The following is a 72,089-nucleotide window of genomic DNA, read 5'->3' as shown; positions in this document are numbered from 1 at the left end:
CACTCAATTGCCTGTCTTCTCCACGGAGGGCGCCCACCAGCTGGCAAGTCCAGTGCACTGCACATGAAAGGTGGTGAAAATGCAGTGACATGTGCTGTTTGTGTAAAAGACAGAGAGAGAAACACACACACACACACACACACACACACACACACACACACACACACACACACACACAGAGACACACTAAGTGGATCTACAGGGCAAAATGTGAATTTCAGTGCTTTGTGATCTGCCTGCCTGTCATTCTGTTTGGCTCTCTTTCGGCCCCTCTCTCTGTGTCACACACACACACACACACACGCACTTGCACACACACAGCGGCTCACAGATCAGGGCAAAACAAGAGAAATGAGTAGAGATGTCAGTGTGAGAGAGGGCCTGTGGTGCTGGGACAGTGAGTCACAGTGCATGCTTTACCTGGCTGCTGCTGCCTAAAGGTCGCAGGAGGCGGAGGAGAGAGACGAGGAGATTTGGAGGCAGCGGTGGGCTGAATTTGGGTTCAGCTGATTCGGGCCCCGTGAAGCTCGGACGGCTGACTCTCTTGTGTTTCCTGTTCCTGGCATGTCCTCGTCCACACTATGAAAGGCAGCAACAAGTTTAATATTCAGAAACCTAAAGTATGTATCAGCAGCAGAATGGAGCTAACAATAAATGTTTGTTTCAGTTCTGTGAAGCTTTGAGTATTTTGGATTAGTAGCACTGCTGTGTTTGTTGCATCCTATTGCTGTAATTGTTTATATGCTTTATATATTCTGAAGCAAGTTGATCTATAGAGTTACATCATATCCTATAAGCATGTTATGTGTTTGTATACTTTCTGCCCAGTTTGACCCATTTAGCAGAAGTCAGCCTGTTTGTGTGCTTCTTTTTTTTTTGTCCCTTCACTCTTTTAAAGTGGAATTTGGAAACTTCAACTACAACGAAACCAATGTAGCTTAAAGGAAAAGGGGTGAAGTATTAGAAATGCAGTTTTAAGAAAAAACTACATTAGAAATCAGGAGATCAGCTTGTGCGCTCTGGAGATAAGCTGTTGTGCCTCTGCACGTTAAGTTACAGTCAAAATTAATTTCTCTGGAGATCACCGGGTTTGAGTTGGACCGCGTACAGAGGTTCTCATGTACTTTTGTTAATGTTCTGCAATGAAACAATTGAATGAAAATTTTATGAAATTTAAAAAAAAAAGAAAAGAAAAAAAAAAAAAGAAGTCAGCCTGTTTAAGGCTCTGATATCTATTCTGTATGACTCAAAGCAGTTATGACACGGTCTGCTTTTCTCACCCAATAAAGGAATATTTCATATATCAGTCTACTCTTCATCTTATCAGCAACAGTTATCACAGCTCGTACATTTGCTTTTTACACATATATGTAATGCCTTTTGTGTTGAAATGCATGGCAAGTGTCACACAAGCACACAAGGAGAAGCAGGGCAGCTTCTGTCAAAGTGTGATCTGACAAGAGGGCTCCCTCTGCTGGCTGAATGCAGCACAAAGTGTCTGCCGCTGTTCGACCACATTATCAGCTAACAGCTTGTGACACTCAATTGCCTGTCTTCTCCACGGAGGCGCCCACCAGCTGGCAAGTCCAGTGCACTGCACATGAAAGGTGGTGAAAATGCAGTGACATGTGCTGTTTGTGTAAAACAGAGAGAGAGAACACACACACACACACACACACACACACACACACACACACACACACACACACACACACACAGAGACACACTAAGTGGATCTACAGGGCAGAATGTGAATTTCAGTGCTTTGTGATCTGCCTGCCTGTCATTCTGTTTGGCTCTTTCGGCCCCTCTCTCTCTGTCACACACACACACACACACACACGCACACACACACAGAGCGGCTCACAGATCAGGGCAAAACAAGAGAAATGAGTAGAGATGTCAGTGTGAGAGAGGGCCTGTGGTGCTGGGACAGTGAGTCACAGTGCATGCTTTACCTGGCTGCTGCTGCCTAAAAAGGTCGCAGGAGGCGGAGGAGAGGACGAGGAGATTTGGAGGCAGCGGTGGGCTGAATTTGGGTTCAGCTGATTCGGGCCCCGTGAAGCTCGGACGGCTGACTCTCTTGTGTTTCCTGTTCCTGGCATGTCCTCGTCCACACTATGAAAGGCAGCAACAAGTTTAATATCCAGAAACCTAAAGTATGTATCAGCAGCAGAATGGAGCTAACAATAAATGTTTGTTTCAGTTCTATGAAGCTTTGAGTATTTTGGATTAGTAGCACTGCTGTGTTTGTTGCATCCTATTGCTGTAATTGTTTATATGCTTTATATATTCTGAAGCAAGTTGATCTATAGAGTTACATCATATCCTATAAGGATGTTATGTGTTTGTATACTTTCTGCCCAGTTTGACCCATTTAGCAGAAGTCAGCCTGTTTGTGTGCTTCTTTTTTTTGTCCCTTCACTCTTTTAAAGTGGAATTTGGAAACTTCAACTACAACGAAACCAATGTAGCTTAAAGGAAAAGGGGTGAAGTATTAGAAATGCAGTTTTAAGAAAAACTACATTAGAAATCAGGAGATCAGCTTGTGCGCTCTGGAGATAAGCTGTTGTGCCTCTGCACGTTAAGTTACAGTCAAAATTAATTTCTCTGGAGATCACCGGGTTTGAGTTGGACCGCGTACAGAGGTTCTCATGTACTTTTGTTAATGTTCTGGAATGAAACAATTGAATGAAAATTTTATGAAATTTAAAAAAAAGAAAGAAAAGAAAAAGAAAAAGAAGTCAGCCTGTTTAAGGCTCTGATATCTATTCTGTATGACTCAAAGCAGTTATGACACGGTCTGCTTTTCTCACCCAATAAAGGAATATTTCATATATCAGTCTAGTCTTCATCTTATCAGCAACAGTTATCACAGCTCGTACATTTGCTTTTTACACATATATGTAATGCCTTTTGTGTTGAAATGCATGGCAAGTGTCACACAAGCACACAAGGAGAAGCAGGGCAGCTTCTGTCAAAGTGTGATCTGACAAGAGGGCTCCCTCTGCTGGCTGAATGCAGCACAAAGTGTCTGCCGCTGTTCGACCACATTATCAGCTAACAGCTTGTGACACTCAATTGCCTGTCTTCTCCACGGGCGCCCACCAGCTGGCAAGTCCAGTGCACTGCACATGAAAGGTGGTGAAAATGCAGTGACATGTGCTGTTTGTGTAAAAGACAGAGAGAAAACACACACACACACACACACACACACACACACACACACACACACACACACACACACACAGACACACTAAGTGGATCTACAGGGCAGAATGTGAATTTCAGTCAGTGCTTTGTGATCTGCCTGCCTGTCATTCTGTTTGGCTCTCTTTCGGCCCCTCTCTCTGTGTCACACACACACACACACACACGCACGCACACACACACACAGCGGCTCACAGATCAGGGCAAAACAAGAGAAATGAGTAGAGATGTCAGTGTGAGAGAGGGCCTGTGGTGCTGGGACAGTGAGTCACAGTGCATGCTTTACCTGGCTGCTGCTGCCTAAAGGTCGCAGGAGGCGGAGGAGAGGACGAGGAGATTTGGAGGCAGCGGTGGGCTGAATTTGGGTTCAGCTGATTCGGGCCCCGTGAAGCTCGGACGGCTGACTCTCTTGTGTTTCCTGTTCCTGGCATGTCCTCGTCCACACTATGAAAGGCAGCAACAAGTTTAATATCCAGAAACCTAAAGTATGTATCAGCAGCAGAATGGAGCTAACAATAAATGTTTGTTTCAGTTCTATGAAGCTTTGAGTATTTTGGATTAGTAGCACTGCTGTGTTTGTTGCATCCTATTGCTGTAATTGTTTATATGCTTTATATATTCTGAAGCAAGTTGATCTATAGAGTTACATCATATCCTATAAGGATGTTATGTGTTTGTATACTTTCTGCCCAGTTTGACCCATTTAGCAGAAGTCAGCCTGTTTGTGTGCTTCTTTTTTTTTGTCCCTTCACTCTTTTAAAGTGGAATTTGGAAACTTCAACTACAACGAAACCAATGTAGCTTAAAGGAAAAGGGGTGAAGTATTAGAAATGCAGTTTTTAAGAAAAACTACATTAGAAATCAGGAGATCAGCTTGTGCGCTCTGGAGATAAGCTGTTGTGCCTCTGCACGTTAAGTTACAGTCAAAATTAATTTCTCTGGAGATCACCGGTTTGAGTTGGACCGCGTACAGAGGTTCTCATGTACTTTTGTTAATGTTCTGGAATGAAACAATTGAATGAAAATTTTATGAAATTTAAAAAAAAAAAAGAAAAAAAGAAAAAGAAGTCAGCCTGTTTAAGGCTAGGCTCTGATATCTATTCTGTATGACTCAAAGCAGTTATGACACGGTCTGCTTTTCTCACCCAATAAAGGAATATTTCATATATCAGTCTAGTCTTCATCTTATCAGCAACAGTTATCACAGCTCGTACATTTGCTTTTTACACATATATGTAATGCCTTTTGTGTTGAAATGCATGGCAAGTGTCACACAAGCACACAAGGAGAAGCAGGGCAGCTTCTGTCAAAGTGTGATCTGACAAGAGGGCTCCCTCTGCTGGCTGAATGCAGCACAAAGTGTCTGCCGCTGTTCGACCACATTATCAGCTAACAGCTTGTGACACTCAATTGCCTGTCTTCTCCACCGGGCGCCCACCAGCTGGCAAGTCCAGTGCACTGCACATGAAAGGTGGTGAAAATGCAGTGACATGTGCTGTTTGTGTAAAAGACAGAGAGAGAAACACACACACACACACACACACACACACACACACACACACACACACACACACACAGACACACACACTAAGTGGATCTACAGGGCAAAATGTGAATTTCAGTGCTTTGTGATCTGCCTGCCTGTCATTCTGTTTGGCTCTCTTTCGGCCCCTCTCTCTGTGTCACACACACACACACACACACACACACACACACAGAGCGGCTCACAGATCAGGGCAAAACAAGAGAAATGAGTAGAGATGTCAGTGTGAGAGAGGGCCTGTGGTGCTGGGACAGTGAGTCACAGTGCATGCTTTACCTGGCTGCTGCTGCCTAAAGGTCGCAGGAGGCGGAGGAGAGGACGAGGAGATTTGGAGGCAGCGGTGGGCTGAATTTGGGTTCAGCTGATTCGGGCCCGTGAAGCTCGGACGGCTGACTCTCTTGTGTTTCCTGTTCCTGGCATGTCCTCGTCCACACTATGAAAGGCAGCAACAAGTTTAATATTCAGAAACCTAAAGTATGTATCAGCAGCAGAATGGAGCTAACAATAAATGTTTGTTTCAGTTCTATGAAGCTTTGAGTATTTTGGATTAGTAGCACTGCTGTGTTTGTTGCATCCTATTGCTGTAATTGTTTATATGCTTTATATATTCTGAAGCAAGTTGATCTATAGAGTTACATCATATCCTATAAGGATGTTATGTGTTTGTATACTTTCTGCCCAGTTTGACCCATTTAGCAGAAGTCAGCCTGTTTGTGTGCTTCTTTTTTTTTGTCCCTTCACTCTTTTAAAGTGGAATTTGGAAACTTCAACTACAACGAAACCAATGTAGCTTAAAGGAAAAGGGGTGAAGTATTAGAAATGCAGTTTTTAAGAAAAACTACATTAGAAATCAGGAGATCAGCTTGTGCGCTCTGGAGATAAGCTGTTGTGCCTCTGCACGTTAAGTTACAGTCAAAATTAATTTCTCTGGAGATCACCGGGTTTGAGGTGGACCGCGTACAGAGGTTCTCATGTACTTTTGTTAATGTTCTGGAATGAAACAATTGAATGAAAATTTTATGAAATTTAAAAAAAAGAAAGAAAAGAAAAAGAAAAAGAAGTCAGCCTGTTTAAGGCTCTGATATCTATTCTGTATGACTCAAAGCAGTTATGACACGGTCTGCTTTTCTCACCCAATAAAGGAATATTTCATATATCAGTCTACTCTTCATCTTATCAGCAACAGTTATCACAGCTCGTACATTTGCTTTTTACACATATATGTAATGCCTTTTGTGTTGAAATGCATGGCAAGTGTCACACAAGCACACAAGGAGAAGCAGGGCAGCTTCTGTCAAAGTGTGATCTGACAAGAGGGCTCCCTCTGCTGGCTGAATGCAGCACAAAGTGTCTGCCGCTGTTCGACCACATTATCAGCTAACAGCTTGTGACACTCAATTGCCTGTCTTCTCCACGGGGCGCCCACCAGCTGGCAAGTCCAGTGCACTGCACATGAAAGGTGGTGAAAATGCAGTGACATGTGCTGTTTGTGTAAAAGACAGAGAGAAACACACACACACACACACACACACACACACACACACACACACACACACACACACACACACAGAGACACACTAAGTGGATCTACAGGGCAAAATGTGAATTTCAGTGCTTTGTGATCTGCCTGCCTGTCATTCTGTTTGGCTCTCTTTCGGCCCCTCTCTCTCTGTGTCACACACACACACACACGCACGCACGCACACACAGCGGCTCACAGATCAGGGCAAAACAAGAGAAATGAGTAGAGATGTCAGTGTGAGAGAGGGCCTGTGGTGCTGGGACAGTGAGTCACAGTGCATGCTTTACCTGGCTGCTGCTGCCTAAAGGTCGCAGGGAGGCGGAGGAGAGGACGAGGAGATTTGGAGGCAGCGGTGGGCTGAATTTGGGTTCAGCTGATTCGGGCCCCGTGAAGCTCGGACGGCTGACTCTCTTGTGTTTCCTGTTCCTGGCATGTCCTCGTCCACACTATGAAAGGCAGCAACAAGTTTAATATTCAGAAACCTAAAGTATGTATCAGCAGCAGAATGGAGCTAACAATAAATGTTTGTTTCAGTTCTATGAAGCTTTGAGTATTTTGGATTAGTAGCACTGCTGTGTTTGTTGCATCCTATTGCTGTAATTGTTTATATGCTTTATATATTCTGAAGCAAGTTGATCTATAGAGTTACATCATATCCTATAAGCATGTTATGTGTTTGTATACTTTCTGCCCAGTTTGACCCATTTAGCAGAAGTCAGCCTGTTTGTGTGCTTCTTTTTTTTTGTCCCTTCACTCTTTTAAAGTGGAATTTGGAAACTTCAACTACAACGAAACCAATGTAGCTTAAAGGAAAAGGGGTGAAGTATTAGAAATGCAGTTTTAAGAAAAACTACATTAGAAATCAGGAGATCAGCTTGTGCGCTCTGGAGATAAGCTGTTGTGCCTCTGCACGTTAAGTTACAGTCAAAATTAATTTCTCTGGAGATCACCGGGTTTGAGTTGGACCCGCGTACAGAGGTTCTCATGTACTTTTGTTAATGTTCTGCAATGAAACAATTGAATGAAAATTTTATGAAATTTAAAAAAAAAAAAAGAAAAGAAAAAGAAAAAGTCAGCCTGTTTAAGGCTCTGATATCTATTCTGTATGACTCAAAGCAGTTATGACACGGTCTGCTTTTCTCACCCAATAAAGGAATATTTCATATATCAGTCTACTCTTCATCTTATCAGCAACAGTTATCACAGCTCGTACATTTGCTTTTTACACATATATGTAATGCCTTTTGTGTTGAAATGCATGGCAAGTGTCACACAAGCACACAAGGAGAAGCAGGGCAGCTTCTGTCAAAGTGTGATCTGACAAGAGGGCTCCCTCTGCTGGCTGAATGCAGCACAAAGTGTCTGCCGCTGTTCGACCACATTATCAGCTAACAGCTTGTGACACTCAATTGCCTGTCTTCTCCACGGGCGCCCCCACCAGCTGGCAAGTCCAGTGCACTGCACATGAAAGGTGGTGAAAATGCAGTGACATGTGCTGTTTGTGTAAAAGACAGAGAGAGAGAACACACACACACACACACACACACACACACACACACACACACACACACACACACACAGAGACACACTAAGTGGATCTACAGGGCAGAATGTGAATTTCAGTGCTTTGTGATCTGCCTGCCTGTCATTCTGTTTGGCTCTCTTTCGGCCCCTCTCTCTCTGTGTCACACACACACACACACACACACACGCACACACACACAGCGGCTCACAGATCAGGGCAAAACAAGAGAAATGAGTAGAGATGTCAGTGTGAGAGAGGGCCTGTGGTGCTGGGACAGTGAGTCACAGTGCATGCTTTACCTGGCTGCTGCTGCCTAAAGGTCGCAGGAGGCGGAGGAGAGGACGAGGAGATTTGGAGGCAGCGGTGGGCTGAATTTGGGTTCAGCTGATTCGGGCCCCGTGAAGCTCGGACGGCTGACTCTCTTGTGTTTCCTGTTCCTGGCATGTCCTCGTCCACACTATGAAAGGCAGCAACAAGTTTAATATTCAGAAACCTAAAGTATGTATCAGCAGCAGAATGGAGCTAACAATAAATGTTTGTTTCAGTTCTATGAAGCTTTGAGTATTTTGGATTAGTAGCACTGCTGTGTTTGTTGCATCCTATTGCTGTAATTGTTTATATGCTTTATATATTCTGAAGCAAGTTGATCTATAGAGTTACATCATATCCTATAAGGATGTTATGTGTTTGTATACTTTCTGCCCAGTTTGACCCATTTAGCAGAAGTCAGCCTGTTTGTGTGCTTCTTTTTTTTCCCTTCACTCTTTTAAAGTGGAATTTGGAAACTTCAACTACAACGAAACCAATGTAGCTTAAAGGAAAAGGGTGAAGTATTAGAAATGCAGTTTTAAGAAAAACTACATTAGAAATCAGGAGATCAGCTTGTGCGCTCTGGAGATAAGCTGTTGTGCCTCTGCACGTTAAGTTACAGTCAAAATTAATTTCTCTGGAGATCACCGGGTTTGAGTTGGACCGCGTACAGAGGTTCTCATGTACTTTTGTTAATGTTCTGCAATGAAACAATTGAATGAAAATTTTATGAAATTTAAAAAAAGAAAGAAAAGAAAAAGAAAAAAGTCAGCCTGTTTAAGGCTCTGATATCTATTCTGTATGACTCAAAGCAGTTATGACACGGTCTGCTTTTCTCACCCAATAAAGGAATATTTCATATATCAGTCTAGTCTTCATCTTATCAGCAACAGTTATCACAGCTCGTACATTTGCTTTTTACACATATATGTAATGCCTTTTGTGTTGAAATGCATGGCAAGTGTCACACAAGCACACAAGGAGAAGCAGGGCAGCTTCTGTCAAAGTGTGATCTGACAAGAGGGGCTCCCTCTGCTGGCTGAATGCAGCACAAAGTGTCTGCCGCTGTTCGACCACATTATCAGCTAACAGCTTGTGACACTCAATTGCCTGTCTTCTCCACGGGAGGGCGCCCACCAGCTGGCAAGTCCAGTGCACTGCACATGAAAGGTGGTGAAAATGCAGTGACATGTGCTGTTTGTGTAAAAGACAGAGAGAGAGAAACACACACACACACACACACACACACACACACACACACACACACACACACACACACAGAGACACACTAAGTGGATCTACAGGGCAGAATGTGAATTTCAGTGCTTTGTGATCTGCCTGCCTGTCATTCTGTTTGGCTCTCTTTCGGCCCCTCTCTCTCTGTGTCACACACACACACACACGCACGCACACACACAGAGCGGCTCACAGATCAGGGCAAAACAAGAGAAATGAGTAGAGATGTCAGTGTGAGAGAGGGCCTGTGGTGCTGGGACAGTGAGTCACAGTGCATGCTTTACCTGGCTGCTGCTGCCTAAAGGTCGCAGGAGGCGGAGGAGAGAGACGAGGAGATTTGGAGGCAGCGGTGGGCTGAATTTGGGTTCAGCTGATTCGGGCCCGTGAAGCTCGGACGGCTGACTCTCTTGTGTTTCCTGTTCCTGGCATGTCCTCGTCCACACTATGAAAGGCAGCAACAAGTTTAATATCCAGAAACCTAAAGTATGTATCAGCAGCAGAATGGAGCTAACAATAAATGTTTGTTTCAGTTCTATGAAGCTTTGAGTATTTTGGATTAGTAGCACTGCTGTGTTTGTTGCATCCTATTGCTGTAATTGTTTATATGCTTTATATATTCTGAAGCAAGTTGATCTATAGAGTTACATCATATCCTATAAGGATGTTATGTGTTTGTATACTTTCTGCCCAGTTTGACCCATTTAGCAGAAGTCAGCCTGTTTGTGTGCTTCTTTTTTTTTGTCCCTTCACTCTTTTAAAGTGGAATTTGGAAACTTCAACTACAACGAAACCAATGTAGCTTAAAGGAAAAGGGGTGAAGTATTAGAAATGCAGTTTTTAAGAAAAACTACATTAGAAATCAGGAGATCAGCTTGTGCGCTCTGGAGATAAGCTGTTGTGCCTCTGCACGTTAAGTTACAGTCAAAATTAATTTCTCTGAGATCACCGGGTTTGAGTTGGACCGCGTACAGAGGTTCTCATGTACTTTTGTTAATGTTCTGCAATGAAACAATTGAATGAAAATTTTATGAAATTTAAAAAAAAGAAAGAAAAGAAAAAGAAAAAGAAGTCAGCCTGTTTAAGGCTCTGATATCTATTCTGTATGACTCAAAGCAGTTATGACACGGTCTGCTTTTCTCACCCAATAAAGGAATATTTCATATATCAGTCTAGTCTTCATCTTATCAGCAACAGTTATCACAGCTCGTACATTTGCTTTTTACACATATATGTAATGCCTTTTGTGTTGAAATGCATGGCAAGTGTCACACAAGCACACAAGGAGAAGCAGGGCAGCTTCTGTCAAAGTGTGATCTGACAAGAGGGCTCCCTCTGCTGGCTGAATGCAGCACAAAGTGTCTGCCGCTGTTCGACCACATTATCAGCTAACAGCTTGTGACACTCAATTGCCTGTCTTCTCCACGGGAGGGCGCCCCACCAGCTGGGCAAGTCCAGTGCACTGCACATGAAAGGTGGTGAAAATGCAGTGACATGTGCTGTTTGTGTAAAAGACAGAGAGAGAGAAACACACACACACACACACACACACACAGACACACACACACACACACACACACACACACAGAGACACACTAAGTGGATCTACAGGGCAAAATGTGAATTTCAGTGCTTTGTGATCTGCCTGCCTGTCATTCTGTTTGGCTCTCTTTCGGCCCCTCTCTCTCTGTCACACACACACACACACACACACACGCACACACACACAGAGCGGCTCACAGATCAGGGCAAAACAAGAGAAATGAGTAGAGATGTCAGTGTGAGAGAGGGCCTGTGGTGCTGGGACAGTGAGTCACAGTGCATGCTTTACCTGGCTGCTGCTGCCTAAAGGTCGCAGGAGGCGGAGGAGAGGAGACGAGGAGATTTGGAGGCAGCGGTGGGCTGAATTTGGGTTCAGCTGATTCGGGCCCCGTGAAGCTCGGACGGCTGACTCTCTTGTGTTTCCTGTTCCTGGCATGTCCTCGTCCACACTATGAAAGGCAGCAACAAGTTTAATATTCAGAAACCTAAAGTATGTATCAGCAGCAGAATGGAGCTAACAATAAATGTTTGTTTCAGTTCTATGAAGCTTTGAGTATTTTGGATTAGTAGCACTGCTGTGTTTGTTGCATCCTATTGCTGTAATTGTTTATATGCTTTATATATTCTGAAGCAAGTTGATCTATAGTGTTACATCATATCCTATAAGCATGTTATGTGTTTGTATACTTTCTGCCCAGTTTGACCCATTTAGCAGAAGTCAGCCTGTTTGTGTGCTTCTTTTTTTTTGTCCCTTCACTCTTTTAAAGTGGAATTTGGAAACTTCAACTACAACGAAACCAATGTAGCTTAAAGGAAAAGGGGTGAAGTATTAGAAATGCAGTTTTAAGAAAAACTACATTAGAAATCAGGAGATCAGCTTGTGCGCTCTGGAGATAAGCTGTTGTGCCTCTCCACGTTAAGTTACAGTCAAAATTAATTTCTCTGGAGATCACCGGTTTGAGTTGGACCGCGTACAGAGGTTCTCATGTACTTTTAATTTCTGGAATGTTCTGCAATGAAACAATTGAATGAAAATTTTATGAAATTTAAAAAAAAGTTAAGAAAAAAAAAAAAGAAAGAAGTCAGCCTGTTTAAGGCTCTGATATCTATTCTGTATGACTCAAAGCAGTTATGACACGGTCTGCTTTTCTCACCCATATAAAGGAATATTTCATATATCAGTCTACTCTTCATCTTATCAGCAACAGTTATCACAGCTCGTTACATTTGCTTTTTACACATATATGTAATGCCTTTTGTGTTGAAATGCATGGCAAGTGTCACACAAGCACACAAGGAGAAGCAGGGCAGCTTCTGTCAAAGTGTGATCTGACAAGAGGGCTCCCCTCTGCTGGCTGAATGCAGCACAAAGTGTCTGCCGCTGTTCGACCACATTATCAGCTAACAGCTTGTGACACTGTATACACTCTCTCTCTGGGGCACACACACACACACACACACACACACACACACACACACGCACCGACACACACTGGAAAAGTAAGAGGCGTGGAGGGCTGATGTTGGTGTGTAGGCATTGCCTGTCTTCTCCACGGAGGCGCCCACCAGCTGGCAAGTCCAGTGCACTGCACATGAAAGGTGGTGAAAATGCAGTGACATGTGCTGTTTGTGTAAAACCCTCCTATCTGGACAGAGAGAGAAACACACACACACACACACACACACACACACACACACACACACACACACACACACACACAATTGAGACACACTAAGTGGATCTACAGGGCAGAATGTGAATTTCAGTGCTTTGTGATCTGCCTGCCTGTCATTCTGTTTGGCTCTCTTTCGGCCCCTCTCTCTGTGTCACACACACACACACACACACACGCACACACACACAGCGGCTCACAGATCAGGGCAAAACAAGAGAAATGAGTAGAGATGTCAGTGTGAGAGAGGGCCTGTGGTGCTGGGACAGTGAGTCACAGTGCATGCTTTACCTGGCTGCTGCTGCCTAAAGGTCGCAGGAGGCGGAGGAGAGGACGAGGAGATTTGGAGGCAGCGGTGGGCTGAATTTGGGTTCAGCTGATTCGGGCCCGTGTGAAGCTCGGACGGCTGACTCTCTTGTGTTTCCTGTTCCTGGCATGTCCTCGTCCACACTATGAAAGGCAGCAACAAGTTTAATATTCAGAAACCTAAAGTATGTATCAGCAGCAGAATGGAGCTAACAATAAATGTTTGTTTCAGTTCTATGAAGCTTTGAGTATTTTGGATTAGTAGCACTGCTGTGTTTGTTGCATCCTATTGCTGTAATTGTTTATATGCTTTATATATTCTGAAGCAAGTTGATCTATAGAGTTACATCATATCCTATAAGGATGTTATGTGTTTGTATACTTTCTGCCCAGTTTGACCCATTTAGCAGAAGTCAGCCTGTTTGTGTGCTTCTTTTTTTTTGTCCCTTCACTCTTTTAAAGTGGAATTTGGAAACTTCAACTACAACGAAACCAATGTAGCTTAAAGGAAAAGGGGTGAAGTATTAGAAATGCAGTTTTTAAGAAAAACTACATTAGAAATCAGGAGATCAGCTTGTGCGCTCTGGAGATAAGCTGTTGTGCCTCTGCACGTTAAGTTACAGTCAAAATTAATTTCTCTGGAGATCACCGGGTTTGAGGTGGACCCGGCGTACAGAGGTTCTCATGTACTTTTGTTAATGTTCTGCAATGAAACAATTGAATGAAAATTTTATGAAATTTAAAAAAAGAAAGAAAAGAAAAAGAAAAAGAAGTCAGCCTGTTTAAGGCTCTGATATCTATTCTGTATGACTCAAAGCAGTTATGACACGGTCTGCTTTTCTCACCCAATAAAGGAATATTTCATATATCAGTCTAGTCTTCATCTTATCAGCAACAGTTATCACAGCTCGTACATTTGCTTTTTACACATATATGTAATGCCTTTTGTGTTGAAATGCATGGCAAGTGTCACACAAGCACACAAGGAGAAGCAGGGCAGCTTCTGTCAAAGTGTGATCTGACAAGAGGGCTCCCTCTGCTGGCTGAATGCAGCACAAAGTGTCTGCCGCTGTTCGACCACATTATCAGCTAACAGCTTGTGACACTCAATTGCCTGTCTTCTCCACGGGGCGCCCACCAGCTGGCAAGTCCAGTGCACTGCACATGAAAGGTGGTGAAAATGCAGTGACATGTGCTGTTTGTGTAAAAGACAGAGAGAGAGACACACACACACACACACACACACACACAGACACACACACACACACACACACACACACACACTAAGTGGATCTACAGGGCAAAATGTGAATTTCAGTGCTTTGTGATCTGCCTGCCTGTCATTCTGTTTGGCTCTCTTTCGGCCCCTCTCTCTGTGTCACACACACACACACACACACGCACGCACACACAGAGCGGCTCACAGATCAGGGCAAAACAAGAGAAATGAGTAGAGATGTCAGTGTGAGAGAGGGCCTGTGGTGCTGGGACAGTGAGTCACAGTGCATGCTTTACCTGGCTGCTGCTGCCTAAAAAGGTCGCAGGAGGCGGAGGAGAGGACGAGGAGATTTGGAGGCAGCGGTGGGCTGAATTTGGGTTCAGCTGATTCGGGCCCCGTGAAGCTCGGACGGCTGACTCTCTTGTGTTTCCTGTTCCTGGCATGTCCTCGTCCACACTATGAAAGGCAGCAACAAGTTTAATATCCAGAAACCTAAAGTATGTATCAGCAGCAGAATGGAGCTAACAATAAATGTTTGTTTCAGTTCTATGAAGCTTTGAGTATTTTGGATTAGTAGCACTGCTGTGTTTGTTGCATCCTATTGCTGTAATTGTTTATATGCTTTATATATTCTGAAGCAAGTTGATCTATAGTGTTACATCATATCCTATAAGCATGTTATGTGTTTGTATACTTTCTGCCCAGTTTGACCCATTTAGCAGAAGTCAGCCTGTTTGTGTGCTTCTTTTTTTTTGTCCCTTCACTCTTTTAAAGTGGAATTTGGAAACTTCAACTACAACGAAACCAATGTAGCTTAAAGGAAAAGGGTGAAGTATTAGAAATGCAGTTTTTAAGAAAAACTACATTAGAAATCAGGAGATCAGCTTGTGCGCTCTGGAGATAAGCTGTTGTGCCTCTGCACGTTAAGTTACAGTCAAAATTAATTTCTCTGGAGATCACCGGGTTTGAGGTGGACCGCGTACAGAGGTTCTCATGTACTTTTGTTAATGTTCTGGAATGAAACAATTGAATGAAAATTTTATGAAATTTAAAAAAAAAAGAAAAGAAAAAAAAAAAAAGTGAGCCTGTTTAAGGCTCTGATATCTATTCTGTATGACTCAAAGCAGTTATGACACGGTCTGCTTTTCTCACCCAATAAAGGAATATTTCATATATCAGTCTACTCTTCATCTTATCAGCAACAGTTATCACAGCTCGTACATTTGCTTTTTACACATATATGTAGGCATTGAGCCAAATGTAGTAATGGCAACACACTGAAGGAACAATATTTGTCTCTTATATATAATACATGTATATATACACTGTCAAAGATAGAATGTCTTTCTCTGTGCTTTGTTTGAGTGTCTGGGGGGGGGGGGGGGAGAGGGTTTAACTTCTTTTTTGTTTTGTGTGTGCAGATCCCATTTATTTTACACTGAAGCTTAAAGTTACACAGACAAAGAAGTAATTTGTACAATACAAAAGTGAAAAGAAACCTGAAAAATATCGAGAAAGCCTAGTACATAAAAGCACTTTCCCCAGATAATCCCAAAGAGCAAGAGTACTGCCTTTTGTGTTGAAATGCACAGCAAGTGTCACTCTCTCTCTGTCACACACACACACACACACACACACACACACACACACACGCACGCACACAGACAGACAGACACACACACAGACACACACTGTGAGGTCTGCAGGGAAAAATTTGAATTTCAGCGCTCTGTGATTTGGCGCCCTCCAGTGGACCAATGCAGGCATGATGAGGTTTAACTGTTAGGGTAAGGGGAGAAAAGCCAGGAGAGGATGGGACAAAAGTGTAATAACTGGAAAAGTAAGAGGCGTAGAGGGCTGATGTTGGTGTGTAGGCGGGGGTTTTGATGGGTGGCGGACGCTGTGGTGAAGTGCCGGCACCGATGGCCTTTTCGGTTCTGGAGATATGGCGAATCGGACCAAAGAGGATGGGACAAAACGGTCCCAATTGGAGATACGAAGGTCCAAAGGGCCTGGTTCCACTGGCACTGTGTCGCCTGTGTCCGGGCGCATCCGTGGGCGCCCGACATGGCACCGTTCAGAGTACCTTTGCAGGATGGGGCAGTGGTTGGAGAGAGGTCATGTGATGCGCCCACGGAACCCTACCCGACTCCACGGGTGGCCGCCCTGTCTTTGTCAGACCCTCCTATCTGGAGACAGAGCTGTAAACCTTTTGGTAAGACGTCTCCCTGCACAGAAGCGCTTGCAGAAGGAGACAGCAGAAGGGAGAGAGCAGAAGCAGGCCTTTGGAGCACTGCGTCAGCTGCTCCTCCGCTCCTTTGGCTTCGGGCCGCAGACTACAATTGGAGAGCAAGACGTCGTGGCTTACCACAAATAATACAATCTCTTGTTGCATCTGTCAGTCTCTTTGCTTTGTTTGAGGGTTTGGTTTCCCAAAGCACGTCAGGTGCCTTTCTCTCCCTCTCTCTGTGTCACACACAGAGACACACACACACACACACACACACAGCAAGCACACACACACACGCACGCACACACAGAGCGGCTCACCGGTCAGGGCAAAACAAGAGAAATGAGTAGAGATGTCAGTGTGAGAGAGGGCCTGTGGTGCTGGGACAGTGAGTCACAGTGCATGCTTTACCTGGCTGCTGCTGCCTAAAGGTCGCAGGAGGCGGAGGAGAGGACGAGGAGATTTGGAGGCAGCGGTGGGCTGAATTTGGGTTCAGCTGATTCGGGCCCCGTGAAGCTCGGACGGCTGACTCTCTTGTGTTTCCTGTTCCTGGCATGTCCTCGTCCACACTATGAAAGGCAGCAACAAGTTTAATATTCAGAAACCTAAAGTATGTATCAGCAGCAGAATGGAGCTAACAATAAATGTTTGTTTCAGTTCTATGAAGCTTTGAGTATTTTGGATTAGTAGCACTGCTGTGTTTGTTGCATCCTATTGCTGTAATTGTTTATATGCTTTATATATTCTGAAAAAGTTGATCTATAGAGTTACATCATATCCTATAAGGATGTTATGTGTTTGTATACTTTCTGCCCAGTTTGACCCATTTAGCAGAAGTCAGCCTGTTTGTGTGCTTCTTTTTTTTTGTCCCTTCACTCTTTTAAAGTGGAATTTGGAAACTTCAACTACAACGAAACCAATGTAGCTTAAAGGAAAAGGGGTGAAGTATTAGAAATGCAGTTTTTAAGAAAAACTACATTAGAAATCAGGAGATCAGCTTGTGCGCTCTGGAGATAAGCTGTTGTGCCTCTGCACGTTAAGTTACAGTCAAAATTAATTTCTCTGGAGATCACCGGGTTTGAGTTGGACCGCGTACAGAGGTTCTCATGTACTTTGTTAATGTTCTGGAATGAAACAATTGAATGAAAATTTTATGAAATTTAAAAAAAAAAAAAAAAAAAAAAAAAAAAAGTCAGCCTGTTTAAGGCTCTGATATCTATTCTGTATGACTCAAAGCAGTTATGACACGGTCTGCTTTTCTCACCCAATAAAGGAATATTTCATATATCAGTCTAGTCTTCATCTTATCAGCAACAGTTATCACAGCTCGTACATTTGCTTTTTACACATATATGTAATGCCTTTTGTGTTGAAATGCATGGCAAGTGTCACACAAGCACACAAGGAGAAGCAGGGCAGCTTCTGTCAAAGTGTGATCTGACAAGAGGGCTCCCTCTGCTGGCTGAATGCAGCACAAAGTGTCTGCCGCTGTTCGACCACATTATCAGCTAACAGCTTGTGACACTCAATTGCCTGTCTTCTCCACCGGAGGGCCCCCCAGCTGGCAAGTCCAGTGCACTGCACATGAAAGGTGGTGAAAATGCAGTGACATGTGCTGTTTGTGTAAAAGACAGAGAGAGAACACACACACACACACACACACACACACACACACACACACACACACACACACACACACAGAGACACACTAAGTGGATCTACAGGGCAAAATGTGAATTTCAGTGCTTTGTGATCTGCCTGCCTGTCATTCTGTTTGGCTCTCTTTCGGCCCCTCTCTCTCTGTCACACACACACACACACACACACGCACACACACACAGAGCGGCTCACAGATCAGGGCAAAACAAGAGAAATGAGTAGAGATGTCAGTGTGAGAGAGGGCCTGTGGTGCTGGGACAGTGAGTCACAGTGCATGCTTTACCTGGCTGCTGCTGCCTAAAGGTCGCAGGAGGCGGAGGAGAGGACGAGGAGATTTGGAGGCAGCGGTGGGCTGAATTTGGGTTCAGCTGATTCGGGCCCCGTGAAGCTCGGACGGCTGACTCTCTTGTGTTTCCTGTTCCTGGCATGTCCTCGTCCACACTACTATGAAAGGCAGCAACAAGTTTAATATTCAGAAACCTAAAGTATGTATCAGCAGCAGAATGGAGCTAACAATAAATGTTTGTTTCAGTTCTATGAAGCTTTGAGTATTTTGGATTAGTAGCACTGCTGTGTTTGTTGCATCCTATTGCTGTAATTGTTTATATGCTTTATATATTCTGAAGCAAGTTGATCTATAGAGTTACATCATATCCTATAAGCATGTTATGTGTTTGTATACTTTCTGCCCAGTTTGACCCATTTAGCAGAAGTCAGCCTGTTTGTGTGCTTCTTTTTTTTTGTCCCTTCACTCTTTTAAAGTGGAATTTGGAAACTTCAACTACAACGAAACCAATGTAGCTTAAAGGAAAAGGGGTGAAGTATTAGAAATGCAGTTTTAAGAAAAACTACATTAGAAATCAGGAGATCAGCTTGTGCGCTCTGGAGATAAGCTGTTGTGCCTCTGCACGTTAAGTTACAGTCAAAATTAATTTCTCTGGAGATCACCGGGTTTGAGGTGGACCGCGTACAGAGGTTCTCATGTACTTTTGTTAATGTTCTGGAATGAAACAATTGAATGAAAATTTTATGAAATTTAAAAAAAAGAAAGAAAAGAAAAAGAAAAAGAAGTCAGCCTGTTTAAGGCTCTGATATCTATTCTGTATGACTCAAAGCAGTTATGACACGGTCTGCTTTTCTCACCCAATAAAGGAATATTTCATATATCAGTCTACTCTTCATCTTATCAGCAACAGTTATCACAGCTCGTACATTTGCTTTTTACACATATATGTAATGCCTTTTGTGTTGAAATGCATGGCAAGTGTCACACAAGCACACAAGGAGAAGCAGGGCAGCTTCTGTCAAAGTGTGATCTGACAAGAGGGCTCCCTCTGCTGGCTGAATGCAGCACAAAGTGTCTGCCGCTGTTCGACCACATTATCAGCTAACAGCTTGTGACACTCAATTGCCTGTCTTCTCCACGGAGGGCGCCCACCAGCTGGCAAGTCCAGTGCACTGCACATGAAAGGTGGTGAAAATGCAGTGACATGTGCTGTTTGTGTAAAAGACAGAGAGAGAAACACACACACACACACACACACACACACACACACACACACACACACACACACACACACACAGACACACTAAGTGGATCTACAGGGCAAATGTGAATTTCAGTGCTTTGTGATCTGCCTGCCTGTCATTCTGTTTGGCTCTCTTTCGGCCCCTCTCTCTCTGTGTCACACACACACACACACACACACACACACACACAGCGCGGCTCACAGATCAGGGCAAAACAAGAGAAATGAGTAGAGATGTCAGTGTGAGAGAGGGCCTGTGGTGCTGGGACAGTGAGTCACAGTGCATGCTTTACCTGGCTGCTGCTGCCTAAAGGTCGCAGGAGGCGGAGGAGAGGACGAGGAGATTTGGAGGCAGCGGTGGGCTGAATTTGGGTTCAGCTGATTCGGGCCCCGTGAAGCTCGGACGGCTGACTCTCTCTGTGTTTCCTGTTCCTGGCATGTCCTCGTCCACACTATGAAAGGCAGCAACAAGTTTAATATTCAGAAACCTAAAGTATGTATCAGCAGCAGAATGGAGCTAACAATAAATGTTTGTTTCAGTTCTATGAAGCTTTGAGTATTTTGGATTAGTAGCACTGCTGTGTTTGTTGCATCCTATTGCTGTAATTGTTTATATGCTTTATATATTCTGAAGCAAGTTGATCTATAGTGTTACATCATATCCTATAAGCATGTTATGTGTTTGTATACTTTCTGCCCAGTTTGACCCATTTAGCAGAAGTCAGCCTGTTTGTGTGCTTCTTTTTTTTTTTTTCCCTTCACTCTTTTAAAGTGGAATTTGGAAACTTCAACTACAACGAAACCAATGTAGCTTAAAGGAAAAGGGGTGAAGTATTAGAAATGCAGTTTTAAGAAAAACTACATTAGAAATCAGGAGATCAGCTTGTGCGCTCTGGAGATAAGCTGTTGTGCCTCTCTGCACGTTAAGTTACAGTCAAAATTAATTTCTCTGGAGATCACCGGGTTTGAGTTGGACCGCGTACAGAGGTTCTCATGTACTTTTGTTAATGTTCTGCAATGAAACAATTGAATGAAAATTTTATGAAATTTAAAAAAAAAAAAAAAGAAAAAGAAAAAGAAGTCAGCCTGTTTAAGGCTCTGATATCTATTCTGTATGACTCAAAGCAGTTATGACACGGTCTGCTTTTCTCACCCAATAAAGGAATATTTCATATATCAGTCTACTCTTCATCTTATCAGCAACAGTTATCACAGCTCGTACATTTGCTTTTTACACATATATGTAATGCCTTTTGTGTTGAAATGCATGGCAAGTGTCACACAAGCACACAAGGAGAAGCAGGGCAGCTTCTGTCAAAGTGTGATCTGACAAGAGGGCTCCCTCTGCTGGCTGAATGCAGCACAAAGTGTCTGCCGCTGTTCGACCACATTATCAGCTAACAGCTTGTGACACTCAATTGCCTGTCTTCTCCACGGAGGGCGCCCACCAGCTGGCAAGTCCAGTGCACTGCACATGAAAGGTGGTGAAAATGCAGTGACATGTGCTGTTTGTGTAAAAGACAGAGAGAAAACACACACACACACACACACACACACACACACACACACACACACACACACACACACACACAGAGAGACACACTAAGTGGATCTACAGGGCAAAATGTGAATTTCAGTGCTTTGTGATCTGCCTGCCTGTCATTCTGTTTGGCTCTCTTTCGGCCCCTCTCTCTCTGTGTCACACACACACACACACACACACGCACGCACACACACACACAGCGGCTCACAGATCAGGGCAAAACAAGAGAAATGAGTAGAGATGTCAGTGTGAGAGAGGGCCTGTGGTGCTGGGACAGTGAGTCACAGTGCATGCTTTACCTGGCTGCTGCTGCCTAAAAAGGTCGCAGGAGGCGGAGGAGAGGACGAGGAGATTTGGAGGCAGCGGTGGGCTGAATTTGGGTTCAGCTGATTCGGGCCCCGTGAAGCTCGGACGGCTGACTCTCTTGTGTTTCCTGTTCCTGGCATGTCCTCGTCCACACTATGAAAGGCAGCAACAAGTTTAATATTCAGAAACCTAAAGTATGTATCAGCAGCAGAATGGAGCTAACAATAAATGTTTGTTTCAGTTCTATGAAGCTTTGAGTATTTTGGATTAGTAGCACTGCTGTGTTTGTTGCATCCTATTGCTGTAATTGTTTATATGCTTTATATATTCTGAAGCAAGTTGATCTATAGTGTTACATCATATCCTATAAGCATGTTATGTGTTTGTATACTTTCTGCCCAGTTTGACCCATTTAGCAGAAGTCAGCCTGTTTGTGTGCTTCTTTTTTTTTTTTGTCCCTTCACTCTTTTAAAGTGGAATTTGGAAACTTCAACTACAACGAAACCAATGTAGCTTAAAGGAAAAGGGGTGAAGTATTAGAAATGCAGTTTTAAGAAAAACTACATTAGAAATCAGGAGATCAGCTTGTGCGCTCTGGAGATAAGCTGTTGTGCCTCTGCACGTTAAGTTACAGTCAAAATTAATTTCTCTGGAGATCACCGGGTTTGAGTTGGACCGCGTACAGAGGTTCTCATGTACTTTTGTTAATGTTCTGGAATGAAACAATTGAATGAAAATTTTATGAAATTTAAAAAAAAAAAAGAAAAAAAAAGAAAAGAAGTCAGCCTGTTTAAGGCTCTGATATCTATTCTGTATGACTCAAAGCAGTTATGACACGGTCTGCTTTTCTCACCCAATAAAGGAATATTTCATATATCAGTCTACTCTTCATCTTATCAGCAACAGTTATCACAGCTCGTACATTTGCTTTTTACACATATATGTAATGCCTTTTGTGTTGAAATGCATGGCAAGTGTCACACAAGCACACAAGGAGAAGCAGGGCAGCTTCTGTCAAAGTGTGATCTGACAAGAGGGCTCCTCTGGCTGAATGCAGCACAAAGTGTCTGCCGCTTTCGACCACATTATCAGCTAACAGCTTGTGACACTCAATTGCCTGTCTTCTCCACCGGAGGGCGCCCACCAGCTGGCAAGTCCAGTGCACTGCACATGAAAGGTGGTGAAAATGCAGTGACATGTGCTGTTTGTGTAAAAGACAGAGAGAGAAACACACACACACACACACACACACACACACACACACACACACACACACACACACACACACAGAGACACACTAAGTGGATCTACAGGGCAGAATGTGAATTTCAGTGCTTTGTGATCTGCCTGCCTGTCATTCTGTTTGGCTCTCTTTCGGCCCTCTCTCTCTGTCACACACACACACACACACACACGCACACACACACAGCACACACAGAGCGGCTCACAGATCAGGGCAAAACAAGAGAAATGAGTAGAGATGTCAGTGTGAGAGAGGGCCTGTGGTGCTGGGACAGTGAGTCACAGTGCATGCTTTACCTGGCTGCTGCTGCCTAAAGGTCGCAGGGCAGGGGAGGAGGAGAGGACGAGAGAGATTTGGAGGCAGCGGTGGGCTGAATTTGGGTTCAGCTGATTCGGGCCCCGTGAAGCTCGGACGGCTGACTCTCTTGTGTTTCCTGTTCCTGGCATGTCCTCGTCCACACTATGAAAGGCAGCAACAAGTTTAATATCCAGAAACCTAAAGTATGTATCAGCAGCAGAATGGAGCTAACAATAAATGTTTGTTTCAGTTCTATGAAGCTTTGAGTATTTTGGATTAGTAGCACTGCTGTGTTTGTTGCATCCTATTGCTGTAATTGTTTATATGCTTTATATTTGAAGCAAGTTGATCTATAGAGTTACATCATATCCTATAAGGATGTTATGTGTTTGTATACTTTCTGCCCAGTTTGACCCATTTAGCAGAAGTCAGCCTGTTTGTGTGCTTCTTTTTTTTTTCCCTTCACTCTTTTAAAGTGGAATTTGGAAACTTCAACTACAACGAAACCAATGTAGCTTAAAGGAAAAGGGGTGAAGTATTAGAAATGCAGTTTTAAGAAAAACTACATTAGAAATCAGGAGATCAGCTTGTGCGCTCTGGAGATAAGCTGTTGTGCCTCTGCACGTTAAGTTACAGTCAAAATTAATTTCTCTGGAGATCACCGGGTTTGAGTTGGACCGCGTACAGAGGTTCTCATGTACTTTTGTTAATGTTCTGGAATGAAACAATTGAATGAAAATTTTATGAAATTTAAAAAAAAGAAAGAAAAGAAAAAGAAAAAGAAGTCAGCCTGTTTAAGGCTCTGATATCTATTCTGTATGACTCAAAGCAGTTATGACACGGTCTGCTTTTCTCACCCAATAAAGGAATATTTCATATATCAGTCTAGTCTTCATCTTATCAGCAACAGTTATCACAGCTCGTACATTTGCTTTTTACACATATATGTAATGCCTTTTGTGTTGAAATGCATGGCAAGTGTCACACAAGCACACACACAAGAGAAGCAGGGCAGCTTCTGTCAAAGTGTGATCTGACAAGAGGGCTCCCTCTGCTGGCTGAATGCAGCACAAAGTGTCTGCCGCTGTTCGACCACATTATCAGCTAACAGCTTGTGACACTCAATTGCCTGTCTTCTCCACGGAGGGCGCCCACCAGCTGGCAAGTCCAGTGCACTGCACATGAAAGGTGGTGAAAATGCAGTGACATGTGCTGTTTGTGTAAAAGACAGAGAGAAACACACACACACACACACACACACACAGACACACACACACACACACACACACACACACAGAGACACACTAAGTGGATCTACAGGGCAGAATGTGAATTTCAGTGCTTTGTGATCTGCCTGCCTGTCATTCTGTTTGGCTCTCTTTCGGCCCCTCTCTCTCTGTCACACACACACACACACACACACGCACGCACACACACAGCGGCTCACAGATCAGGGCAAAACAAGAGAAATGAGTAGAGATGTCAGTGTGAGAGAGAGGCCTGTGGTGCTGGGACAGTGAGTCACAGTGCATGCTTTACCTGGCTGCTGCTGCCTAAAGGTCGCAGGAGGCGGAGGAGAGGACGAGGAGATTTGGAGGCAGCGGTGGGCTGAATTTGGGTTCAGCTGATTCGGGCCCCGTGAAGCTCGGACGGCTGACTCTCTTGTGTTTCCTGTTCCTGGCATGTCCTCGTCCACACTATGAAAGGCAGCAACAAGTTTAATATCCAGAAACCTAAAGTATGTATCAGCAGCAGAATGGAGCTAACAATAAATGTTTGTTTCAGTTCTATGAAGCTTTGAGTATTTTGGATTAGTAGCACTGCTGTGTTTGTTGCATCCTATTGCTGTAATTGTTTATATGCTTTATATATTCTGAAGCAAGTTGATCTATAGAGTTACATCATATCCTATAAGCATGTTATGTGTTTGTATACTTTCTGCCCAGTTTGACCCATTTAGCAGAAGTCAGCCTGTTTGTGTGCTTCTTTTTTTTTTTTGTCCCTTCACTCTTTTAAAGTGGAATTTGGAAACTTCAACTACAACGAAACCAATGTAGCTTAAAGGAAAAGGGGTGAAGTATTAGAAATGCAGTTTTAAGAAAAACTACATTAGAAATCAGGAGATCAGCTTGTGCGCTCTGGAGATAAGCTGTTGTGCCTCTGCACGTTAAGTTACAGTCAAAATTAATTTCTCTGGAGATCACCGGGTTTGAGTTGGACCGCGTACAGAGGTTCTCATGTACTTTTGTTAATGTTCTGCAATGAAACAATTGAATGAAAATTTTATGAAATTTAAAAAAAAGAAAGAAAAGAAAAAAAAAAAGAAGTCAGCCTGTTTAAGGCTCTGATATCTATTCTGTATGACTCAAAGCAGTTATGACACGGTCTGCTTTTCTCACCCAATAAAGGAATATTTCATATATCAGTCTACTCTTCATCTTATCAGCAACAGTTATCACAGCTCGTACATTTGCTTTTTACACATATATGTAATGCCTTTTGTGTTGAAATGCATGGCAAGTGTCACACAAGCACACAAGGAGAAGCAGGGCAGCTTCTGTCAAAGTGTGATCTGACAAGAGGGCTCCCTCTGCTGGCTGAATGCAGCACAAAGTGTCTGCCGCTGTTCGACCACATTATCAGCTAACAGCTTGTGACACTCAATTGCCTGTCTTCTCCACGGGAGGGCGCCCACCAGCTGGCAAGTCCAGTGCACTGCACATGAAAGGTGGTGAAAATGCAGTGACATGTGCTGTTTGTGTAAAAGACAGAGAGAGAAACACACACACACACACACACACACACACACACACACACACACACACACACACACACACACAGAGACACACTAAGTGGATCTACAGGGCAGAATGTGAATTTCAGTGCTTTGTGATCTGCCTGCCTGTCATTCTGTTTGGCTCTCTTTCGGCCCCTCTCTCTCTGTGTCACACACACACACACACGCACGCACACACACACACAGAGCGGCTCAGATCAGGGCAAAACAAGAGAAATGAGTAGAGATGTCAGTGTGAGAGGGGCCTGTGGTGCTGGGACAGTGAGTCACAGTGCATGCTTTACCTGGCTGCTGCTGCCTAAAGGTCGCAGGAGGCGGAGGAGAGGACGAGGAGATTTGGAGGCAGCGGTGGGCTGAATTTGGGTTCAGCTGATTCGGGCCCCGTGAAGCTCGGACGGCTGACTCTCTTGTGTTTCCTGTTCCTGGCATGTCCTCGTCCACACTATGAAAGGCAGCAACAAGTTTAATATTCAGAAACCTAAAGTATGTATCAGCAGCAGAATGGAGCTAACAATAAATGTTTGTTTCAGTTCTATGAAGCTTTGAGTATTTTGGATTAGTAGCACTGCTGTGTTTGTTGCATCCTATTGCTGTAATTGTTTATATGCTTTATATATTCTGAAGCAAGTTGATCTATAGAGTTACATCATATCCTATAAGGATGTTATGTGTTTGTATACTTTCTGCCCAGTTTGACCCATTTAGCAGAAGTCAGCCTGTTTGTGTGCTTCTTTTTTTTTTTTTTTGTCCCTTCACTCTTTTAAAGTGGAATTTGGAAACTTCAACTACAACGAAACCAATGTAGCTTAAAGGAAAAGGGTGAAGTATTAGAAATGCAGTTTTAAGAAAAACTACATTAGAAATCAGGAGATCAGCTTGTGCGCTCTGGAGATAAGCTGTTGTGCCTCTGCACGTTAAGTTACAGTCAAAATTAATTTCTCTGGAGATCACCGGGTTTGAGGTGGACCGCGACAGAGAGGTTCTCATGTACTTTTGTTAATGTTCTGCAATGAAACAATTGAATGAAAATTTTATGAAATTTAAAAAAAAAAAAAAGAAAAAGAAAAAAGAAGTCAGCCTGTTTAAGGCTCTGATATCTATTCTGTATGACTCAAAGCAGTTATGACACGGTCTGCTTTTTCTCACCCAATAAAGGAATATTTCATATATCAGTCTACTCTTCATCTTATCAGCAACAGTTATCACATCGTACATTTGCTTTTTACATATATATGTAATGCCTTTTGTGTTGAAATGCATGGCAAGTGTCACACAAGCACACAAGGAGAAGCAGGGCAGCTTCTGTCAAAGTGTGATCTGACAAGAGGGGCTCCCTCTGCTGGCTGAATGCAGCACAAAGTGTCTGCCGCTGTTCGACCACATTATCAGCTAACAGCTTGTGACACTCAATTGCCTGTCTTCTCCACGGGAGGGCGCCCACCAGCTGGCAAGTCCAGTGCACTGCACATGAAAGGTGGTGAAAATGCAGTGACATGTGCTGTTTGTGTAAAAGACAGAGAGAGAAACACACACACACACACACACACACACACACACACACACACACACACACACACACACAGACACACACTAAGTGGATCTACAGGGCAAAATGTGAATTTCAGTGCTTTGTGATCTGCCTGCCTGTCATTCTGTTTGGCTCTCTTTCGGCCCCTCTCTCTCTGTGTCACACACACACACACACGCACGCACGCACACACAGAGCGGCTCACAGATCAGGGCAAAACAAGAGAAATGAGTAGAGATGTCAGTGTGAGAGAGGGCTGTGTGGTGCTGGGACAGTGAGTCACAGTGCATGCTTTACCTGGCTGCTGCTGCCTAAAGGTCGCAGGAGGCGGAGGAGAGAGACGAGGAGATTTGGAGGCAGCGGTGGGCTGAATTTGGGTTCAGCTGATTCGGGCCCCGTGAAGCTCGGACGGCTGACTCTCTTGTGTTTCCTGTTCCTGGCATGTCCTCGTCCACACTATGAAAGGCAGCAACAAGTTTAATATTCAGAAACCTAAAGTATGTATCAGCAGCAGAATGGAGCTAACAATAAATGTTTGTTTCAGTTCTATGAAGCTTTGAGTATTTTGGATTAGTAGCACTGCTGTGTTTGTTGCATCCTATTGCTGTAATTGTTTATATGCTTTATATATTCTGAAGCAAGTTGATCTATAGTGTTACATCATATCCTATAAGCATGTTATGTGTTTGTATACTTTCTGCCCAGTTTGACCCATTTAGCAGAAGTCAGCCTGTTTGTGTGCTTCTTTTTTTTTGTCCCTTCACTCTTTTAAAGTGGAATTTGGAAACTTCAACTACAACGAAACCAATGTAGCTTAAAGGAAAAGGGGTGAAGTATTAGAAATGCAGTTTTAAGAAAAACTACATTAGAAATCAGGAGATCAGCTTGTGCGCTCTGGAGATAAGCTGTTGTGCCTCTGCACGTTAAGTTACAGTCAAAATTAATTTCTCTGGAGATCACCGGGTTTGAGTTGGACCCGCGTACAGAGGTTCTCATGTACTTTTGTTAATGTTCTGGAATGAAACAATTGAATGAAAATTTTATGAAATTTAAAAAAAAAAGAAAAAAGAAAAAGAAAAAGAAGTCAGCCTGTTTAAGGCTCTGATATCTATTCTGTATGACTCAAAGCAGTTATGACACGGTCTGCTTTTCTCACCCAATAAAGGAATATTTCATATATCAGTCTACTCTTCATCTTATCAGCAACAGTTATCACAGCTCGTACATTTGCTTTTTACACATATATGTAATGCCTTTTGTGTTGAAATGCATGGCAAGTGTCACACAAGCACACAAGGAGAAGCAGGGCAGCTTCTGTCAAAGTGTGATCTGACAAGAGGGCTCCCTCTGCTGGCTGAATGCAGCACAAAGTGTCTGCCGCTGTTCGACCACATTATCAGCTAACAGCTTGTGACACTCAATTGCCTGTCTTCTCCACGGAGGGCGCCCACCAGCTGGCAAGTCCAGTGCACTGCACATGAAAGGTGGTGAAAATGCAGTGACATGTGCTGTTTGTGTAAAAGACAGAGAGAGAAACACACACACACACACACACACACACACACACACACACACACACACACACACACACACAGACACACTAGAGTGGATCTACAGGGCAAAATGTGAATTTCAGTGCTTTGTGATCTGCCTGCCTGTCATTCTGTTTTCTGGCTCTCTTTCGGCCCCTCTCTCTCTGTGTCACACACACACACACACACACGCACGCACACACACAGAGCGGCTCACAGATCAGGGCAAAACAAGAGAAATGAGTAGAGATGTCAGTGTGAGAGAGGGCCTGTGGTGCTGGGACAGTGAGTCACAGTGCATGCTTTACCTGGCTGCTGCTGCCTAAAGGTCGCAGGAGGCGGAGGAGAGGACGAGGAGATTTGGAGGCAGCGGTGGGCTGAATTTGGGTTCAGCTGATTCGGGCCCCGTGAAGCTCGGACGGCTGACTCTCTTGTGTTTCCTGTTCCTGGCATGTCCTCGTCCACACTATGAAAGGCAGCAACAAGTTTAATATTCAGAAACCTAAAGTATGTATCAGCAGCAGAATGGAGCTAACAATAAATGTTTGTTTCAGTTCTGTGAAGCTTTGAGTATTTTGGATTAGTAGCACTGCTGTGTTTGTTGCATCCTATTGCTGTAATTGTTTATATGCTTTATATATTCTTCTGAAGCAAGTTGATCTATAGTGTTACATCATATCCTATAAGCATGTTATGTGTTTGTATACTTTCTGCCCAGTTTGACCCATTTAGCAGAAGTCAGCCTGTTTGTGTGCTTCTTTTTTTTTTTGTCCCTTCACTCTTTTAAAGTGGAATTTGGAAACTTCAACTACAACGAAACCAATGTAGCTTAAAGGAAAAGGGTGAAGTATTAGAAATGCAGTTTTAAGAAAAACTACATTAGAAATCAGGAGATCAGCTTGTGCGCTCTGGAGATAAGCTGTTGTGCCTCTGCACGTTAAGTTACAGTCAAAATTAATTTCTCTGGAGATCACCGGTTTGAGTTTGGACCGCGTACAGAGGTTCTCATGTACTTTTGTTAATGTTCTGCAATGAAACAATTGAATGAAAATTTTATGAAATTTAAAAAAAAGAAAGAAAAGAAAAAAAAAAGAAGTCAGCCTGTTTAAGGCTCTGATATCTATTCTGTATGACTCAAAGCAGTTATGACACGGTCTGCTTTTCTCACCCAATAAAGGAATATTTCATATATCAGTCTACTCTTCATCTTATCAGCAACAGTTATCACAGCTCGTACATTTGCTTTTTACACATATATGTAATGCCTTTTGTGTTGAAATGCATGGCAAGTGTCACACAAGCACACAAGGAGAAGCAGGGCAGCTTCTGTCAAAGTGTGATCTGACAAGAGGGCTCCCTCTGCTGGCTGAATGCAGCACAAAGTGTCTGCCGCTGTTCGACCACATTATCAGCTAACAGCTTGTGACACTCAATTGCCTGTCTTCTCCACGGAGGCGCCCACCAGCTGGCAAGTCCAGTGCACTGCACATGAAAGGTGGTGAAAATGCAGTGACATGTGCTGTTTGTGTAAAAGACAGAGAGAGAAAACACACACACACACACACACACACACACACACACACACACACACACACACACACACACACAGAGACACACTAAGTGGATCTACAGGGCAGAATGTGAAATTCAGTGCTTTGTGATCTGCCTGCCTGTCATTCTGTTTGGCTCTCTTTCGGCCCCTCTCTCTGTGTGTCACACACACACACACACACACGCACACACACAGAGCGGCTCACAGATCAGGGCAAAACAAGAGAAATGAGTAGAGATGTCAGTGTGAGAGAGGGCCTGTGGTGCTGGGACAGTGAGTCACAGTGCATGCTTTACCTGGCTGCTGCTGCCTAAAGGTCGCAGGAGGCGGAGGAGAGGACGAGGAGATTTGGAGGCAGCGGTGGGCTGAATTTGGGTTCAGCTGATTCGGGCCCCGTGAAGCTCGGACGGCTGACTCTCTTGTGTTTCCTGTTCCTGGCATGTCCTCGTCCACACTATGAAAGGCAGCAACAAGTTTAATATCCAGAAACCTAAAGTATGTATCAGCAGCAGAATGGAGCTAACAATAAATGTTTGTTTCAGTTCTATGAAGCTTTGAGTATTTTGGATTAGTAGCACTGCTGTGTTTGTTGCATCCTATTGCTGTAATTGTTTATATGCTTTATATATTCTGAAGCAAGTTGATCTATAGAGTTACATCATATCCTATAAGGATGTTATGTGTTTGTATACTTTCTGCCCAGTTTGACCCATTTAGCAGAAGTCAGCCTGTTTGTGTGCTTCTTTTTTTTTTTGTCCCTTCACTCTTTTAAAGTGGAATTTGGAAACTTCAACTACAACGAAACCAATGTAGCTTAAAGGAAAAGGGTGAAGTATTAGAAATGCAGTTTTAAGAAAAACTACATTAGAAATCAGGAGATCAGCTTGTGCGCTCTGGAGATAAGCTGTTGTGCCTCTGCACGTTAAGTTACAGTCAAAATTAATTTCTCTGGAGATCACCGGGTTTGAGGTGGACCGCGTACAGAGGTTCTCATGTACTTTTGTTAATGTTCTGCAATGAAACAATTGAATGAAAATTTTATGAAATTTAAAAAAAAAAAGAAAAAAAAAGAAAAAAGTCAGCCTGTTTAAGGCTCTGATATCTATTCTGTATGACTCAAAGCAGTTATGACACGGTCTGCTTTTCTCACCCAATAAAGGAATATTTCATATATCAGTCTACTCTTCATCTTATCAGCAACAGTTATCACAGCTCGTACATTTGCTTTTTACACATATATGTAATGCCTTTTGTGTTGAAATGCATGGCAAGTGTCACACAAGCACACAAGGAGAAGCAGGGCAGCTTCTGTCAAAGTGTGATCTGACAAGAGGGGCTCCCTCTGCTGGCTGAATGCAGCACAAAGTGTCTGCCGCTGTTCGACCACATTATCAGCTAACAGCTTGTGACACTCAATTGCCTGTCTTCTCCACGGAGGGCGCCCACCAGCTGGCAAGTCCAGTGCACTGCACATGAAAGGTGGTGAAAATGCAGTGACATGTGCTGTTTGTGTAAAAGACAGAGAGAGAGAAACACACACACACACACACACACACACACACACACACACACACACACACACACACACACAGAGACACACTAAGTGGATCTACAGGGCAAAATGTGAATTTCAGTGCTTTGTGATCGGCCTGCCTGTCATTCTGTTTGGCTCTCTTTCGGCCCCTCTCTCTCTGTCACACACACACACACACACACACACACACACACACACAGCGGCTCACAGATCAGGGCAAAACAAGAGAAATGAGTAGAGATGTCAGTGTGAGAGAGGGCCTGTGGTGCTGGGACAGTGAGTCACAGTGCATGCTTTACCTGGCTGCTGCTGCCTAAAGGTCGCAGGAGGCGGAGGAGAGGACGAGGAGATTTGGAGGCAGCGGTGGGCTGAATTTGGGTTCAGCTGATTCGGGCCCCGTGAAGCTCGGACGGCTGACTCTCTTGTGTTTCCTGTTCCTGGCATGTCCTCGTCCACACTATGAAAGGCAGCAACAAGTTTAATATCCAGAAACCTAAAGTATGTATCAGCAGCAGAATGGAGCTAACAATAAATGTTTGTTTCAGTTCTATGAAGCTTTGAGTATTTTGGATTAGTAGCACTGCTGTGTTTGTTGCATCCTATTGCTGTAATTGTTTATATGCTTTATATATTCTGAAGCAAGTTGATCTATAGAGTTACATCATATCCTATAAGCATGTTATGTGTTTGTATACTTTCTGCCCAGTTTGACCCATTTAGCAGAAGTCAGCCTGTTTGTGTGCTTCTTTTTTTTTTTTTCCCCCTCACTCTTTTAAAGTGGAATTTGGAAACTTCAACTACAACGAAACCAATGTAGCTTAAAGGAAAAGGGGTGAAGTATTAGAAATGCAGTTTTTAAGAAAAACTACATTAGAAATCAGGAGATCAGCTTGTGCGCTCTGGAGATAAGCTGTTGTGCCTCTGCACGTTAAGTTACAGTCAAAATTAATTTCTCTGGAGATCACCGGGTTTGAGTTGGACCGCGTACAGAGGTTCTCATGTACTTTTGTTAATGTTCTGGAATGAAACAATTGAATGAAAATTTTATGAAATTTAAAAAAAAAAAGAAAAAAAAAAAAGAAGTCAGCCTGTTTAAGGCTCTGATATCTATTCTGTATGACTCAAAGCAGTTATGACACGGTCTGCTTTTTCTCACCCAATAAAGGAATATTTCATATATCAGTCTACTCTTCATCTTATCAGCAACAGTTATCACAGCTCGTACATTTGCTTTTTACACATATATGTAATGCCTTTTGTGTTGAAATGCATGGCAAGTGTCACACAAGCACACAAGGAGAAGCAGGGCAGCTTCTGTCAAAGTGTGATCTGACAAGAGGGGCTCCCTCTGCTGGCTGAATGCAGCACAAAGTGTCTGCCGCTGTTCGACCACATTATCAGCTAACAGCTTGTGACACTCAATTGCCTGTCTTCTCCACGGAGGGCGCCCACCAGCTGGCAAGTCCAGTGCACTGCACATGAAAGGTGGTGAAAATGCAGTGACATGTGCTGTTTGTGTAAAAGACAGAGAGAGAAACACACACACACACACACACACACACACACACACAACACACACACACACACACACACACACAGAGACACACTAAGTGGATCTACAGGGCAGAATGTGAATTTCAGTGCTTTGTGATCTGCCTGCCTGTCATTCTGTTTGGCTCTCTTTCGGCCCCTCTCTCTGTGTCACACACACACACACACGCACGCACGCACACACACAGCGGCTCACAGATCAGGGCAAAACAAGAGAAATGAGTAGAGATGTCAGTGTGAGAGAGGGCCTGTGGTGCTGGGACAGTGAGTCACAGTGCATGCTTTACCTGGCTGCTGCTGCCTAAAGGTCGCAGGAGGCGGAGGAGAGGACGAGGAGATTTGGAGGCAGCGGTGGGCTGAATTTGGGTTCAGCTGATTCGGGCCCGTGAAGCTCGGACGGCTGACTCTCTTGTGTTTCCTGTTCCTGGCATGTCCTCGTCCACACTATGAAAGGCAGCAACAAGTTTAATATTCAGAAACCTAAAGTATGTATCAGCAGCAGAATGGAGCTAACAATAAATGTTTGTTTCAGTTCTATGAAGCTTTGAGTATTTTGGATTAGTAGCACTGCTGTGTTTGTTGCATCCTATTGCTGTAATTGTTTATATGCTTTATATATTCTGAAGCAAGTTGATCTATAGAGTTACATCATATCCTATAAGGATGTTATGTGTTTGTATACTTTCTGCCCAGTTTGACCCATTTAGCAGAAGTCAGCCTGTTTGTGTGCTTCTTTTTTTTTTTGTCCCTTCACTCTTTTAAAGTGGAATTTGGAAACTTCAACTACAACGAAACCAATGTAGCTTAAAGGAAAAGGGTGAAGTATTAGAAATGCAGTTTTAAGAAAAACTACTACATTAGAAATCAGGAGATCAGCTTGTGCGCTCTGGAGATAAGCTGTTGTGCCTCTGCACGTTAAGTTACAGTCAAAATTAATTTCTCTGGAGATCACCGGGTTTGAGTTGGACCGCGTACAGAGGTTCTCATGTACTTTTGTTAATGTTCTGCAATGAAAAACAATTGAATGAAAATTTTATGAAATTTAAAAAAAAAGAAAGAAAAGAAAAAGAAAAAGAAGTCAGCCTGTTTAAGGCTCTGATATCTATTCTGTATGACTCAAAGCAGTTATGACACGGTCTGCTTTTCTCACCCAATAAAGGAATATTTCATATATCAGTCTACTCTTCATCTTATCAGCAACAGTTATCACAGCTCGTACATTTGCTTTTTACACATATATGTAATGCCTTTTGTGTTGAAATGCATGGCAAGTGTCACACAAGCACACAAGGAGAAGCAGGGCAGCTTCTGTCAAAGTGTGATCTGACAAGAGGGGCTCCCTCTGCTGGCTGAATGCAGCACAAAGTGTCTGCCGCTGTTCGACCACATTATCAGCTAACAGCAGCTTGTGACACTCAATTGCCTGTCTTCTCCACCGGAGGCGCCCACCAGCTGGCAAGTCCAGTGCACTGCACATGAAAGGTGGTGAAAATGCAGTGACATGTGCTGTTTGTGTAAGACAGAGAGAGAGACACACACACACACACACACACACACACACACACACACACACACACACACACACACACACAGAGACACACTAAGTGGATCTACAGGGCAGAATGTGAATTTCAGTGCTTTGTGATCTGCCTGCCTGTCATTCTGTTTGGCTCTCTTTCGCCCCTCTCTCTCTGTGTCACACACACACACACACACGCACGCACACACACACAGCGGCTCACAGATCAGGGCAAAACAAGAGAAATGAGTAGAGATGTCAGTGTGAGAGAGGGCCTGTGGTGCTGGGACAGTGAGTCACAGTGCATGCTTTACCTGGCTGCTGCTGCCTAAAGGTCGCAGGAGGCGGAGGAGAGGACGAGGAGATTTGGAGGCAGCGGTGGGCTGAATTTGGGTTCAGCTGATTCGGGCCCCGTGAAGCTCGGACGGCTGACTCTCTTGTGTTTCCTGTTCCTGGCATGTCCTCGTCCACACTATGAAAGGCAGCAACAAGTTTAATATCCAGAAACCTAAAGTATGTATCAGCAGCAGAATGGAGCTAACAATAAATGTTTGTTTCAGTTCTATGAAGCTTTGAGTATTTTGGATTAGTAGCACTGCTGTGTTTGTTGCATCCTATTGCTGTAATTGTTTATATGCTTTATATATTCTGAAGCAAGTTGATCTATAGAGTTACATCATATCCTATAAGGATGTTATGTGTTTGTATACTTTCTGCCCAGTTTGACCCATTTAGCAGAAGTCAGCCTGTTTGTGTGCTTCTTTTTTTTTGTCCCTTCACTCTTTTAAAGTGGAATTTGGAAACTTCAACTACAACGAAACCAATGTAGCTTAAAGGAAAAGGGGTGAAGTATTAGAAATGCAGTTTTTAAGAAAAACTACATTAGAAATCAGGAGATCAGCTTGTGCGCTCTGGAGATAAGCTGTTGTGCCTCTGCACGTTAAGTTACAGTCAAAATTAATTTCTCTGGAGATCACCGGGTTTGAGGTGGACCGCGTACAGAGGTTCTCATGTACTTTTGTTAATGTTCTGCAATGAAACAATTGAATGAAAATTTTATGAAATTTAAAAAAAAGAAAGAAAAGAAAAAGAAAAAGAAGTCAGCCTGTTTAAGGCTCTGATATCTATTCTGTATGACTCAAAGCAGTTATGACACGGTCTGCTTTTCTCACCCAATAAAGGAATATTTCATATATCAGTCTACTCTTCATCTTATCAGCAACAGTTATCACAGCTCGTACATTTGCTTTTTACACATATATGTAGGCATTGAGCCAAATGTAGTAATGGCAACACACTGAAGGAACAATATTTGTCTCTTATATATAATACATGTATATATACACTGTCAAAGACACTTGTCTTTGAGTGAAGATTTAAGGTGATAGGACATATAAACAACTACAACTTGAATCTTTACTGGAGCTCATTATTTGACACAGAGTTCACTCACATGTGCTGTACCAGTGTACCTTCACATGTGATGTGACAATAAAAGTGAATTGATTTAAGACTTCAAACTCAGTGCTGTAATAACTAATAATGATTAATATAATAACTATAATATTGGCCATATCATATTTACACTGACTTTAGTCTCATGAACAACATTAACTAATTGTTACTTACTAGCTAATCTTAAAATGACTGTTCAGTACAGAAATGAAGTCCAACAATCATGTTTTACAGTCCTGTGGTCTCAGCCTCAGATACTTATTAAATCACACAAAGCTCGTGTAGAAACAAACAAATGTTCTCCTTCATTTCTGTCAACCACACGTTTCCAGCTATCATGGTTGCTAGGCAACCTGGGCAGCGCCACGGAGGCTAGATCGTCCCATTTCACAAGCCTCGCACTTCCGGCCTTAGCCGTCTTTGAGTACGCGGCCCTTGAGGACCGTTGAGGCTGCGTACTTTAAGGCTGCAGACCATGAATTGGGATACAGCCACAGACTTCAAATGTGCACTTGAATCCAAAAAGATAAAAAACGATCTCTCTCTCTTCCCCCCCGTCTGTTGACATGCCACTGGGAGAGTGACGACTGCCCCTCCCCCCTCTGCCCAGCAAACAGGTGGCTGTTTTTGTTGCACCCGTCCCCTCCCTTGCTGAGAGCACACACAAAAAAACAGAGCAGGCTCCCGTTATTCACTTCAAGGAGGCGGCTCTACGGGCCGTTTTTTTTGCGACCGACACACACACAGTATATGTATATATTCTCAATCACATTCACACCACTCTATCATATCAGTTCCACTGCATCAAGACTATTTTATGGTGGTCAGCTGTTTTATTGCCATGTTTTTTCCATAGTAGACCGTGCCAGCAATGCGCAATTGCGCACGGGCGCAGCTTAGAGGGAACATTGCGATGGGTAATAAGCGAATGATTAATGCGGAAAACAGATGTTTGAGATGGGAAACTGTTCTTGAAGTACAGTGAGAGCTGTGCATGAACTGTGGTTTTTATCGTGTTGGAAGAAAAACAGCAAAAGTAAGAGGGAATTAATGGCTTTCAGCCCCGACGCCACTAAGCTAATTCTGATGCGTCGGGTCCGCTCTGTGTTTACCCATTTATGTGGAATGCGTTTCCTGCTCTCATTTGCTGGTTGTTGAAATAGTTTTGTGAGCTTTAACCTGAGATTCTGGCATTTCTGGTAAAATACATTTATATTCAGTCAATTCAGGATTTAAAGAATCGATATCGCTTCCTTCAAGCTACTCACCTTTCTCTGTCCACCTCCACTTTCAACTGGACTACTGCCAATTCGAGGTCACGCCCAGTAGTGGGGGGGACTACCGGGGTCGGCGGCCTGGTGGTGGTCGACGGCAAATAAAAAAATAAAAAAAAAATAAACAAGGTTGCTCATGCTCATGCTGCCCCGACATCAGGCAGCGCATATTGGGAATGGCATATGCACAGATGGGTTTTCTATCGTCCATTTGCTTGGCGGGGGAGTCTCTGGCTGGCTGGAGCGGCATCTGATAACCAACTCGCAAAATAAAACAAAAATACGAACAAAGGGAGGGATACAACATGAAATGTGGTGACATTCCTTGTTGGAATGTCAAAAGAAGGAATGTTGGGATTCAGAGATTCTTTTATTGCTACGATATAATCTGCCTTATGATGAATGCATTAATAATATGGTTTACAGTATTATTTTATCAGTAATATTCCTTACAGGGTTCATATTGCATTGAATATGTTTGTCATCACATTCATTCTATGCACAGGTAGAGTTCATTTTATACACATTGCATATCTGTGCTTGTTTAGAGTTGATGTTCCATCCAAGAGGGTTTTAAGCTTCACTGGTGAGAGTTTCCAGGTGATACATGTTGAGGGTAGATGAGAACATAGCAGGTTAATTGCATGCATGCTTACAATACACATAAATCTAGCAACAGGCCTGAGCGAAGGCCCAAGTGTCTTCTGCTCCTTCTTGAGACTTGCTGCAATTTAGTCTACTTAGTAATTAATGACGAGTGTCCATTATTAGCTCTTAGAGACCCTGAAGCTTGAAGTTTATTACCGTAAAAGGCAAGTGATATAGAAAAGAGAAGTTAGATGTCTGTTTATAGTTATTAAGATGTACATGATGTACCCTTGTCTGTAAACAATGTATTTTTGACCTGTATTTGACGTGTACATGGGGCGTGATCCTCTATGTTATAAAACCAGAACCCAGTGTATTTTTGTCAGAGCAAAACAGGCCATATGCTGATGGTTGTTCTCCTGTGTTAATAAACTCGTCGTTTGATTGCACTTGTCTGGTGCCTCCGTCGTTTGTTGTCTGGTCTGCAGTTGATCGATCTCGCTTCACAAACAAACACGAAAACAGCAGACATTATGATACAGACTTAAAATTTGCACCGATGTTTTTTCGAAATTCTATACACGAAAAGTGAGCGCGAGAGCCCTCGGTGCGCCTGCTCGCTGCTGAAGTCAAAGTAAACTTTATTGTCATCTCCGCTACATACAGTACAGTATATAGAGAGACGAGATGAGGAGGCTCCAGTTACAGCAGTGCAAGTAAACAAACAATAAATATAAGAAGAGTAAGAAAATAAATAATTTTCATCTTCACCACTGTATGTGGAGTCTAGCAGTTATCTTTGTGACAAACATAAAGGCTCTTGCGGTGCCTGCGGGCAAAATTGGTGCTTCAGGGCACTTCTGAACTCCTTTCAGGCTCTTTTACTGGGTCTTGTTTCACTAGTGTGGGCTGTTATGCAGTGAAAGCAGGTGGGAAGATGTGAGGTACATTTCTTCAAAGAATTTGTTTTGGAAAAAATATTTTTTTAATTGGTTATGAGCAAAAATTGTTTATATAAAATAACTTTTTTTTTTTTTTAAAAAACCCCAGTTTCAACCGTAATGTGAAGTACACATTTTATTTTTTTTCCCCCCCTTTTAGTACACAACAGTCATTTTGTAAAGAAGATTTCTCAAGCAATGATCTACCCAGAACAAACATATTTATGAACTAAACTTGACAGATTGAAATGTACATCGTCTTAGTGCGACCTGGTAGATAAATTGTAAAACAAGTTATATATATATAAAACTAAACAAATATACAGCCAAAACAAAGTTGTCAGTGTAAGTAAGATGTGAACTGAACTGGGAACATGTTTCTCAGGTCTGGCAGAACAGTAGCTGATTCTATAATGAACAGAATAAATAATAACTGATAGAAGAAGAACTTATTTCTATCCAGTCTATTCACAGATGATCCTGCTAAAGTGGGTCCCCCAATCTCTCCTGATTCTGGACACTTGCAAGTTCTCACACCTGGAAGTCAAGCAGGTTCCGTTTCTCCCAGGATGCTGCCATCTCAAAGGGGCAGCAGCAGCAGATGGGTGCCTTTGTTGACCTAGGAGGGAGAGCTGGAGACAGGTATTCTGAAATTGCCAAACAAAAACCAAAAATTCAAATTTTTTGTTGTTTTTGTTGAAATTGCTAGTTCTAAGCATAAAGTCAAAATAAGAGAAAGAGGGGTGGGTTGTTTTTTTGTTGTTTTTTTGAAATTGCTAGTTCTAACATAAAGTCAAAATTTAAAAAAAGGACATCATTAGAACAGGAAATCAACTTGCATGCCTATTCATTCCTGAGAAGGTCTCTTCGCTTTCTCCCAAAGCCCTTGTACGACCTTGCAGGTAGTCTTGCTGCTTTGCATTGTCCGACATACTCCTTGTATGCCACGCCAGTGGAGATTGTTGGATCAAGGTTGATAAATCCCTCTTCCTGCTGTGTCCAGTGTCTGCTGGTTTGAGCGGGCATGTACACAGCTCTCGTCTGCAATAGGTCAGGTTCCTCATCCTCTTCAAGTACAGGTGCATCCTCTTCCTCCATCTCCAGGGGAAGATCTGGAGGCAACTTTTTCTCCGTATGGGGTTTTGGGTTCCCCATTCGATAAAGGATATCGTAGTGGAGCTTATAGAGAGTGAAGCCGAAAACTTTTTCACAAACTGATGTGGAAAGGATCCTGTACTTTTGGAGCTCTGCCTGTGTCATCTTCAGCTCCAGGAGTAGGTCCTTCAGTTTCTCATAGGACACAAAATCCTTATTCATGATAAGTCCCACTGAGCTGACCAGCACCAAGACCTTGTTCCGCGTGTGCTTTTCAGTCTTCCCTGGAATCCTCTTCATCACTTGGGGCAGCCATGGCATTCCATGCTCTCTATACCTTTCAAGGTTGTGACAATCAATTGCCTGTCTTGTCCACAGGAGGGCGCCTAGCAGGGCAACAGCACTGCACTGCATATGAAAGGTGCTGAAAATGCAGTGACATGTGCTGTTTGTGTAAAAGACAGAGAGAGAGACACACACACACAGACACACACACAGAGAGACACACTAAGTGGATCTACAGGGCAAAATTTGAATTTCAGTGCTTTGTGATCTGCCTGCCTGTCATTCTGTGTGGCTCTCTTTCGGCCCCTCTCTCTCTGTGTCACACACACACACACACGCACGCACGCACACACAGAGCGGCTGAGAAATGAGAGCAAAACAAGAGAATTGAGTAGAGATGTCAGTGTGAGAGAGGGCCTGTGGTGCTGGGACAGTGAGTCACAGTGCATGCTTTACCTGGCTGCTGCTGCCGAAAGGTCCCAGTAGCAGGCGATGCGCTGCCTACTGGTCCCAGCAGGCGGAGGAGAGGAGGAGGAGATTTGGAGGCAGCGGTGGGCTGAATATGGGTTCAGCTGATTCGGGCCCTGTGAAGCTTGGATGGCTGACTCTCTTGTGTTTCCTGTTCCTGGCATGTCCTGGTGCACACTATGAAAGGCAGCAACAAGTTTAATATTCAGAAACCTAAAGTATGTATCAGCAGCAGAATGGAGCTAAAAATAAATGTTTGTTTCAGTTCTATGAAGCTTTGAGTATTTTGGATTAGTAGCACTGCTGTGTTTGTTGCATCCTATTGCTGTAATTGTTTATATGCTTTATATATTCTGAAGTAAGTTGATCTATAGAGTTACATCATATTCTATAAGGATGTTATGTGTTTGTATACTTTCTGCCCAGTTTGACCCATTTAGCAGAAGTCAGCCTGTTTGTGTGCTTTTTTTTTCCTCCTTCACTTTTGTAAAGTGGAATTTGGAAACTTCAACTACAAGGAAACCAATGTAGCTTAAAGGAAAAGGGGTGACGTATTAGAAATGCAGTTTTTAAGAAAAACTACATTAGAAATCAGGAGATCAGCTTGTGCGCTCTGGAGATAAGCTGTTGTGCCTCTGCACGTTAAGTTACAGTCAAAATTAATTTCTCTGGAGATCACCGGGTTTGAGTTGAACCGCGTACAGAGGTTCTCATGTACTTTTGTTAATGTTCTGGAATGAAACAATTGAATTTAAATTTTATGAAATTAAAAAAAAAGAAAGAAAAGAAAAAAACAGAAGTGAGCCTGTTTAAGGCTCTGATATCTATTCTGTATGACTCAAAGCAGTTATGACAAGGTCTGCTTTCCTCACCCAATAAAGGAATATTTCATATATCAGTCTACTCTTCATCTTATCAGCAACAGTTATCACAGCTCGTACATTTGCTTTTTACACATATATGTAGGCATTGAGCCAAATGTAGTAATGGCAACACACTGAAGGAACAATATTTGTCTCTTATATATAATACATGTATATATACACTGTCAAAGATAGAATGTCTTTCTCTGTGGTTGGTTTGAGTCTCCGGGGGGGCGGAGGGTTTAACTTCTGTTTTGTTTTGTGTGTGCAGATCCCATTTATGTTACACTGAAGCTTAAAGCTACACAGAGAAAGAAGTAATTTGTACAATACAAAAGTGAAAAAAAACCCCTGGAAAATATAGAGAAAGCCTAGTACGCAAAAGCACTTTCCCCAGATAATCCCAAAGAGGAAGAGTACTGCCTTTTGTGTTGAAATGCACAGCAAGTGTCACACAACAGCTTGTGACACTCAATTGCCTGTCTGGTCCACCGGAGGGCGCCCACCAGCTGGCAAGTCCAGTGCACTGCACATGAAAGGTGGTGAAAATGCAGTGACATGTGCTGTTTGTGTAAAAGACAGAGAGAGAGAAACACACACACACACACACACACACACACACACACAGACACACACACACACACACACACACACACAGAGAGACACACTAAGTGGATCTACAGGGCAAAATTTGAATTTCAGTGCTTTGTTATCTGCCTGCCTGTCATTCTGTGTGGCTCTCTTTCGGCCCCTCTCTCTCTGTGTCACACACACACACACGCACGCACGCACGCACACACAGAGCGGCTGAGAAATGAGAGCAAAACAAGAGAAATGAGTAGAGATGTCAGTGTGAGAGAGGGCCTGTGGTGCTGGGACAGTGAGTCACAGTGCATGCTTTACCTGGCTGCTGCTGCCGAAAGGTCCCAGTAGCAGGCGATGCGCTGCCTACTGGTCCCAGCAGGCGGAGGAGAGGAGGAGGAGATTTGGAGGCAGCGGTGGGCTGAATATGGGTTCAGCTGATTCGGGCCCTGTGAAGCTTGGATGGCTGACTCTCTTGTGTTTCCTGTTCCTGGCATGTCCTGGTGCACACATATGTGCGGCAGGATGAGGCCTGCAAGTGGCAGGGCAACACATGATCAGTTAACGCAATAACAGAATGGCCTTGTGGGTCTGTCTTTCTCTGTGCTTTGTTTGAGTGTCTGGGGGGGGGGAGGCTTTAACTCCTCTTTTGTTTTCTGTGTGCAGATCCCATTTATTTTACACTAAAGCTTAAAGCTACACAGACAAAGAAGTAATTTGTACAATACAAAAGTGAAAAGAAACCTGAAAAATATAGAGAAAGCCTAGTACACAAAAGCACTTTCCCCAGATAATCCCAAACAGTAAGAGTACTGCCTTTTGTGTTGAAATACACAGCAAGTGGCACTCTCTCTCTGTCACACACACACTCACACACACACACACACACACACACACAGAGAGACACACTAAGTGGATCTTTTTTTTTTTTTTTTTTTTTTTTTTTTTTTTTTTTTTGACCTGTCCCGTTTGGTTCTTTTGCCATCAGAATTATTGTCTAAAGGCGAAGAAAGATGCCCAACGGATTTACTTTACCAAATTGACCATCCCAGCCTTGCCGTAATGGTCCATTTGATTCACCTTTTATTGTTTATTTTATTTTCACTTGCTGAATACGGGACAGACTTAACTGGGGGAAAGAAAGGGGAGAAAGAAAGAGGGAAAGAAAAACAGCGGGGAAGAGGGACGGGGAAAAAGGGCAAAAAACCAAAAACCAACAAAATAAGCAGACAAAAAATACATATATCGATCATCTGGTTCACCTGTTGAGAAAGAAAGAGAAAGCAAGCAGAAGAAAACGAGAGTAATAAACAACATCACAATGATCTATGGGAATATGACAGTAAATACTAAATATTAAACATTATTGTGCAGCACGTAAGATCGACAGCGCACAGTGTGCTTTGAGGTAAGAGCCAAAAAAGGGTGTAGTTTGTGTGTGATCACCTGTGTGTATACCTGTGAGCATGAACGCGCTTGTTTTTAAAAGGTTCCTTCATGTAATGATCTGCTAGAGGGTGTGGGGGGCCACTGCCCCGTCCTCCAGGGCATGAAGCAGGTATGGAGGAGATCAAAACTCCAGACATCCAGAGGCCCCCAGAACACAAGAGACCAAGGAAGACCAACAGAGGGGCAGCCGCGTCACTATCCCAGAAAGAGCTGAGGACAGTCCCAGATGAGGGGTCACTCAGCAGCCGCGGAGCAGAAGCCGGGGGGGTTGCAGTGACGTGCCCGTGAGCTCCGCCGGCAGCCAGCTGTGCCTGAGTGACCGAGCCCTGGGCCGAGAGGCCGAGGACACCCCGCCTCCGAAGTGGCCCGAGCGAGCCCCAGGCTCCAGGCCCCGATAAGCAGCCGCCAAGGAGTGAGCCGGTGTGTACCTGGGCGCCCACCCCCGGACACAGAGAACCACCAACGCACCGATGTCTGAGGGCGTCCACCACCGGCAGGGGAAGTGGTGGGGGGAGATAGGCCTCCAAACCTTGGAGGGCCTGAGATGTCCCCAGAGAGGTGGCGTCTGATACCCAACCTGACATATAGACACAGACATACAGGCACACACAGATACAAACATCCATTCCCACCCTCATGCTCTCATAGGCAATTATTCCACACTCAACCAACGCGGAGACAGACATAAAGAGACGCTGTACACACAATCACTCTCCCCAAGCGTACTCTAAGAACCGGGTCCGGGTACCCTTGCCCCTGGAGGGGGAAACTGCACCCAGACCCAGGTGGTGTTACCCTTTTCCCTGCGGTGGGGAGAAGCAGACCGCCCCGACTCCGCAGCAGCAGGGAGGCCCCACATTCCAGACCCCAGTCGGACGGCCAACTCCTCCTCCTAGCCCCCCCGCTCCAGCAGGCCGCAGAAAACGGGGGTGTGTGAAGACTCCAAACCTCCCTCCACCCGCTCATATGTAGTGTTGATGTATGTGTGTTCTAAGGTGCATTTAAAACCCAGGAGGGCATGGAGCTACCTGCCAGAGCAGCAGGTAAGCGTATAGCCCCTCCTGCTAGCCCTCAATGTCTACGTGTATTTAAAATTGAGAGGTGGGCAACGACGCCAGGGGTGAGGTGTACACCCTGATGGTAATTTGGATTCTGTGTGGCGTGCCCACCCCCAAGATCCTATATGTATGTGTAATGAGAGTGTGAGTAATGTGAATGTCTAAGTTGTGGGATAAAATTGAGGCAGAGGCAGCCAGAAGGGGACAGAGGGGGGGGATGCCTCCCCTGCACCCTGGTGACACACCCCTACCCCAAGGCCCTGCATGTGTGGGTGACTGTGGTGGAGCGAGAAGAGGGAGGCAGCTGGAGATGGGGAGGGAAGGAAGGGAGGGGCAAGTGACCCCTCCCTGGGGCCAGCTCCCCCGCTGACCCCAGTAGGCACCCCCATACTCTGCAACCCGCCAGGGAAAGGGGGGCCACACTAAGTGGATCTACAGGGCAGGGGGGGGTTAGGGTTAGGGGTTAGGGTTAGGGGTTAGGACGTGGGTTACGGCCCCGTCCTCCCTGGGGAGGACCGAGGTATGCACGGTCCTTCCCTCCCGGGCCCCTCCCTCCCCGGTCCCAAGAAGACCAATCCTGGTCTTGAGATTGGGGTCGATTGATCTTGGTCTGCATACGGGAGCGACCCCTTTCCTCCTTGAACTGCTGAAAGTTGATTTGCTCAATGACGTCATGAATCTTATTCTTTTTCCTGATGAGACCCATGAATATTGCTCTCTTTCCAATATTTTTGGGAGGAAAGTGTTTCATCAGCACCTCTTCTGCTTTCTCAAACTTACTGTTTTTGATGAAAATCCCCACGATCATGTCTTTAAGAGAAGTGGACACCTTTTCATACTCCTGCTGCGGGATACTGAACTAGGGTAGGGTTAGGAGGTGGGTTACGGCCCCGTCCTCCCTGGGGAGGACCGAGGTATAGGGGTTAGGGTTAGGGGTTAGGGGTTAGGGAGAGGAAAAGTGTTCCGGTCCCTAAAGGGACGCGGAGGTGCACGGTCCTTCCCTTGGGCCCTCCCGCTACTCCACTGCCTGTTACGGCCACCAGGCACTAAGCGCCGTCCCCGGTACCGTACAGGGATCCAATCCTGGTCATCCTCCAGGTAGACCATTTTTTTGTTTTGTTTTTTGTTGTGTTGTTTTGTCTTGTCTCTGGTGAAGCCTTTGTTATCTAATAATGAAATTGTGTGGATGATGCAGCCTTTGGTATTATAGTTTAATAAAATGTATTTGTTTGTTATTTATGAATGTAGGTATGAATGGTAATGTATCTAATTAATAATGCAAAAAAGATAATAAAATGAAAAGAACGAAAAAAGTGATTTTTTTAATAAAAATAAAAAAATTAATTAATTTTTAATAAATTCAAAATAGGCCAATTAGTAGTGTGCCCGGGGCAACGTTTCGACCCAACAGGGTCTTCTTCAGGCCAGGGCACACGCTGTACAAACTGAAAAACTGGCTGCTGTAAGCTATCAGGAGATGTTGCTCCTTCGGCTGTCAGGGCAAGAATGAGGGTGTTCAGCACTCCTCCCCTTATATAGCCTCTGATGAAGTAAACTGAAAATGCAGTTTTCAATGAACTGATGTTTGGAGTTTTTGCAGCCTTGCCAATAGTGATGAAAAAAATAGAAAATAGAAAATGTGCATATAATTGAGTAATACAAAATTGTTTTTTAAGGTTTTTTAATAGTTTTTAACCAACATAAAAGTTTTAAATGAAACTTCGTTTGAAAGTGTTTTTAGTATTTTATGAACTGATTTTAAATATTTTTTTGGTGTTTTTGGTGGTTTTTATATTTTTTTCTGTTTATTCATTTTTGGTGCTTTTAATTATATTTTTAATTATGAATTTTGCATGTTTTAAAGATAAACAACGTTGTACACAATACTAACAGGAAAAATTATTTTTAACTATTTACAAACAATGTGAACAAATAGAAATGAAGTTTTTGATGTTTTTTCAAGATATTTTAGAGTTTTTTGTGTATTTTTTTGTGTATTTTTTTGTTTTTTTGCAGTGATGTTGTGTATTTTTCAATGTGTTTTAAAACAATGTTAATGAACTATTGAACATGAGGGTTCCTCACATGAGTGAGGTTTGGGGAATGAAGGGGGGGTTAGGGTTAGGGGGTTAGGGTTAGGGTTAAGGGGAGAAAAGCCAGGAGAGGATGGGACAAAAGTGTAATAACTGGAAAAGTAAGAGGCGTAGAGGGCTGATGTTTGTGTGTAGGCGGGGGTTTTGATGGGTGGCGGACGCTGTGGTGAAGTGCCGGCACCGATGGCCTTTTCGGTTCTGGAGATATGGCGAATCGGACCAAAGAGGATGGGACAAAACGGTCCCAATTGGAGAAACGAAGGTCCAAAGGGCCTGGTTCCACTGGCACTGTGTTGCCTGTGTCCGGGCGCATCCGTGGGCGCCCGACATGGCACCGTTCAGAGTACCTTTGCAGGATGGGGCAGTGGTTGGAGAGAGGTCATGTGATGCGCCCACGCATGCGGAACCCTACCCCGACTCCACGGGTGGCCGCCCTGTCTTTGTCAGACCCTCCTATCTGGAGACAGAGCTGTAAACCTTTTGGTAAGATGTCTCCCTGCACAGAAGCGCTTGCAGAAGGAGACAGCAGAAGGGAGAGAGCAGAAGCAGGCCTTTGGAGCACTGCGTCACCTGCTCCTCCGCTCCTTTGGCTTCGGGCCGCAGACTACAATTGGAGAGCAAGACGTCGTGGCTTACCACAAATAATACAATCTCTTGTTGCATCTGTCAGTCTCTTTGCTTTGTTTGAGGGTTTGGTTTTCCAAAGCACGTCAGGTGCCTTTCTCTCCCTCTCTCTGTGTCACACACAGAGACACACAGACACACACACACACACACACACGCACAGGCCAGCACACGCACGCACGCACACATACACACACACAGCGGCTCACAGGTCAGGGCAAAACAAGAGAAATGAGTAGAGATGTCAGTGTGAGAGAGGGCCTGTGGTGCTGGGACAGTGAGTCACAGTGCATGCTTTACCTGGCTGCTGCTGCCGAAAGGTCCCAGTAGCAGGCGATGCGCTGCCTACTGGTCCCAGCAGGCGGAGGAGAGGACGAGGAGATTTGGAGGCAGCGTTGGGCTGAATATGGGTTCAGCTGATACGGGCCCTGTGAAGCTCGGACGGCTGACTCTCTTGTGTTTCCTGTTCTTGGCATGTCCTCGTCCACACTATGAAAGGCAGCAACAAGTTTAATATTCAGAAACCCAAAGTATGTATCAGCAGCAGAATGGAGCTAACAATAAATGTTTGTTTCAGTTCTATGAAGCTTTGAGTATTTTGGATTAGTAGCACTGCTGTGTTTGTTGCATCCTATTGCTGTCATTTTTTTATATGCTTTATATATTCTGAAGCAAGTTGATCTATAGAGTTACATCATATCCTATAAGGATGTTATGTTTTTGTATACTTTCTGCCCAGTTTGACCCATTTAGCAGAAGTCAGCCTGTTTGTGTGCTTTTTTTTTCTCCTTCACTTTTGTAAAGTGGAATTTGGAAACTTCAACTATAACAAAACCAATGTAGCTTAAAGGAAAAGGGGTGAAGTATTAGAAATGCAGTTTTTAAGAAAAACTACATTAGAAATCAGGAGATCAGCTTGTGCGCTCTGGAGATAAGCTGTTGTGCCTCTGCACGTTAAGTTACAGTCAAAATTAATTTCTCTGGAGATCACCGGGTTTGAGTTGGACCGCGTACAGAGGTTCTCATGTACTTTTGTTAATGTTCTGGAATGAAACAATTGAATTAAAATTTTATGAAATTAAAAAAAAAAAGAAAGAAAAGAAAAAAACAGAAGTCAGCCTGTTTAAGGCTCTGATATCTATTCTGTATGACTCAAAGCAGTTATGACACGGTCTGCTTTTCTCACCCAATAAAGGAATATTTCATATATCAGTCTACTCTTCATCTTATCAGCAACAGTTATCACAGCTCGTACATTTGCTTTTTACACATATGCATGGCAAGTGTCACACAAGCACACAAGGAGAAGCAGGGCAGCTTCTGTCAAAGTGTGATCTGACAAGAGGGGCTCCCTCTGCTGGCTGAATGCAGCACAAAGTGTCTGCCGCTGTTCGACCACATTATCAGCTAACAGCTTGTGACACTCAATTGCCTGTCTTCTCCACCGGAGGGCGCCCACCAGCTGGCAAGTCCAGTGCACTGCACATGAAAGGTGGTGAAAATGCAGTGACATGTGCTGTTTGTGTAAAAGACAGAGAGAGAAACACACACACACACACACACACACACACACACACACACACACACACACACACACACACACAGACACACTAAGTGGATCTACAGGGCAAATGTGAATTTCAGTGCTTTGTGATCTGCCTGCCTGTCATTCTGTTTGGCTCTCTTTCGGCCCCTCTCTCTGTGTCACACACACACACACACACGCACGCACACACAGAGCGGCTCACAGATCAGGGCAAAACAAGAGAAATGAGTAGAGATGTCAGTGTGAGAGAGGGCCTGTGGTGCTGGGACAGTGAGTCACAGTGCATGCTTTACCTGGCTGCTGCTGCCTAAAGGTCGCAGGAGGCGGAGGAGAGGACGAGGAGATTTGAGGCAGCGGTGGGCTGAATTTGGGTTCAGCTGATTCGGGCCCCGTGAAGCTCGGACGGCTGACTCTCTTGTGTTTCCTGTTCCTGGCATGTCCTCGTCCACACTATGAAAGGCAGCAACAAGTTTAATATTCAGAAACCTAAAGTATGTATCAGCAGCAGAATGGAGCTAACAATAAATGTTTGTTTCAGTTCTATGAAGCTTTGAGTATTTTGGATTAGTAGCACTGCTGTGTTTGTTGCATCCTATTGCTGTAATTGTTTATATGCTTTATATATTCTGAAGCAAGTTGATCTATAGAGTTACATCATATCCTATAAGCATGTTATGTGTTTGTATACTTTCTGCCCAGTTTGACCCATTTAGCAGAAGTCAGCCTGTTTGTGTGCTTCTTTTTTTTTGTCCCTTCACTCTTTTAAAGTGGAATTTGGAAACTTCAACTACAACGAAACCAATGTAGCTTAAAGGAAAAGGGGTGAAGTATTAGAAATGCAGTTTTTAAGAAAAACTACATTAGAAATCAGGAGATCAGCTTGTGCGCTCTGGAGATAAGCTGTTGTGCCTCTGCACGTTAAGTTACAGTCAAAATTAATTTCTCTGGAGATCACCGGGTTTGAGTTGGACCGCGTACAGAGGTTCTCATGTACTTTTGTTAATGTTCTGGAATGAAACAATTGAATGAAAATTTTATGAAATTTAAAAAAAAGAAAGAAAAGAAAAAGAAAAAGAAGTCAGCCTGTTTAAGGCTCTGATATCTATTCTGTATGACTCAAAGCAGTTATGACACGGTCTGCTTTTCTCACCCAATAAAGGAATATTTCATATATCAGTCTACTCTTCATCTTATCAGCAACAGTTATCACAGCTCGTACATTTGCTTTTTACATATATATGTAATGCCTTTTGTGTTGAAATGCATGGCAAGTGTCACACAAGCACACAAGGAGAAGCAGGGCAGCTTCTGTCAAAGTGTGATCTGACAAGAGGGGCTCCCTCTGCTGGCTGAATGCAGCACAAAGTGTCTGCCGCTGTTCGACCACATTATCAGCTAACAGCTTGTGACACTCAATTGCCTGTCTTCTCCACCGGAGGGCGCCCACCAGCTGGCAAGTCCAGTGCACTGCACATGAAAGGTGGTGAAAATGCAGTGACATGTGCTGTTTGTGTAAAAGACAGAGAGAGAAACACACACACACACACACACACACACACACACACACACACACACACACACACACACAGAGACACACTAAGTGGATCTACAGGGCAGAATGTGAATTTCAGTGCTTTGTGATCTGCCTGCCTGTCATTCTGTTTGGCTCTCTTTCGGCCCCTCTCTCTCTGTGTCACACACACACACACACGCACGCACGCACACACAGAGCGGCTCACAGATCAGGGCAAAACAAGAGAAATGAGTAGAGATGTCAGTGTGAGAGAGGGCCTGTGGTGCTGGGACAGTGAGTCACAGTGCATGCTTTACCTGGCTGCTGCTGCCTAAAGGTCGCAGGAGGCGGAGGAGAGGACGAGGAGATTTGGAGGCAGCGGTGGGCTGAATTTGGGTTCAGCTGATTCGGGCCCCGTGAAGCTCGGACGGCTGACTCTCTTGTGTTTCCTGTTCCTGGCATGTCCTCGTCCACACTATGAAAGGCAGCAACAAGTTTAATATTCAGAAACCTAAAGTATGTATCAGCAGCAGAATGGAGCTAACAATAAATGTTTGTTTCAGTTCTATGAAGCTTTGAGTATTTTGGATTAGTAGCACTGCTGTGTTTGTTGCATCCTATTGCTGTAATTGTTTATATGCTTTATATATTCTGAAGCAAGTTGATCTATAGTGTTACATCATATCCTATAAGCATGTTATGTGTTTGTATACTTTCTGCCCAGTTTGACCCATTTAGCAGAAGTCAGCCTGTTTGTGTGCTTCTTTTTTTTTGTCCCTTCACTCTTTTAAAGTGGAATTTGGAAACTTCAACTACAACGAAACCAATGTAGCTTAAAGGAAAAGGGTGAAGTATTAGAAATGCAGTTTTAAGAAAAACTACATTAGAAATCAGGAGATCAGCTTGTGCGCTCTGGAGATAAGCTGTTGTGCCTCTGCACGTTAAGTTACAGTCAAAATTAATTTCTCTGGAGATCACCGGGTTTGAGTTGGACCGCGTACAGAGGTTCTCATGTACTTTTGTTAATGTTCTGCAATGAAACAATTGAATGAAAATTTTATGAAATTTAAAAAAAAGAAAGAAAAGAAAAAGAAAAAGAAGTCAGCCTGTTTAAGGCTCTGATATCTATTCTGTATGACTCAAAGCAGTTATGACACGGTCTGCTTTTCTCACCCAATAAAGGAATATTTCATATATCAGTCTACTCTTCATCTTATCAGCAACAGTTATCACAGCTCGTACATTTGCTTTTTACACATATATGTAATGCCTTTTGTGTTGAAATGCATGGCAAGTGTCACACAAGCACACAAGGAGAAGCAGGGCAGCTTCTGTCAAAGTGTGATCTGACAAGAGGGGCTCCCTCTGCTGGCTGAATGCAGCACAAAGTGTCTGCCGCTGTTCGACCACATTATCAGCTAACAGCTTGTGACACTCAATTGCCTGTCTTCTCCACCGGAGGGCGCCCACCAGCTGGCAAGTCCAGTGCACTGCACATGAAAGGTGGTGAAAATGCAGTGACATGTGCTGTTTGTGTAAAAGACAGAGAGAGAACACACACACACACACACACACACACACACACACACACACACACACACACACACACACACACAGACACACTAAGTGGATCTACAGGGCAGAATGTGAATTTCAGTGCTTTGTGATCTGCCTGCCTGTCATTCTGTTTGGCTCTCTTTCGGCCCTCTCTCTGTGTCACACACACACACACACGCACGCACACACACAGAGCGGCTCACAGATCAGGGCAAAACAAGAGAAATGAGTAGAGATGTCAGTGTGAGAGAGGGCCTGTGGTGCTGGGACAGTGAGTCACAGTGCATGCTTTACCTGGCTGCTGCTGCCTAAAGGTCGCAGGAGGCGGAGGAGAGGACGAGGAGATTTGGAGGCAGCGGTGGGCTGAATTTGGGTTCAGCTGATTCGGGCCCCGTGAAGCTCGGACGGCTGACTCTCTTGTGTTTCCTGTTCCTGGCATGTCCTCGTCCACACTATGAAAGGCAGCAACAAGTTTAATATTCAGAAACCTAAAGTATGTATCAGCAGCAGAATGGAGCTAACAATAAATGTTTGTTTCAGTTCTATGAAGCTTTGAGTATTTTGGATTAGTAGCACTGCTGTGTTTGTTGCATCCTATTGCTGTAATTGTTTATATGCTTTATATATTCTGAAGCAAGTTGATCTATAGAGTTACATCATATCCTATAAGGATGTTATGTGTTTGTATACTTTCTGCCCAGTTTGACCCATTTAGCAGAAGTCAGCCTGTTTGTGTGCTTTTTTTTTTGTCCCTTCACTCTTTTAAAGTGGAATTTGGAAACTTCAACTACAACGAAACCAATGTAGCTTAAAGGAAAAGGGTGAAGTATTAGAAATGCAGTTTTAAGAAAAACTACATTAGAAATCAGGAGATCAGCTTGTGCGCTCTGGAGATAAGCTGTTGTGCCTCTGCACGTTAAGTTACAGTCAAAATTAATTTCTCTGGAGATCACCGGGTTTGAGTTGGACCGCGCACAGAGGTTCTCATGTACTTTTGTTAATGTTCTGGAATGAAACAATTGAATGAAAATTTTATGAAATTTAAAAAAAGAAAGAAAAGAAAAAGAAAAAGAAGTCAGCCTGTTTAAGGCTCTGATATCTATTCTGTATGACTCAAAGCAGTTATGACACGGTCTGCTTTTCTCACCCAATAAAGGAATATTTCATATATCAGTCTAGTCTTCATCTTATCAGCAACAGTTATCACAGCTCGTACATTTGCTTTTTACACATATATGTAATGCCTTTTGTGTTGAAATGCACAGCAAGTGTCACACAAACACACAAGGAGAAGCATGCCATCTTCTGTCAAAGTGGGATCTGACAAGAGGTGCTCCCTCTGCTGGCTGAATGCAGCACAAAGTGTCTGCCGCTGTTCGACCACAGTATCAGCTAACAGCTTGTGACACTCAATTGCCTGTCTGGTCCACCGGAGGGCGCCCACCAGCTGGCAAGTCCAGTGCACTGCACATGAAAGGTGCTGAAAATGCACTGACATGTGCTGTTTGTGTAAAAGACAGAGAGAGACACACACACACACACACACACACACACAGACACACACACACACAGAGACACTAAGTTGATCTACAGGGCAAAATTTGAATTTCAGTGCTTTGTGATCTGCCTGCCTGTCATTCTGTCTGACTCTCTTTCTGCCAATCTCTCTCTGTCACACACACACACACACACACACACACACACACACAGAGTGGCTCAGAGATGAGTGCAAAACAAGAGAATTGAGTAGAGATTTCAGTGTGAGACAGGGCCTGTGATGCTGGGAGAGTTAGTCACAGTGCATGCTTTACCTGGTCGCTCCTGCCTAAAGGTCGCAGGAGGCGGAGGAGAGGACGAGGAGATTTGGAGGCAGCGGTGGGCTGAATTTGGGTTCAGCTGATTCGGGCCCCGTGAAGCTTGGATGGCTGACTCTCTTGTGTTTCCTGTTCTTGGCATGTCCTCGTCCACACTATGAAAGGCAGCAACAAGTTCAATATTCAGAAACCTAAAGTATGTATCAGCAGCAGAATGGAGCTAAAAATAAATGTTTGTTTCAGTTCTATGAAGCTTTGAGTATTTTGGATTAGTAGCACTGCTGTGTTTGTTGCATCCTATTGCTGTAATTGTTTATATGCTTTATATATTCTGAAGCAAGTTGATCTATAGAGTTACATCATATCCTATAAGCATGTTATGTGTTTGTATACTTTCTGCCCAGTTTGACCCATTTAGCAGAAGTCAGCCTGTTTGTGTGCTTCTTTTTTTTTTGTCCCTTCACTCTTTTAAAGTGGAATTTGGAAACTTCAACTACAACGAAACCAATGTAGCTTAAAGGAAAAGGGTGAAGTATTAGAAATGCAGTTTTAAGAAAAAACTACATTAGAAATCAGGAGATCAGCTTGTGCGCTCTGGAGATAAGCTGTTGTGCCTCTGCACGTTAAGTTACAGTCAAAATTAATTTCTCTGGAGATCACCGGGTTTGAGTTGGACCGCGTACAGAGGTTCTCATGTACTTTTGTTAATGTTCTGCAATGAAACAATTGAATGAAAATTTTATGAAATTTAAAAAAAGAAGAAAAAAAAAAAAAAAAAAAGTCAGCCTGTTTAAGGCTCTGATATCTATTCTGTATGACTCAAAGCAGTTATGACACGGTCTGCTTTTCTCACCCAATAAAGGAATATTTCATATATCAGTCTACTCTTCATCTTATCAGCAACAGTTATCACAGCTCGTACATTTGCTTTTTACACATATATGTAATGCCTTTTGTGTTGAAATGCATGGCAAGTGTCACACAAGCACACAAGGAGAAGCAGGGCAGCTTCTGTCAAAGTGTGATCTGACAAGAGGGGCTCCCTCTGCTGGCTGAATGCAGCACAAAGTGTCTGCCGCTGTTCGACCACATTATCAGCTAACAGCTTGTGACACTCAATTGCCTGTCTTCTCCACCGGAGGGCGCCCACCAGCTGGCAAGTCCAGTGCACTGCACATGAAAGGTGGTGAAAATGCAGTGACATGTGCTGTTTGTGTAAAAGACAGAGAGAGAACACACACACACACACACACACACACACACACACACACACACACACACACACACACACACAGAGACACACTAAGTGGATCTACAGGGCAGAATGTGAATTTCAGTGCTTTGTGATCTGCCTGCCTGTCATTCTGTTTGGCTCTCTTTCGGCCCCTCTCTCTGTGTCACACACACACACACACACACGCACGCACACACAGAGCGGCTCACAGATCAGGGCAAAACAAGAGAAATGAGTAGAGATGTCAGTGTGAGAGAGGGCCTGTGGTGCTGGGACAGTGAGTCACAGTGCATGCTTTACCTGGCTGCTGCTGCCTAAAGGTCGCAGGAGGCGGAGGAGAGGACGAGGAGATTTGGAGGCAGCGGTGGGCTGAATTTGGGTTCAGCTGATTCGGGCCCCGTGAAGCTCGGACGGCTGACTCTCTTGTGTTTCCTGTTCCTGGCATGTCCTCGTCCACACTATGAAAGGCAGCAACAAGTTTAATATTCAGAAACCTAAAGTATGTATCAGCAGCAGAATGGAGCTAACAATAAATGTTTGTTTCAGTTCTATGAAGCTTTGAGTATTTTGGATTAGTAGCACTGCTGTGTTTGTTGCATCCTATTGCTGTAATTGTTTATATGCTTTATATATTCTGAAGCAAGTTGATCTATAGAGTTACATCATATCCTATAAGGATGTTATGTGTTTGTATACTTTCTGCCCAGTTTGACCCATTTAGCAGAAGTCAGCCTGTTTGTGTGCTTCTTTTTTTGTCCCTTCACTCTTTTAAAGTGGAATTTGGAAACTTCAACTACAACGAAACCAATGTAGCTTAAAGGAAAAGGGTGAAGTATTAGAAATGCAGTTTTAAGAAAAACTACATTAGAAATCAGGAGATCAGCTTGTGCGCTCTGGAGATAAGCTGTTGTGCCTCTGCACGTTAAGTTACAGTCAAAATTAATTTCTCTGGAGATCACCGGTTTGAGTTGGACCGCGTACAGAGGTTCTCATGTACTTTTGTTAATGTTCTGCAATGAAACAATTGAATGAAAATTTTATGAAATTTAAAAAAAGAAAGAAAAGAAAAAGAAAAAGAAGTCAGCCTGTTTAAGGCTCTGATATCTATTCTGTATGACTCAAAGCAGTTATGACACGGTCTGCTTTTCTCACCCAATAAAGGAATATTTCATATATCAGTCTACTCTTCATCTTATCAGCAACAGTTATCACAGCTCGTACATTTGCTTTTTACACATATATGTAATGCCTTTTGTGTTGAAATGCATGGCAAGTGTCACACAAGCACACAAGGAGAAGCAGGGCAGCTTCTGTCAAAGTGTGATCTGACAAGAGGGGCTCCTCTGCTGGCTGAATGCAGCACAAAGTGTCTGCCGCTGTTCGACCACATTATCAGCTAACAGCTTGTGACACTCAATTGCCTGTCTTCTCCACCGGAGGGCGCCCACCAGCTGGCAAGTCCAGTGCACTGCACATGAAAGGTGGTGAAAATGCAGTGACATGTGCTGTTTGTGTAAAAGACAGAGAGAGAAACACACACACACACACACACACACACACACACACACACACACACACACACACACACACAGAGACACACTAAGTGGATCTACAGGGCAAATGTGAATTTCAGTGCTTTGTGATCTGCCTGCCTGTCATTCTGTTTGGCTCTCTTTCGGCCCCTCTCTCTGTGTGTCACACACACACACACACACGCACGCACGCACACACAGAGCGGCTCACAGATCAGGGCAAAACAAGAGAAATGAGTAGAGATGTCAGTGTGAGAGAGGGCCTGTGGTGCTGGGACAGTGAGTCACAGTGCATGCTTTACCTGGCTGCTGCTGCCTAAAGGTCGCAGGAGGCGGAGGAGAGGACGAGGAGATTTGAGGCAGCGGTGGGCTGAATTTGGGTTCAGCTGATTCGGGCCCCGTGAAGCTCGGACGGCTGACTCTCTTGTGTTTCCTGTTCCTGGCATGTCCTCGTCCACACTATGAAAGGCAGCAACAAGTTTAATATCCAGAAACCTAAAGTATGTATCAGCAGCAGAATGGAGCTAACAATAAATGTTTGTTTCAGTTCTATGAAGCTTTGAGTATTTTGGATTAGTAGCACTGCTGTGTTTGTTGCATCCTATTGCTGTAATTGTTTATATGCTTTATATATTCTGAAGCAAGTTGATCTATAGAGTTACATCATATCCTATAAGGATGTTATGTGTTTGTATACTTTCTGCCCAGTTTGACCCATTTAGCAGAAGTCAGCCTGTTTGTGTGCTTTTTTTTTTTGTCCCTTCACTCTTTTAAAGTGGAATTTGGAAACTTCAACTACAACGAAACCAATGTAGCTTAAAGGAAAAGGGTGAAGTATTAGAAATGCAGTTTTTAAGAAAAACTACATTAGAAATCAGGAGATCAGCTTGTGCGCTCTGGAGATAAGCTGTTGTGCCTCTGCACGTTAAGTTACAGTCAAAATTAATTTCTCTGGAGATCACCGGGTTTGAGTTGGACCGCGTACAGAGGTTCTCATGTACTTTTGTTAATGTTCTGGAATGAAACAATTGAATGAAAATTTTATGAAATTTAAAAAAAAGAAAGAAAAGAAAAAGAAAAAGAAGTCAGCCTGTTTAAGGCTCTGATATCTATTCTGTATGACTCAAAGCAGTTATGACACGGTCTGCTTTTCTCACCCAATAAAGGAATATTTCATATATCAGTCTACTCTTCATCTTATCAGCAACAGTTATCACAGCTCGTACATTTGCTTTTTACACATATATGTAATGCCTTTTGTGTTGAAATGCATGGCAAGTGTCACACAAGCACACAAGGAGAAGCAGGGCAGCTTCTGTCAAAGTGTGATCTGACAAGAGGGGCTCCCTCTGCTGGCTGAATGCAGCACAAAGTGTCTGCCGCTGTTCGACCACATTATCAGCTAACAGCTTGTGACACTCAATTGCCTGTCTTCTCCACCGGAGGGCGCCCACCAGCTGGCAAGTCCAGTGCACTGCACATGAAAGGTGGTGAAAATGCAGTGACATGTGCTGTTTGTGTAAAAGACAGAGAGAGAGAAACACACACACACACACACACACACACAGACACACACACACACACACACACACACACACAGAGACACACTAAGTGGATCTACAGGGCAAAATGTGAATTTCAGTGCTTTGTGATCTGCCTGCCTGTCATTCTGTTTGGCTCTCTTTCGGCCCCTCTCTCTGTGTCACACACACACACACACACACGCACGCACACACAGAGCGGCTCACAGATCAGGGCAAAACAAGAGAAATGAGTAGAGATGTCAGTGTGAGAGAGGGCCTGTGGTGCTGGGACAGTGAGTCACAGTGCATGCTTTACCTGGCTGCTGCTGCCTAAAGGTCGCAGGAGGCGGAGGAGAGGACGAGGAGATTTGGAGCAGCGGTGGGCTGAATTTGGGTTCAGCTGATTCGGGCCCCGTGAAGCTCGGACGGCTGACTCTCTTGTGTTTCCTGTTCCTGGCATGTCCTCGTCCACACTATGAAAGGCAGCAACAAGTTTAATATTCAGAAACCTAAAGTATGTATCAGCAGCAGAATGGAGCTAACAATAAATGTTTGTTTCAGTTCTATGAAGCTTTGAGTATTTTGGATTAGTAGCACTGCTGTGTTTGTTGCATCCTATTGCTGTAATTGTTTATATGCTTTATATATTCTGAAGCAAGTTGATCTATAGAGTTACATCATATCCTATAAGCATGTTATGTGTTTGTATACTTTCTGCCCAGTTTGACCCATTTAGCAGAAGTCAGCCTGTTTGTGTGCTTCTTTTTTTTTTTGTCCCTTCACTCTTTTAAAGTGGAATTTGGAAACTTCAACTACAACGAAACCAATGTAGCTTAAAGGAAAAGGGTGAAGTATTAGAAATGCAGTTTTAAGAAAAACTACATTAGAAATCAGGAGATCAGCTTGTGCGCTCTGGAGATAAGCTGTTGTGCCTCTGCACGTTAAGTTACAGTCAAAATTAATTTCTCTGGAGATCACCGGGTTTGAGTTGGACCGCGTACAGAGGTTCTCATGTACTTTTGTTAATGTTCTGCAATGAAACAATTGAATGAAAATTTTATGAAATTTAAAAAAAAGAAAGAAAAGAAAAAGAAAAAGAAGTCAGCCTGTTTAAGGCTCTGATATCTATTCTGTATGACTCAAAGCAGTTATGACACGGTCTGCTTTTTCTCACCCAATAAAGGAATATTTCATATATCAGTCTACTCTTCATCTTATCAGCAACAGTTATCACAGCTCGTACATTTGCTTTTTACACATATATGTAATGCCTTTTGTGTTGAAATGCATGGCAAGTGTCACACAAGCACACAAGGAGAAGCAGGGCAGCTTCTGTCAAAGTGTGATCTGACAAGAGGGGCTCCCTCTGCTGGCTGAATGCAGCACAAAGTGTCTGCCGCTGTTCGACCACATTATCAGCTAACAGCTTGTGACACTCAATTGCCTGTCTTCTCCACCGGAGGGCGCCCACCAGCTGGCAAGTCCAGTGCACTGCACATGAAAGGTGGTGAAAATGCAGTGACATGTGCTGTTTGTGTAAAAGACAGAGAGAGAAACACACACACACACACACACACACACAGACACACACACACACACACACACACACACACAGAGACACACTAAGTGGATCTACAGGGCAGAATGTGAATTTCAGTGCTTTGTGATCTGCCTGCCTGTCATTCTGTTTGGCTCTCTTTCGGCCCCTCTCTCTCTGTGTCACACACACACACACGCACGCACGCACACACAGAGCGGCTCACAGATCAGGGCAAAACAAGAGAAATGAGTAGAGATGTCAGTGTGAGAGAGGGCCTGTGGTGCTGGGACAGTGAGTCACAGTGCATGCTTTACCTGGCTGCTGCTGCCTAAAGGTCGCAGGAGGCGGAGGAGAGGACGAGGAGATTTGGAGGCAGCGGTGGGCTGAATTTGGGTTCAGCTGATTCGGGCCCCGTGAAGCTCGGACGGCTGACTCTCTTGTGTTTCCTGTTCCTGGCATGTCCTCGTCCACACTATGAAAGGCAGCAACAAGTTTAATATCCAGAAACCTAAAGTATGTATCAGCAGCAGAATGGAGCTAACAATAAATGTTTGTTTCAGTTCTATGAAGCTTTGAGTATTTTGGATTAGTAGCACTGCTGTGTTTGTTGCATCCTATTGCTGTAATTGTTTATATGCTTTATATATTCTGAAGCAAGTTGATCTATAGAGTTACATCATATCCTATAAGGATGTTATGTGTTTGTATACTTTCTGCCCAGTTTGACCCATTTAGCAGAAGTCAGCCTGTTTGTGTGCTTCTTTTTTTGTCCCTTCACTCTTTTAAAGTGGAATTTGGAAACTTCAACTACAACGAAACCAATGTAGCTTAAAGGAAAAGGGTGAAGTATTAGAAATGCAGTTTTTAAGAAAAACTACATTAGAAATCAGGAGATCAGCTTGCGCGCTCTGGAGATAAGCTGTTGTGCCTCTGCACGTTAAGTTACAGTCAAAATTAATTTCTCTGGAGATCACCGGTTTGAGGTGGACCGCAGTACAGAGGTTCTCATGTACTTTTGTTAATGTTCTGCAATGAAACAATTGAATGAAAATTTTATGAAATTTAAAAAAAAAAGAAAAGAAAAGAAAAAAAAAGAAGTCAGCCTGTTTAAGGCTCTGATATCTATTCTGTATGACTCAAAGCAGTTATGACACGGTCTGCTTTTTCTCTCACCCAATAAAGGAATATTTCATATATCAGTCTACTCTTCATCTTATCAGCAACAGTTATCACAGCTCGTACATTTGCTTTTTACACATATATGTAATGCCTTTTGTGTTGAAATGCATGGCAAGTGTCACACAAGCACACAAGGAGAAGCAGGGCAGCTTCTGTCAAAGTGTGATCTGACAAGAGGGGCTCCCTCTGCTGGCTGAATGCAGCACAAAGTGTCTGCCGCTGTTCGACCACATTATCAGCTAACAGCTTGTGACACTCAATTGCCTGTCTTCTCCACCGGGGCGCCCACCAGCTGGCAAGTCCAGTGCACTGCACATGAAAGGTGGTGAAAATGCAGTGACATGTGCTGTTTGTGTAAAAGACAGAGAGAGAAACACACACACACACACACACACACACAGACACACACACACACACACACACACACACACAGAGACACACTAAGTGGATCTACAGGGCAAAATGTGAATTTCAGTGCTTTGTGATCTGCCTGCCTGTCATTCTGTTTGGCTCTCTTCGGCCCCTCTCTCTCTGTGTCACACACACACACACACACGCACGCACACACACAGCGGCTCACAGATCAGGGCAAAACAAGAGAAATGAGTAGAGATGTCAGTGTGAGAGAGGGCCTGTGGTGCTGGGACAGTGAGTCACAGTGCATGCTTTACCTGGCTGCTGCTGCCTAAAGGTCGCAGGAGGCGGAGGAGAGGACGAGGAGATTTGGAGGCAGCGGTGGGCTGAATTTGGGTTCAGCTGATTCGGGCCCCGTGAAGCTCGGACGACGGCTGACTCTCTTGTGTTTCCTGTTCCTGGCATGTCCTCGTCCACACTATGAAAGGCAGCAACAAGTTTAATATCCAGAAACCTAAAGTATGTATCAGCAGCAGAATGGAGCTAACAATAAATGTTTGTTTCAGTTCTATGAAGCTTTGAGTATTTTGGATTAGTAGCACTGCTGTGTTTGTTGCATCCTATTGCTGTAATTGTTTATATGCTTTATATATTCTGAAGCAAGTTGATCTATAGAGTTACATCATATCCTATAAGCATGTTATGTGTTTGTATACTTTCTGCCCAGTTTGACCCATTTAGCAGAAGTCAGCCTGTTTGTGTGCTTTTTTTTTTGTCCCTTCACTCTTTTAAAGTGGAATTTGGAAACTTCAACTACAACGAAACCAATGTAGCTTAAAGGAAAAGGGTGAAGTATTAGAAATGCAGTTTTAAGAAAAACTACATTAGAAATCAGGAGATCAGCTTGTGCGCTCTGGAGATAAGCTGTTGTGCCTCTGCACGTTAAGTTACAGTCAAAATTAATTTCTCTGGAGATCACCGGTTTGAGTTGGACCGCGCGACAGAGGTTCTCATGTACTTTTGTTAATGTTCTGGAATGAAACAATTGAATGAAAATTTTATGAAATTTAAAAAAAAAAGAAAAGAAAAAAAGAAAAGAAGTCAGCCTGTTTAAGGCTCTGATATCTATTCTGTATGACTCAAAGCAGTTATGACACGGTCTGCTTTTCTCACCCAATAAAGGAATATTTCATATATCAGTCTACTCTTCATCTTATCAGCAACAGTTATCACAGCTCGTACATTTGCTTTTTACACATATATGTAATGCCTTTTGTGTTGAAATGCATGGCAAGTGTCACACAAGCACACAAGGAGAAGCAGGGCAGCTTCTGTCAAAGTGTGATCTGACAAGAGGGGCTCCCTCTGCTGGCTGAATGCAGCACAAAGTGTCTGCCGCTGTTCGACCACATTATCAGCTAACAGCTTGTGACACTCAATTGCCTGTCTTCTCCACCGGAGGGCGCCCACCAGCTGGCAAGTCCAGTGCACTGCACATGAAAGGTGGTGAAAATGCAGTGACATGTGCTGTTTGTGTAAAAGACAGAGAGAGAAACACACACACACACACACACACACACACACACACACACACACACACACACACACACACACAGACACACTAAGTGGATCTACAGGGCAGAATGTGAATTTCAGTGCTTTGTGATCTGCCTGCCTGTCATTCTGTTTGGCTCTCTTCGGCCCCTCTCTCTCTGTGTCACACACACACACACACACGCACGCACGCACACACAGAGCGGCTCACAGATCAGGGCAAAACAAGAGAAATGAGTAGAGATGTCAGTGTGAGAGAGGGCCTGTGGTGCTGGGACAGTGAGTCACAGTGCATGCTTTACCTGGCTGCTGCTGCCTAAAGGTCGCAGGAGGCGGAGGAGAGGACGAGGAGATTTGGAGGCAGCGGTGGGCTGAATTTGGGTTCAGCTGATTCGGGCCCCGTGAAGCTCGGACGGCTGACTCTCTTGTGTTTCCTGTTCCTGGCATGTCCTCGTCCACACTATGAAAGGCAGCAACAAGTTTAATATTCAGAAACCTAAAGTATGTATCAGCAGCAGAATGGAGCTAACAATAAATGTTTGTTTCAGTTCTATGAAGCTTTGAGTATTTTGGATTAGTAGCACTGCTGTGTTTGTTGCATCCTATTGCTGTAATTGTTTATATGCTTTATATATTCTGAAGCAAGTTGATCTATAGAGTTACATCATATCCTATAAGGATGTTATGTGTTTGTATACTTTCTGCCCAGTTTGACCCATTTAGCAGAAGTCAGCCTGTTTGTGTGCTTTTTTTTTTTGTCCCTTCACTCTTTTAAAGTGGAATTTGGAAACTTCAACTACAACGAAACCAATGTAGCTTAAAGGAAAAGGGTGAAGTATTAGAAATGCAGTTTTTAAGAAAAACTACATTAGAAATCAGGAGATCAGCTTGTGCGCTCTGGAGATAAGCTGTTGTGCCTCTGCACGTTAAGTTACAGTCAAAATTAATTTCTCTGGAGATCACCGGTTTGAGAGTTGGACCGCGTACAGAGGTTCTCATGTACTTTTGTTAATGTTCTGCAATGAAACAATTGAATGAAAATTTTATGAAATTTAAAAAAAAAAAAAGAAAAGAAAAAGAAAAAGAAGTCAGCCTGTTTAAGGCTCTGATATCTATTCTGTATGACTCAAAGCAGTTATGACACGGTCTGCTTTTTTTCTCACCCAATAAAGGAATATTTCATATATCAGTCTACTCTTCATCTTATCAGCAACAGTTATCACAGCTCGTACATTTGCTTTTTACACATATATGTAATGCCTTTTGTGTTGAAATGCATGGCAAGTGTCACACAAGCACACAAGGAGAAGCAGGGCAGCTTCTGTCAAAGTGTGATCTGACAAGAGGGGCTCCTCTGCTGGCTGAATGCAGCACAAAGTGTCTGCCGCTGTTCGACCACATTATCAGCTAACAGCTTGTGACACTCAATTGCCTGTCTTCTCCACCGGAGGGCGCCCACCAGCTGGCAAGTCCAGTGCACTGCACATGAAAGGTGGTGAAAATGCAGTGACATGTGCTGTTTGTGTAAAAGACAGAGAGAGAAACACACACACACACACACACACACACACACACACACACACACACACACACACACACAGAGACACACTAAGTGGATCTACAGGGCAAATGTGAATTTCAGTGCTTTGTGATCTGCCTGCCTGTCATTCTGTTTGGCTCTCTTTCGCCCCTCTCTCTCTGTGTCACACACACACACACACGCACGCACGCACACACAGAGCGGCTCACAGATCAGGGCAAAACAAGAGAAATGAGTAGAGATGTCAGTGTGAGAGAGGGCCTGTGGTGCTGGGACAGTGAGTCACAGTGCATGCTTTACCTGGCTGCTGCTGCCTAAAGGTCGCAGGAGGCGGAGGAGAGGACGAGGAGATTTGAGGCAGCGGTGGGCTGAATTTGGGTTCAGCTGATTCGGGCCCCGTGAAGCTCGGACGGCTGACTCTCTTGTGTTTCCTGTTCCTGGCATGTCCTCGTCCACACTATGAAAGGCAGCAACAAGTTTAATATTCAGAAACCTAAAGTATGTATCAGCAGCAGAATGGAGCTAACAATAAATGTTTGTTTCAGTTCTATGAAGCTTTGAGTATTTTGGATTAGTAGCACTGCTGTGTTTGTTGCATCCTATTGCTGTAATTGTTTATATGCTTTATATATTCTGAAGCAAGTTGATCTATAGTGTTACATCATATCCTATAAGCATGTTATGTGTTTGTATACTTTCTGCCCAGTTTGACCCATTTAGCAGAAGTCAGCCTGTTTGTGTGCTTCTTTTTTTTTTGTCCTTCACTCTTTTTAAAGTGGAATTTGGAAACTTCAACTACAACGAAACCAATGTAGCTTAAAGGAAAAGGGTGAAGTATTAGAAATGCAGTTTTAAGAAAAACTACATTAGAAATCAGGAGATCAGCTTGTGCGCTCTGGAGATAAGCTGTTGTGCCTCTGCACGTTAAGTTACAGTCAAAATTAATTTCTCTGGAGATCACCGGGTTTGAGGTGGACCGCGTACAGAGGTTCTCATGTACTTTTGTTAATGTTCTGGAATGAAACAATTGAATGAAAATTTTATGAAATTTAAAAAAAAGAAAGAAAAGAAAAAGAAAAAGAAGTCAGCCTGTTTAAGGCTCTGATATCTATTCTGTATGACTCAAAGCAGTTATGACACGGTCTGCTTTTCTCACCCAATAAAGGAATATTTCATATATCAGTCTACTCTTCATCTTATCAGCAACAGTTATCACAGCTCGTACATTTGCTTTTTACACATATATGTAATGCCTTTTGTGTTGAAATGCATGGCAAGTGTCACACAAGCACACAAGGAGAAGCAGGGCAGCTTCTGTCAAAGTGTGATCTGACAAGAGGGGCTCCCTCTGCTGGCTGAATGCAGCACAAAGTGTCTGCCGCTGTTCGACCACATTATCAGCTAACAGCTTGTGACACTCAATTGCCTGTCTTCTCCACCGGAGGGCGCCCACCAGCTGGCAAGTCCAGTGCACTGCACATGAAAGGTGGTGAAAATGCAGTGACATGTGCTGTTTGTGTAAAAGACAGAGAGAGAAACACACACACACACACACACACACACAGACACACACACACACACACACACACACACACAGAGACACACTAAGTGGATCTACAGGGCAAAATGTGAATTTCAGTGCTTTGTGATCTGCCTGCCTGTCATTCTGTTTGGCTCTCTTTCGGCCCCTCTCTCTCTGTGTCACACACACACACACACGCACGCACGCACACACAGAGCGGCTCACAGATCAGGGCAAAACAAGAGAAATGAGTAGAGATGTCAGTGTGAGAGAGGGCCTGTGGTGCTGGGACAGTGAGTCACAGTGCATGCTTTACCTGGCTGCTGCTGCTGCCTAAAGGTCGCAGGAGGCGGAGGAGAGGACGAGGAGATTTGAGGCAGCGGTGGGCTGAATTTGGGTTCAGCTGATTCGGGCCCCGTGAAGCTCGGACGGCTGACTCTCTTGTGTTTCCTGTTCCTGGCATGTCCTCGTCCACACTATGAAAGGCAGCAACAAGTTTAATATTCAGAAACCTAAAGTATGTATCAGCAGCAGAATGGAGCTAACAATAAATGTTTGTTTCAGTTCTATGAAGCTTTGAGTATTTTGGATTAGTAGCACTGCTGTGTTTGTTGCATCCTATTGCTGTAATTGTTTATATGCTTTATATATTCTGAAGCAAGTTGATCTATAGTGTTACATCATATCCTATAAGCATGTTATGTGTTTGTATACTTTCTGCCCAGTTTGACCCATTTAGCAGAAGTCAGCCTGTTTGTGTGCTTCTTTTTTTTTGTCCCTTCACTCTTTTAAAGTGGAATTTGGAAACTTCAACTACAACGAAAACCAATGTAGCTTAAAGGAAAAGGGTGAAGTATTAGAAATGCAGTTTTAAGAAAAACTACATTAGAAATCAGGAGATCAGCTTGTGCGCTCTGGAGATAAGCTGTTGTGCCTCTGCACGTTAAGTTACAGTCAAAATTAATTTCTCTGGAGATCACCGGGTTTGAGTTGGACCGCGTACAGAGGTTCTCATGTACTTTTGTTAATGTTCTGCAATGAAACAATTGAATGAAAATTTTATGAAATTTAAAAAAAAAAAGAAAAGAAAAAGAAAAAGAAGTCAGCCTGTTTAAGGCTCTGATATCTATTCTGTATGACTCAAAGCAGTTATGACACGGTCTGCTTTTCTCACCCAATAAAGGAATATTTCATATATCAGTCTACTCTTCATCTTATCAGCAACAGTTATCACAGCTCGTACATTTGCTTTTTACACATATATGTAATGCCTTTTGTGTTGAAATGCATGGCAAGTGTCACACAAGCACACAAGGAGAAGCAGGGCAGCTTCTGTCAAAGTGTGATCTGACAAGAGGGGCTCCTCTGCTGGCTGAATGCAGCACAAAGTGTCTGCCGCTGTTCGACCACATTATCAGCTAACAGCTTGTGACACTCAATTGCCTGTCTTCTCCACCGGAGGGCGCCCACCAGCTGGCAAGTCCAGTGCACTGCACATGAAAGGTGGTGAAAATGCAGTGACATGTGCTGTTTGTGTAAAAGACAGAGAGAGAAACACACACACACACACACACACACACACACACACACACACACACACACACACACACACACACAGACACACTAAGTGGATCTACAGGGCAGAATGTGAATTTCAGTGCTTTGTGATCTGCCTGCCTGTCATTCTGTTTGGCTCTCTTTCGGCCCTCTCTCTCTGTGTCACACACACACACACACGCACGCACGCACACACACACAGAGCGGCTCACAGATCAGGGCAAAACAAGAGAAATGAGTAGAGATGTCAGTGTGAGAGAGGGCCTGTGGTGCTGGGACAGTGAGTCACAGTGCATGCTTTACCTGGCTGCTGCTGCCTAAAGGTCGCAGGAGGCGGAGGAGAGGACGAGGAGATTTGGAGGCAGCGGTGGGCTGAATTTGGGTTCAGCTGATTCGGGCCCCGTGAAGCTCGGACGGCTGACTCTCTTGTGTTTCCTGTTCCTGGCATGTCCTCGTCCACACTATGAAAGGCAGCAACAAGTTTAATATCCAGAAACCTAAAGTATGTATCAGCAGCAGAATGGAGCTAACAATAAATGTTTGTTTCAGTTCTATGAAGCTTTGAGTATTTTGGATTAGTAGCACTGCTGTGTTTGTTGCATCCTATTGCTGTAATTGTTTATATGCTTTATATATTCTGAAGCAAGTTGATCTATAGAGTTACATCATATCCTATAAGGATGTTATGTGTTTGTATACTTTCTGCCCAGTTTGACCCATTTAGCAGAAGTCAGCCTGTTTGTGTGCTTCTTTTTTTTTTTGTCCCTTCACTCTTTTAAAGTGGAATTTGGAAACTTCAACTACAACGAAACCAATGTAGCTTAAAGGAAAAGGGGTGAAGTATTAGAAATGCAGTTTTAAGAAAAACTACATTAGAAATCAGGAGATCAGCTTGTGCGCTCTGGAGATAAGCTGTTGTGCCTCTGCACGTTAAGTTACAGTCAAAATTAATTTCTCTGGAGATCACCGGTTTGAGGTGGACCGCGACAGAGGTTCTCATGTACTTTTGTTAATGTTCTGCAATGAAACAATTGAATGAAAATTTTATGAAATTTAAAAAAAAGAAAGAAAAGAAAAAGAAAAAGAAGTCAGCCTGTTTAAGGCTCTGATATCTATTCTGTATGACTCAAAGCAGTTATGACACGGTCTGCTTTTCTCACCCAATAAAGGAATATTTCATATATCAGTCTACTCTTCATCTTATCAGCAACAGTTATCACAGCTCGTACATTTGCTTTTTACACATATATGTAATGCCTTTTGTGTTGAAATGCATGGCAAGTGTCACAAGCACACAAGGAGAAGCAGGGCAGCTTCTGTCAAAGTGTGATCTGACAAGAGGGGCTCCCTCTGCTGGCTGAATGCAGCACAAAGTGTCTGCCGCTGTTCGACCACATTATCAGCTAACAGCTTGTGACACTCAATTGCCTGTCTTCTCCACGGGGGCGCCCACCAGCTGGCAAGTCCAGTGCACTGCACATGAAAGGTGGTGAAAATGCAGTGACATGTGCTGTTTGTGTAAAAGACAGAGAGAGAAACACACACACACACACACACACACACACACACACACACACACACACACACACACACACACACACACACACACTAGTGGATCTACAGGGCAAAATGTGAATTTCAGTGCTTTGTGATCTGCCTGCCTGTCATTCTGTTTGGCTCTCTTTCGGCCCCTCTCTCTCTGTGTCACACACACACACACACGCACGCACGCACACACAGAGCGGCTCACAGATCAGGGCAAAACAAGAGAAATGAGTAGAGATGTCAGTGTGAGAGAGGGCCTGTGGTGCTGGGACAGTGAGTCACAGTGCATGCTTTACCTGGCTGCTGCTGCCTAAAGGTCGCAGGAGGCGGAGGAGAGGACGAGGAGATTTGGAGGCAGCGGTGGGCTGAATTTGGGTTCAGCTGATTCGGGCCCCGTGAAGCTCGGACGGCTGACTCTCTTGTGTTTCCTGTTCCTGGCATGTCCTCGTCCACACTATGAAAGGCAGCAACAAGTTTAATATCCAGAAACCTAAAGTATGTATCAGCAGCAGAATGGAGCTAACAATAAATGTTTGTTTCAGTTCTATGAAGCTTTGAGTATTTTGGATTAGTAGCACTGCTGTGTTTGTTGCATCCTATTGCTGTAATTGTTTATATGCTTTATATATTCTGAAGCAAGTTGATCTATAGTGTTACATCATATCCTATAAGGATGTTATGTGTTTGTATACTTTCTGCCCAGTTTGACCCATTTAGCAGAAGTCAGCCTGTTTGTGTGTGTTTTTTTTTTTGTCCCTTCACTCTTTTAAAGTGGAATTTGGAAACTTCAACTACAACGAAACCAATGTAGCTTAAAGGAAAAGGGGTGAAGTATTAGAAATGCAGTTTTAAGAAAACTACATTAGAAATCAGGAGATCAGCTTGTGCGCTCTGGAGATAAGCTGTTGTGCCTCTGCACGTTAAGTTACAGTCAAAATTAATTTCTCTGGAGATCACCGGGTTTGAGTTGGACCGCGTACAGAGGTTCTCATGTACTTTTGTTAATGTTCTGGAATGAAACAATTGAATGAAAATTTTATGAAATTTAAAAAAAAAAAAAAAAAAAGAAAAGAAAAAGAAGTCAGCCTGTTTAAGGCTCTGATATCTATTCTGTATGACTCAAAGCAGTTATGACACGGTCTGCTTTTCTCACCCAATAAAGGAATATTTCATATATCAGTCTACTCTTCATCTTATCAGCAACAGTTATCACAGCTCGTACATTTGCTTTTTTTTACACATATATGTAGGCATTGAGCCAAATGTAGTAATGGCAACACACTGAAGGAACAATATTTGTCTCTTATATATAATACATGTATATATACACTGTCAAAGATAGAATGTCTTTCTCTGTGCTTTGTTTGAGTGTCTGGGGGAGAGGGTTTAACTTTTTTTGTTTTGTGTGTTCAGATCCCATTTATTTTACACTGAAGCTTAAAGTTACACAGACAAAGAAGTAATTTGTACAATACAAAAGTGAAAAGAAACCTGAAAAATATCGAGAAAGCCTAGTACATAAAAGCACTTTTCCCAGATAATCCCAAAGAGCAAGAGTACTGCCTTTTGTGTTGAAATGCACAGCAAGTGTCACTCTCTCTCTCACACACACACACACACACACACACACACACACACACACACACACACAGAGACAGACAGACACACACACACACACACACTGTGAGGTCTGCAGGAAAAACAGTGAATTTCAGCGCTGTGATTTGGCTGAATTTGATTTGGCCAGTGGACAGTGGAATGCAATGCAGGCATGATGAGGTTTAACTGTTAGGTTAGGGTAAGGGAGAAAAGCCAGGAGAGGATGGGACAAAAGTGTAATAACTGGAAAAGTAAGAGGCGTAGAGGGCTGATGTTGGTGTGTGGCGGGGTTTTGATGGGTGGCGGACGCTGTGGTGAAGTGCCGCACCGATGGCCTTTTTTATATTCTGGAGATATGGCGAATCGACCAAAGAGGATGGGACAAAGGATGTTACGGTCCCAATTGGAGATTGACCCATTTCCAAAGGGCCTGGTTCCACTGGCACTGTGTCGCCTGTGTCCGGTGGAATTTGGAAACGCATCCGTGGGCGCCCGACATGGCACCGCTCAGAGTACCTTTGCAGGATGGGGCAGTGGTTGGAGAGAGGTCATGTGATGCGCCCACAGCATGCGGAACCCTACCCGACTCCACGGGTGGCCGCCCTGTCTTTGTCAGACCCTCCTATCTGGAGACAGAGCTGTAAACCTTTTGGTAAGACGCGTCTCCTGCACAGAAGCGCTTGCAGAAGGAGACAGCAGAAGGGAGAGAGCAGAGAGCAGGCCTTTGAGCACTGCTGGCTGAATCAGCTGCTCCTCCGCTCCTTTGGCTTCGGGCCGCAGAGTGCACTGCACTACAATTGGAGAGCAAGACGTCGTGGCTTACCACAAATAATACAATCTCTTGTTGCATCTGTCAGTCTCTTTGCTTTGTTTGAGGGTTTGGTTTCCCAAAGCACGTCAGGTGCCTTTCTCTCTCTCTGTGTCACACACACACACACACACACACACACACACACACACACACACACACACACACACACACACGCACGCACGCACACACAGAGCGGCTCACAGATCAGGGCAAAACAAGAGAAATGAGTAGAGATGTCAGTGTGAGAGAGGGCCTGTGGTGCTGGGACAGTGAGTCACAGTGCATGCTTTACCTGGCTGCTGCTGCCTAAAGGTCGCAGGAGGCGGAGGAGAGGACGAGGAGATTTGGAGGCAGCGGTGGGCTGAATTTGGGTTCAGCTGCTGATTCGGGCCCGTGAAGCTCGGACGGCTGACTCTCTTGTGTTTCCTGTTCCTGGCATGTCCTCGTCCACACTATGAAAGGCAGCAACAAGTTTAATATTCAGAAACCTAA

General features: G+C 43.7%; 1 protein-coding gene and 1 long non-coding RNA gene across 2 annotated transcripts in view; both read right to left on the bottom strand.

The window, feature by feature from the left end:
* Positions 1–39,096: 39,096 nt before the first annotated feature.
* On the bottom strand, positions 39,097–52,626 carry LOC120435141. The gene is made up of 5 exons (XM_039604137.1): positions 52,588–52,626; positions 42,775–42,985; positions 40,997–41,185; positions 40,004–40,700; positions 39,097–39,807 (listed from the first exon to the last, which is right to left on the bottom strand). The coding sequence occupies exons 2-4, from the start codon at positions 42,948–42,950 to the stop codon at positions 40,004–40,006; spliced, it is 1,062 nt and encodes a 353-aa protein (XP_039460071.1). The 5' UTR covers positions 42,951–42,985; positions 52,588–52,626; the 3' UTR covers positions 39,097–39,807.
* A 16,977-nt stretch (positions 52,627–69,603) lies between these two features.
* The window catches only part of LOC120435142, a 3,873-nt gene continuing 1,387 nt past the window's right edge, over positions 69,604–72,089 (bottom strand). Inside the window, exons 2-3 of the long non-coding RNA XR_005609547.1 lie at positions 71,890–72,049; positions 69,604–69,641 (exon numbers count right to left, since the gene is read on the bottom strand). This is a non-coding gene — a long non-coding RNA (uncharacterized LOC120435142). The remainder of the gene's footprint in view (positions 69,642–71,889; positions 72,050–72,089) is intronic.

This window comes from Oreochromis aureus, linkage group 20 (genome assembly GCF_013358895.1).
Source record: "Oreochromis aureus strain Israel breed Guangdong linkage group 20, ZZ_aureus, whole genome shotgun sequence".
NCBI lineage: Eukaryota > Metazoa > Chordata > Actinopteri > Cichliformes > Cichlidae > Oreochromis > Oreochromis aureus.
The sequence above is the reverse complement of the archived record's forward strand: the minus strand, read 5'-3'. Positions and strand labels throughout refer to the sequence as shown.

Bases quoted from the DNA above. Each gene is read 5' to 3' on its own strand.
- LOC120435141 (XM_039604137.1), bottom strand. From the start codon at position 42,950: ATGCCAGGAACAGGAAACACAAGAGAGTCAGCCATCCAAGCTTCACAG. The intron at 41,186-42,774 runs GTAAAGCATGCA...TGCCTTTCATAG, and splicing joins CTTTCGGCAGCAGCAGCCAG to TGTGCACCAGGACATGCCAG. The intron at 40,701-40,996 runs GTAAAGCATGCA...TTACACAAACAG, and splicing joins CTTTCGGCAGCAGCAGCCAG to CACATGTCACTGCATTTTCA.